Here is a 70,330-nt window from a genome sequence, read left to right on the forward strand (position 1 = left end):
CAAGGCATAGTCCGGGAGTGCGACGGCCTAGGGCCCATGCCCGTAGGGGCCCCTAAAAAAAATTTCTAGGAGGTGTATATTGCAAAACTAAGTAAAAATGTGGGGTGTATATAGAAATTCGTATCAGTAGGCCCAAGTCAGAATCCTTTTCTCAGCCTAGCATGTGAAAAACAAGGAAAAAACGTGGAAAAGCCCAAATAAAGAGAAAAAAAAAATGAAATTGCTCTTTAGGCCCCCCAATATACAAAAACAAAAACTCTTTTTGTGCAATTAGAAAGACAGATGAAAAAAAAAACCTAAAAAAAACCTAAAACTTCCAAAATCGGCCAATCTCTCTTCAGGTGATGATTGGGAACAAGAAATTCCTCATTTTGATATTTATGATACAAGAAAATGGGAGAATCTTGATAACACCTCAAAGGATATTCTAGTTGAAAAGGGGCCTATTAGAGAAATGAATCTTAATTTTCCCAATGACAAATATTTTAGGCATTTCTCATATGCAAATTATTCAAGAAAATTAAGTAATAGTGAGATTATTGATCGAAAATGGCTAATTTATTGCAAACATGTTGACAAAGTATAATGTTTTTGTTGTAAATTGTTTAAATCTTATATAATGTTGTGTCAAAAAAAAAACTTATATAATGTAAATTATTCAGAAAAAAATTTATTATATAATACAAAGAGCCCTTTTTCATACTATGCCTAAGGCCTCTAAAACTCTAGGGACGGCCTATCGAGCAGAAGCAAACTTTAGTACCTTCGAATCACACACAAAAACAAAACCCTTTATTTTGAAATTTGAAAAATGACAGTATAGTCTACTAGTGTAGTATATCACACAAAAGATGAAAACAAATTATAGAAGACCACGTAGGTCCCTCACTCTATTTTCACATTGCTCTAAAAAAACAATTTCTTATTATAAATAAAAAGAAATAAACTAAATTATTATTTATTCGGATTTATTCATTAAATACAAAATCAGAAAATAAAAGAAAATATAAATAAAAAGAAATGAACAAAATTAATACATATAACAACATCTCATTTTATTAATAGAATTCATACAATAATTTATTCGAATTCACTAAATCTACTTATTTTCTTTTTACCCTCTTGGGGTAAATAGTGATCAATCTTGGGGTAAATAATGAACAACCTTCTTTGAGGAAATACATCATCAACCCTTGCTAAATCTAAATCTGGTTCTTTTTATACCCCAAGAAGATTCTTTTTACCCACAGTAAAAAGTTTTTGGTGTAAAAAGAAACGGATTTAGTTTTATCCTAAGGGTTGATCAATTCCTCCAAGTTGGCTACTGACCATTTACCTCAAAATTGACCACCATTTACCCCAAGTGAAGACTCTAACAAAACATAGAAAAAAGCTAGATTATAAAATAATCAAATAGAATACTATAAATTAATGCAAGACACATGTAATAGGAAAAAAAATGAACCGGACCGGATCGGGAGTTAACTCCCAAACCCATACACAGGATTAGGGGTGTTCATGGTTTGGATTTATTGATATCCAATCCGTAACCACATGAAAACCAATAAAATGGATTGGATCTAAAACTAAATTATCAAAACCGGTTACAAAACAATTAAACCAGTTTAAAACCGGTTATTAACACCAGCCATAAGTCCTTCACAAAAAAAAAAAAACAGCCATAAAGAAAAAAGTCACAGAAAAATGAAAATCGTGAAACTCGTAAAAAAAGAAGAAATTGATGCTTCAATAGCCGTCGTCGTGCAAGTTGTTAGCACCATCCACATATTTTGCCGCCGTCGTGCAAAGAGGTTATATCACCGCCGTGCGCAAAGCTTCTGTCGTCGCCGTGAGCAAAGTTTCTGTCAACGTCGCTGCAACATAGCTTTTAACATCAAATCTGTGTGTGAAGCTTCTATCATTGTCGCCGTCGTGCACACCTCGTCGGAGTCATCTCTGTGAGCAAAGCTTCTGTCGTCGTCGACGTGTGAATATAGAACAAGATAATTTGTACTGACTAGATCTGCATCTAGATTTTCTCTTCCTCCTCTTGCGTTTTCATCTCCGTCCATGTAACCGCCGTGCCACGTCATCGGAGTGAGTTGAAAGCAGAAAAATTGGTAATAGTTTTTTGGGCTTTTTCTTTTTAGGGATAACCAGTTAACAATGGTTTATAACCGATCCATTTTAAATGGTTTGGTTGATATTTGGTTTTAAAATTTATGGTTATTTTAGAATGGTTACGGGTATGGTTATGGATTTACTACTCAAACCGGTTATTTTGCACAGGCCTACACAGGATCGAGGATTAATTTTCGATGGCGACATTGTGAGATTTTTAAAAAAAATTATAAAAAAACACCAATGTAAACGGTTTAAACATATGCATATACTTGTTTTTTTTCATGTCAAATGTGTAGAAACTTTTTAACAATCCTTGTTTGATGAATTGAGTCTTTTTTCAGATTTTTTTTTTTTTTTTTAAAAAATTTTTGGAAGGAAAGTTGGAATAGGTAAAGTAGGTGTATGGAAGAAGTGTGGAACATAAGTGACCTGGTGCAATAAATGGTAAAAACGAGCGGGAGTTATTTTTTGATCGTTTGTGATAGGAAGTTAACTCACGATCGAGGAGTGCATGGGTTAAATGGTGATTCAATGTAATAGAGGGCAGATCGGAGTTAACTTTCGATCACAAAGGAATGGGAATTAACCATGGAGGTATTTTGGGTAATTTGAGATGCTTGTGTATAGTGACAGAGTCCAAAAAAATTGATCAATGGGGGCAATATCATATAGTGTAAAATGTTCATGTAAAAATATACAAAAATTCCAACGCAAAATTAAACAAGAAGCAATTAATGGATCATTTATTATCACACTTTCATAACAAAAAAATATAAACAAATTGTGTCAAACACCATTACAATTTTCACATATACATAAGTTAAGGAACAACATTTAATTAATTAATTAGTTGACCTGCAAGTCTTCCTCACCTCACCATCATTCCCAGTAATAACATTGTAAGAACTCATCTTAACCATAGCTTCAGCAAACTTCTTTTGAAACAAACCATTATCCTTAGCAAGTTCTTCAACAATAGGAATTGTCCTAGGATCATTAAGCAAATGAGCATCTGTAACCAAAAGCGTCTTCTTCTTCGTCACCATATTCTTGAAAAACAAGTTGTCAAGCACCGTTGGTGTCTCATCGAAATTCACTACAGGGTTTCTAAAAAGAGGTGTCCCAGGGTTCGCACATATTTGTTGAAGCTCATTAACAATTGGAAATGGAAGCAAAGGATCAGGTTTCCTCGTGTCTGCGAAATTGTAAATCCTTTCCATAAAAACATCGCAATGAGCCACACCAATTGAATGTGCGCCAAGTAAAATAACCATTTCTTCAATTGTGAAACCTTTTTTTGTGAAGAGGTCAACCATTTTTTCCATCGGCCAATTAGGCATTGGAAGGTTGTCGTCTTCCGCGATAGATGCGAGGGAATAGAGCGCATCTTTACGGCCTCCAAGGGGAGCTGTACGAGGTAATCCGGAAAGGAACATTCCTTCGTTAACTGAAAATGCTAATGTGTCTGTGCATGAAACTATTCCCGGACATTGTTCTTCTAGTTTTGCTTTAATGTCGTCAATGAAGTCAGTTCCTTTGAGAAGTTGACCATTTAACATCGAACTTTTTTCTACTTTGTCTCCTGTTGGTGTGTAGTCTAGCAAGACTGAGGAATCACAACCCTGTTTATTTTTTTTCCCATTATGGCCAAGTTAATTATAGAACACATATCATAGTTAAGTAAATTTTTTAAATAATAACAATAATAAAGTATTTTTTTTCATCATGTGGATTCAGGGACATGAATTATTTGGTACTATAATTTATATTTAATTATGTGAAGTTAGGAAAGCACAAGTCTGATACACTTATATAATTCAGATTGTGAGATCAACATTAGACTAATCATGTTATGACTTTGATAAATAAGATATAAATTATGTAATCAAAATGTGAATTGTTTGATGTTGATTTCACTATATGATCAGAGACTATGTGATTGTGCATATTTGAACATAATTCAAATCCATACCTTTTGGTATAGTCTTGCTCTTACTTTGAATTATTAGGTGTTAGAGATGTCAAATTTAATAATCAATTTAAGAGATCGAAGAAGACAAAATTCGCATAATAAAAAAAGGGGTTAATTATGTTTCTAGTCCCTATAAAATAGCGACCTTGTAAGTTTAGTCCCTACTTAATTTTAATAGCATTTTTAGTCCCTAATTTTGTTTTTCTGCACTGAGTATTAGTCCCTACTCAATTCAAATTTGTTTAATTTATGCTTAAACTCTTAAATTTTTGAACAATTTTTTGCAGACATGTTTAGAACATTACTAAAAGTTCGTCCGCAAAAAATTATTGCAAAATTTGATTTCTACATCCAGATTTTATTACTTTTTATCTTTAACTTTTGTCGTTTTAAAAAATTCATATTTAATTCATTTCATGTCAGAAAATTCTAAATTTTAGTAAACGAACCTTTCATAGTGTTCTAATCTTGTCTCAAAAAAATCGTTCAAAAATTTAAGAGTTTAAGGATAATTAATCAAACTTTGTTTTAGCAGGGACTAAAATTATAAGTAAATTTTTTTTTATAGGGACTAAAAATGCTATTAAAATTAAGTAGGGACTAAACTTACAAGGTCGCTATTTTATAGGGACTAGAAACATAATTAACCCTAAAAAAAGACAATGATTGTTGAAATTTAGAAATGCTTACAACAACGAAGCAGTCGTGAAATTGAAGACGAATGAGATTAGCAATTGCGTTTGGATTTGTCTTCGTAATTTCAACAAGAGCATCAGCCACGATTTTCTCTGCAGTTGGACAACTTTCGCTATAGAACCCTTGCCTAAGATGACCTTTATCAAACCCAGTCTTTGGGTTTAGCTTTTCATCTTCTACTGGTTGTAGTTCTTGATCATCAACATTTAGTCCAGATCCAAATCCATATTCCAAATCAAAATTAAATTTTTTTGATTTTTTTGAATTTGTAGGAACAATGACCAAGCTAAACAAGAAAAGGGTCACAAGTATGATCCTTGACACTTTCATTTTTAACAAAAAAAAATTGAATGTTTCAAATGAAATGGGGTGTTCAAGTTTACACCGAGTTGGAACAAAGGTGCTACAACCTTTTATAATAAAATGTTTGCCTGAAAATTTGAGTTTGCTATTATGGGCATATGGTTTTTGATTGAGGTAGCCATATATAGCCAGCTCTAAAATAAGTTAAATTGGGTTTGAATGATGCAAACTAGTTTTGACTTTTGAGGGTGCATATATGCAATGTTACACATGTTGTCTATTTATAGTGAGTCTTTCTTTTTATTGGTTGCTTTCTAATCCTTTGAGGTAGCCATATTTAACGAATGGGTCTTAACCCATGTTTTTTATAAACTTTTTTTCTCCTACTTAAGTTATATCTTAAATAAAACATATAGTTTCAAAAGAAAAATGCAGTTTCTCGATCATTTTCATTTTGATGTGTATTCAGTTCATTTACCTGTCTCTTAACTATAAACTTGAGAGAAGTCGTTTATTGACATTGTCTCAATTACATTCATATCCTCGATGACAAGAATTTGTTTGGTGTCTCTAGACAACATTACAATGAGAGAAGTCCAACTCTGATACCATTTATAACGTCCTAAATGCTTATAAGGCTGATCATGTATATTTTGTTTGGTGTCTCCACAAATAAATACGTGGATTTGAATATATTTTGTTCTCTCTCACATGTTTTGTTAGAAATTTTTCAGAATGTCACCTATATAGTTAGTGTAAGTGAAACATCCTTAACTTTGGAGCATTTATGTATTGTGAGCCCACAAAATGAACACACATTTTGTTCTCACTCACATTTTGTTCAACTTTTATGTGTCACTCTACTGGAAGCTTTATAGGAGTTGTTCCTTGACCATACCGCAAACACTAGTGACGCTCTTTATTCTCATCAGTCTTAGTGTCAGATTAGGCGTTGGGTAGTTCCACTGATTTGAGCTAATTAAAAGATAAAAAGTTGAAGATTATGGATTCAAACTCACAGAAGAATAAAAACTAATAACAACTAATTAGTAACATTTATCATTAAAATAAATTCGAGTATCGCAGCTTCCATAAGACTATATTCCGATAGAACCTATTAGCTAAGGAGACCGGGATATATACTGAAAAGCTATGTGTCCACTTTGCGATCCAAGAAACTTGACGATGTAGTTACAAAAACAATCCACAATTACGCTCATATCATTGTTTTATTTAGCTTTAGCCTAACTCATACTGAAACGCCAACAACTCCTCATAGAAAAAGGCCTCAAAGAAAGAGGCCTCTTTGAAAATTTCAGGGACTGTATGAGCGGTCAATGGAGATGGCAACGTACTGCGAACAAGTGTGGTTTGTTTGGGTGCAAGGTTGACATTCAAGGACTCTTTCGCCTTAGACAAGAAACATATCTTACCCCAGTCCCCTTCTCCCCCCCACCGATTTTGCTTTACCCCGGTCCCCTTCTCCCCCCACCCCCACCGATTTTGCTTTACCCCATCACCTCCATATTCTTCTTAAGTATATGTAGTTTTACCCCAATCCCCCTTCCCTTGACAAGAAACATACATTATTGTAAATGTATCGATATAATAATAAAATGAGATTTTATGTGTATCAATTTTGTTCTTTTATTTATTTTTGTTTATATTAGCATTTATTTTATGATTTTGGCATCTAAATAATATAATGTCTTCGAAGACTAATTAAACCCAGGGTGAATTCGAATAAAATTGCGTATTCAATAAATTTGCTTAAAGTTGCACAAGTACACAAAATCAATTAAAAAAAATACACAATTTTATTTAGTTTTAATTTCATCTACATTACATTACATTCTCCCTAAATATATGTGGTATCATCATGATGTTTGATTTAAGTTTAATTTTTGGAAGTTTGCAGAAAATGTTGGCATTGAAGTGCCTTGTACTTCGGGTAGAGATTTGCAACTTTCTTTGAAAATTCAAAAGAATCAATAGAACACAATACATGTATTCTATCAAATCAACTATATAAGTTCTCACATCGAATACCTTCATATATGATGAGTATGGACGTAAAGGAATGAGGTGCATTCTCTTACGCCCCACTCGTCCTATACAAAGGAATTCAATGTGAAAACATATATAGTTGATTTGGTAAAATACATGTTGTATTCTCTTCATTCTTTGACTTTTCAAAGAATTTGCAAATCTCTACCCTAAGTATAAGACACTTCAATCCCAACATAGTCAGCAAACTAAGAAGAATTAAAACTTAAATTGCAACAAAATAAAGACAATACATAGTAATGAAAAACCTAATCATAATCTTTTGGTTATGGTGGAATCAAACTCTTGAGAATATCTTCAGGCGATCTTAGCAATGTGACAAACATATCGATCCACGGGAACATGTTGTGCTGACAAAACATCGAGAACATGCTCCTCACATCGTCGTCATTCGTTAACTCCGGTCGACTGAACGTTAACGTTAGACGTTCATACCAAACGTGTTCCACCCTCCTTGTGTCTCTGGGGTTGAGTCCTTGGTTGATTTCATTCGGTTGATCCTTGAGACCTTTTACCGTGACATTAATGTACCGAACCTTGAACAACTGAGGATTTCCATCGTTTAAACGTATGCAAACATTGAGCAAATCGGCCATTGTTTCAAATCTCCACCATAAAAAACTAAATAATCAATGAAAAACTCATTCAAACATTTCATCAAACACTTGGGGTGCAAATTATACATAAACCCTAAAACTCATAACTACAACATAAACATGCAAACATCTAAACAATTAAGCAATATAAGTCATTTACATGTAACATTGTATCATTTCTTGCTAAAAAAATAAAAATTTAAACAAACCCTAAAACTAAAAAAATTCTAATTTAAGAGGAAAAATCTAACATATAAACATAAAAAGGTTAATGATGTTTGATTGTGAAAACTTACTTGTCATTGGAGTGTTGTTTGATTTGAACTTGAAGGAATTTTGGATTTGAGTGATTTGAGAGAGATTTTGGAGATTTTAGATGGGAAATGAACTTCTGTCTGAGATTTAAAAGGACACACAATCAAACATCATTAACTCACGCCGACCTTCAGCGCGACTTAACTCACGCAGCGTGAGTTAACACATGTGTGAGTTAACTCACGACAGTTAACACATGTGTGAGTTAACTCACGACAGGGGAATTTTCGAAAGTTTGGTTGGGAGTGAGCAAAACTTTGTTGGAATAAGAGCATTTTTCTTATTTTGCTCAGTGAAAATGGGCTTGCTTAGCAAAATTCACCTGCTTTGATTAGCAAATATGATTGACATACTCACATTTCCCTTTTCTTGCCCCCTAAGTATTACTACATGCACCTCCTCCAAAATCTTAATTTCTACCTACTCATCCGAGAGCCTCTAAAAACATGTAAAGTATACATTAAAGCCCTAATATTGATACCAAGAAAAATAGGATGTTACACACCTTCATGCTATGTCAAGAGGAACCATCAATCTGATTGAGTGGTTATGTTAGAATTTTTCATAAAACTTACATGCAGATGTAAATGAAAGATTCAACTATCTTTTCCAACCTAAGGGATCAAATGGTTTTAATTTTTCTTATACACAAAAAAAAAAAAAAAAACCTTCTATATATACAATATTCATATAAAAAAAAATTCAATGGAATTCATTGAGTCTTGCAGAAGGGATTAGACTCCCACAACATATTAACTAGGATTTTTTTTTATTTTTTTTGGTAGATAGACGAAATGACAAAGCCATTATAAACTCACACACACAAGTGGAGGTACCGGGGTTCGAACCCCGGTCATGGCGTCCAGTCTAACAATTTCGACATTTTACTAGTTGAGCTAGGACTTGCAGACGACTAACTAGGATTTAAATCTTGACTAAAAGATGCTGTACCCATATTTAGTCTAATGCTCAAACACTCCTTAAACAAAAAAAATGAAAAATTAAATATTCATATAAGAAATGGATACGACATCTGGCCTTCCCTGAATAGATACATAGCATAGATCACTTTAAGCTTCTCTAGCCAATCAGAAGATTAGATCAATAGCATAAAACTCTCAACTAAATAAGAAAAGAAATGCATAAAATGACCTTTAGCTTTGTGATATTGACCAATATAAACCTTCCGACTTTGAATAAAGAACGTTGAAACTTTTGTTCATCAGCAACAATTGGTTTCTTATACATTATATGCAGCAGTTAAGAAAACATAACAGTAAGATATTCTACCAAATGAGAAAAATCATATAACTTAATCATTATACTTTAAATTAGGGTGTCCGACACGCAAACACCTTATTGTGTCTACATGTCAGTGTCCCTTTTGAATTCATTGTTTTGTCGCGCGTGTTTGCGCAATGTGTCTAGCTACCATGAAGTAAGTGGCGCTAAACAAGTCAATTAATTGATATTGACATATAGGAAAAGAATTGCTACAGTATGGTTGACCAGTGATGACACCGTAATATTCTAGCTTTTCAATTGATGAAATTAGTTTATAGCTTTTGTTTTCAGCTGTGTTTCATTTGGCCATTGTTGCCGTCGAAGATCACAAAAAAGATACCCCATCCTTAATGACAAGTAATATAGGCACAAAAGAAAATAATTATTTTAATAATCATGCTAAGTTCTAACATCACAATCAAATAGAGTTTCAATTAAGTAGCAAAGATACTAAAAATATTGGTCTAAACACATTGATGTCACATTCTAGATCTTAATTGCTAATATTTTTTTTAAAAAAAAAACTTGGCTAAGTTTGTAACTATTTGAAAGTCTAAAAGAAAAAGGGTCACTAGTTATTATTATAAAAATAATAATCTATACGACTTTGTGATTTTTCTGTTTCTTGAAAGAAGCTACATCCATATATGATGACAAATTCTCTTATTTCTTCCCTAAGGAATTAGAAATTCTCTTATGGCTTCTCTAATTCAATTTCTTTCAATTTTTCTACCTCTTCTAGCATCTTCATTACCAACTATGTTTTCCATTGAATTTTCAATGAAAAAAGCTTACATGGAGCCTTTTAAATGCTCTACAAAGATGAGAACATGCAATGCATCACTATATCATATAAACTACAATCACAACATAGAACAAATAGCTAATTTTTATTCTATTGATCCTTCACAAATCAAACCAATAATTCGTAGCACAAAACAAGATTACCTAGTAAAAGTGCCTTGTTCTTGCAAAAACACCAAAGATCTTAGTGGATATTTTTACGAAACAACCTACAAAGTGAGTCCTAATGAAACTTCTGTGGATATTATGAATCTTATTTATAGTGGTCAAGCTTGGCAAGTTAACGAAGATTTGGTTGCAAATGAGAATGTAACAATACATATTCCTTGTGGATGTTCAGAATTTGAGTCACAAATTGTTGTTACATATTCTGTTCAGCAGGGTGATACACCAACATCAATTTCTCTTTTGCTAAATGCTACCATTGATGGCATGGTGAGAATGAACCAAATTTTGGGTCCTAACCCAACATTCATAGATATTGGTTGGGTGTTATATGTTCCTAAGGAATTAAAAGGGTCGCCACTTTACCATGGAAAAGGTAAGTTCTCTCCCTCAAATTTTTCAACTTTTGGTCTTGAGTAGATCTAATGAATACGAGCTAGTCTTGCATGGTCATAAGACTAAATGCGTAGTGTTTAGACACACACAAAAAATAACAAACATCAAGAAAAAGTAAAAAAAATAAAAAATATATTACATGCTCCATTCACCTTTATTTATAATCAAAATTACCTGATTTCGCACATATTAAAAAGTTCATTAAGTAAGTTAAATGATCTTGATTCAATCTAAAAAATGAGTTATAATTACAAAAATACCCATACTTTACTACAATAAATTTCTTTCTTTTTTCTTAACTCCAAAGGTTTGGTCTAGTGGTAAAATGACAGATCTTGAATCCGAGAGAACCTGGGTTTGAGCCCCGCTAGTGCCTTTGGAGGGAGGTAAATGTAAATACCTTTGTAAGTGCTCTTTGAGGCCGAAGGTCTTCCCTGCCTTAGACTGGGGCACCATCCCCTCACCCTAAAATTTTTGTAACCAAAAAAACAATAAATTTCTTTTTGGACTCTCCATTCTCATAACATTTTTTTGCTTTGATTTTCTCTTATTTGCAGAAAAGAAACACAAGTGGGTGATAATTATTGGTATCTTAGTGAGTGTGACATTACTTTCAGTTGTTACCTTGATCATTTTCATTCTAAGGAGAAATAAAGCTTATGAAACCAGCAACTATGATCCAAAAACTGTCTCTAAAAGATCATTTGGCAATAGAACTATTTCCTTAAGGAATCATGAGTTTCATAAAGAATATATGGAAGGTAACTTATATAGAAATTTAAGGTTTGTTTGGTGTAAGAAAATGTGTTTTTTTTATTTCGTGTTTTCTTTTCATTTCCAAAACAACTTTCAACTTTTTCTTTCTTTCACTATTTCGTGTACAAATATTTGAAAACAAGAAATAAAATGAAAACAAAAACATTTTTTAAAAACCAAACAAACCTTTATAGTTAGAAAGTACAAAGTTTTTCATTAGTAGGCTTATTCATGGTAAATATTGGCACAGATGCAACACAATTTGATTCAGAAAGACCAGTAATTTATGATTTTGAGGAGATTGAACATGCTACAAATAACTTTGATGAAACTAGAAGGATTGGAGTTGGTGGATATGGTACGGTCTATTTTGGAATGCTGGAAGAGAAAGTAAGGAAAATTATGCGTAGATTCTTTAATGTTCATCAATAATTCAATCATATTTTTTCATATGCTAACTAAAAATTGGACAATAATATAGTTATTTCATCTTTTAGGAGGTTGCTGTGAAGAAAATGAAGTCTAACAAATCCAAAGAGTTCTATGCAGAACTCAAAGCCTTATGCAAGATCCATCATATCAATATTGTATGTAATAATTATCTTTGACATATTGGATTTCCTGCATTTAGCAATATCATGCATGGCGCAATCAATATATTGGTAGTCGTTGGATCAAAGATCAGACGGTCTGAATTTCAATCTCATTTTTAGATTTTTAAAGAAAAATCAAAATCTACATTAAAATTTAGGCGTCTAATCTAGATTCAATGGTCATCGGTAATTTGACTGCGTGAATGTGTGATATTGCTGACTGCATACAATCCTATTCCTCTAATAATTGATTATTTCATAGATGTAACTAATCACATTGCAGGTGGAGTTGTTAGGATATGCAAGTGGAGATGATCACCTTTATTTGGTGTATGAGTATGTTCCTAATGGATCTCTAAGTGAGCACCTTCATGATCCCCTATTGAAAGGTATATTAACACATGTTCTAAAATGACATATACTAAGAACAATTGAATAAATGAACAATTAATTAGTAACAAACTTATCACACTTTGGTTTTAGATTTATATAAAAAATTCTAAAAACTTGGTATTGGAATAGGTCACCAACCTCTTTCTTGGTGTGCAAGAACTCAAATTGCACTTGATTCAGCAAAGGGTATTGAATACATACATGATTACACGAAAGCGCGATATGTGCACCGTGATATAAAGACTAGTAATATTCTTCTTGATGAGAAGCTGCGAGCCAAGGTACATTTTCTTTGTTTTGTGTCTGTGTCAGTGTTTCATAAGTTCTAAACAAACCATTTACTTGTGTATATGATATGATAATTAGGTAGCAGATTTCGGACTTGCAAAGCTAGTGGAAAGAACCAATGATGAAGAATTTTTAGCAACAAGGCTTGTTGGAACACCAGGCTACCTTCCACCAGAGTAGGTCCTATCAATTTTTGAACTTTAGAGAAAATTACTCTAAAGTTAATTTTTCTTCTAATATTATTATTTTTTTCATATTTTTTTAGATCTGTGAAGGAGCTACAAGTGACAATAAAAACTGATGTATTTGCATTTGGAGTGGTTATGTCTGAATTGATAACAGGGAAACGTGCATTATTTCGTGACAACAAAGAAACTAATAGTATGAAATCACTTATTGCAGTTGTGAGTTTAACTCCTTATAGAGAGTAATTAAATTCAAGGTTAAAAGAAATATAAAAATGATATCCTATTTTGAGATGTACTTTATACAAAATGACAAAGAAACTTGATCTTTGTTTCAATCATGTTTAGGTTAACAAAATATTCCAAGATGAGGACCCGGTTGCTGCTTTAGAAGCTGTTGTAGATGGAAATCTTCTACGTAATTATCCTATAGAAGGTGTCTACAAGGTTAGATTTAATTTAAATCTTCATTCATACTCTTAAAAAAGTTTCAATACCTGTTTGGAAAAACATAATCAAACGTTAATAGTATAGACGCTTATCATATAAATGTTTGTGGATTAGTTATTCAATTGTTTTCGTAAACGCTGATATCATATTAGATTTTTTTTATATTGGATCTAAATTGTCTTTACAAAAAGCTTTGTAATGGTGAGTTATATTCAATATAAAAAACTAATAGAATGTTTTCCTTTGTATAAAAGCGGCAGTAACTATTTGTTTTCATAAATCATCTTGGAGAGGCTATGAAAATAAACTTAATATAGCTTACGGCCATGTCATAAGCTATTTTTATAAATTCTTTCAAACAGTATGACAAGTATTTAGGCCGGTAAATAAGTTCAAATAAATTAACCGTAACAGACACTATTGAGTACAATTTTTCTGAAAAATCTTAAATCTTCATTGACATTCAAAAAATGAAACTTGTAAGTTAAAATTATATAACTTTGTGTTTTAGTTAAGGGATAAAAAGTCAGAGATCGTTCAAATCTGAACGAAAGAGTGAATATTAATCTAAATACCAACTATTAACATTCATCATTCAATATATGTTGTAGCCTGTGTTTGACCAAACTAATGAGTAATCCCTCCTATAACAAATTTCCTTTTCATTATGTATACAATATTTGTGGCAATGTCAATATATGCTTCTCATCAATCCTACAGATGGCAGAATTATCACGTTGGTGTTTGAGTGAAGAACCAGTGGACAGACCTGAAATGAAAGAGATCGTTGTGGCAGTGTCAAAGATAGTTATGTCTTCAATAGAATGGGAAGCATCACTAGGTGGGGACAGTCAGGTTTTCAGCGGTGTATTTGATGGAAGATAAAGACTTTTTGTATTTGCTAATCAAAAAATGCATATGCATCCTTGTCTTTGTCGTTTAATATATTAATATTGTTATGTAGTGTTTGTTGGAGTGTATATAGAGATTTTGGCAGAAGATTATAGAGTGAAATCATGATAATGACCTCTTGTAACGAAAAATTGTTAATGCTAACAACATTATATATTGAAAAAATGGAAATATTTTACTAATTTTTAATTAGACATTGATATGTTGTTTCTTGCTTACATTTGGCAGAATAAGAAGCCACTTGGTGGTCAGATTCCCAATTAGTGGCGAAGCCAAAATCAGTCACTTTACACTGTAGATTAAAAATAGAATGGTTTGAAAACTGATTAAAACATAGGGAAATATTAAGGACATTTTTTTTACGCTCCATAACACATTTTTTTATTTGGTTAAAATCAATATGGACTATACCATTCTATATGGGACATATTTTTAAAGTGTGAGCGATCTATGTTGAATTTATCCAATAAAAAAATGAGTATTAAAAAAATGTTGAAAAAAGAATGTTCTTAACATTCATTTAAAATATCAACGATGCTATATACAGCGAAGAAAATGACGATGAAGTCATAGCAAAATGTACATGGATGGATCAATGAAGGCTAACGGAATTTATGAAAAGTTACTTTAAAAAAATGAAAGTCCATAAAGAATGAACCGGCTGGAATACATGTCGCTAATGATTCACGAGAATCCAATTCACACAAATAACATTGTCCTTAAACGAGAATGTTAATCACATGGTAAAGAACTTAATGTAAATATAATACTATTGTCTAAAATTCGTGCATTTAATGTTTCAAAAGTAAAAAAATAAAATATTTCAATGCAAAATTGTTAGTTTTGAAATTGTTGACCTTCTTTTTTAATAAGTTAAATTAGTCCATTCAAGCCGACACAAAAAAGAATATTGAAGAAGTTAAATTAATTCATCTAAATTGGCACCAGAGAGAATGTTATATAAGTTAAATTAGTCCATTCAAGTTGACACAAAAAAGAATGTTGAAGAAGTTAAATTAGTTCATCTAAATTGGCACTAGAGAGAATCATATCTCAGACCTTGGAAGCACACTCCAAGATTTCAAGCCAACACCACCAGACTAACTCAAATGAGTTAAATTGTTAGCATTATTAGAGTACAAGTTAGCAAAGACTCTTCCTTAAAATGTTTGGTTGGACAATTTTCCTTGGCAAATTCTTTTTCATCCTACTTTTCACCTGTCATGTTATACTTTGAAAATACTCATATTCGGATTATATAATCTGAACACTTTTTTATATGTTTTTGGATTATATAATCTAAATTCGCTCAATGTATAATGTAAAATCAGAAAACTTCGCTTATTTGTAACATATAGGGTTTTGTGAAAAACTTCTCTCTCATTACCCAAAATTTGAAACTCCCACATTGTGTGATTCTTAAAGATTTTTTGCTTCAAAACGTCACATTTCAAATATTTTCAAACACCAACCACATTCATTTGATCTAGTGTTATTTGGTTCATATTATTTTTTTCTGGAAACTGAACCCTTTCATATTATATAATCTAGATCAAGTTGTTCCAGGTTTGGATTATTTACTCCAACTTGCTTTAGTATATGTTGTTTTTGGTTATTTTGTTGATTTTCGTTAATTGTATGTATACGTCATTTTGCATGTTTTAGATATGGACTACGTATACCACATTAGAAACGATAGAACTACCATGATTGCATCGACTAGGCGAGAGCGGATGCAGAAATCAGTAGCGGAAGGGATAGGAAGAGGAGAATTATTCAAACAATTCAGATGAGGTGGCGAGTGTCGATGATGAGCAGCCATTATAGGCTGGGGAGGAGGAGTCACAACCGTTGGATACCTATCACGGTGGGGCATATGATCGTGTATGTGCTCACCCAATATCACCATCATGTGGTCAAGAGCATGTTTGATGGAGTAGTAAGACTATTTAACATGTATATTTTTGTACTATGTCTTTTTTATCTATGTGAACTTATATTTATTTATTTTGTTTGTTGAAGTGGCGTAGCAATTTAAAGTTTGTGAATAACATGAAGAATTTGAACGCCATACATGATCCAGGTAAGGTTGGGATTCGCCAGCAATGGTTCAGAGATGCCCTACAACCAATGGTTTTTACTTGCTGAAGCATGTAAGCTATAACATTATTGATCACGACTTAATGTCGGCATTTGTTGAGAGGTGACACGAGAGACTTCTACCTTTCTTCTTCTGATTAGAGAGATGACAATGAAACTAAATGATGTGTTTTGTCAGTGTCATCTCCCCATCGAGGGTTTTTTCTCCAAGTATGTTGAGGGTTTTTTCTAATTAAAAAAAACTATTTTCGTGTGAACTCCTCACCAATTTCCATTATCATGGTGTAATTTCCTTCCTAATGTTTTTCTAGAGTCTTTATGAGACTCAATTAATATGGACGGCATTTTATCTTTATAAAATAACGATAAATACAACACTAGTGGAGCATTGTAGAATCAACAAATCTATGTAGTGATTCAAAAGTTAAAATATAATTTGATAATAATTTTGTCAAAAGATATTAATAATTTGATAATAGTTGACAAACCACTTAGCTTAGGCTGATATAAATGTAGATATGTATTGTTATTTGTTTACTTTTTTTCACGGATTTTCTTTTCAAAGACGATTCTATTGTTGAATACTAAATGTAAGCACTTGTTGGGGTCTAATCTCTTCTATCAAAAGACTCCGTCAAACCATCTTTCATACCCAAGTACCACGTCTCACTAAATATGTTCCTTTTTTTTAATTAAGATTATTAATATTGGTACGTAAGATTTAGTTCAACTGACAAATGTCGATAATGCTACATTGAACACATTTATTTGATTTTGAATTGGAACCTTAAAATGGTGTATGAGTTTCAATAGTGATTGTCATCTCCTATACTACCAAAATTAAATATTACTACTTTGAAGGTACCTCTGAATGTTTCAATTGTTGTTAGGTGTCTTCTGCACAACAGGTTGCCTATAAAATTAAACTTGTTGAATCACGACATAATTTCAGCAGAAGCTATTGGTTGTTCGTCAGGCTGTGGGCACGTGGAAACGACTCAACACTTATTTTTGTCTTGCGGTACGTATGGTTCCCTTTGGCATTTGGTGCAGTCTTGGATTAATTTGTCACGAGTGGATCCTCATAGTATTTCAGACAATTTCATCCAGTTTACTCATTCTTCAAGAGGTTGGCGTGCTCGACGCTGCTTTTTACTGCTTGTGTTGGCTACTTTGTGTTTGGATCATTTGGAATGAACGTAATAGTCGATTATTAAAATATATAGAAAATTCCATATCTCAACTATTAGATAAAGTTAAGTATTATTCTTTATGGTGGCTTAAAGCAAACAAGACCAATTTTGTTGTAGGCTCCAATACGTGATGGTCGAACCATCTGATGTGTTTGAGTATTGGCTGACCTCTTTGTGCATCTTGTGTTGACACTTTATAATTGCTAGCGGTCTTCTTGATATACCTTGTGCTAAGGAAATTGTCTGTCTTTATTAATATATATTTCATTTTTTATTGTTAATTTAAAAATAACATAATTAAAGTGACTTCAAAATGAAAACTATTAACTTGCATTCCTTTGGTAAAATAAGAAAGAAAAAAAAAAGGTTTGTTTTTTACAAGAAACAAGAAAAAAAGATGAAATTCATTTTCTTACATGAAAAAATTGAATTTCATAAAATAATTATAATTATTTGTAGTATCCATAACCATAAGCTTTTTAAATCTGAAAACACTTCAATAAGTTTCCTCGCGGTGGCAACGACGTCGTTGCGGCCCCAATTCTCCGTCGTCTTCTTCATTCACCACCACCGTGACACTGCTCCAAATCCGATCCAATCCACCGATCAACCACCGCATCATCAATGTCAGGGGCAGCTTCTGCTCTGTTCCTTCTCGACATCAAAGGCCGCATCCTCGTCTGGCGTGACTACCGCGGCGACGTCTCCGCCATCGATGCCGAACGTTTCTTCACCAAACTCATCGATAAACAGGTTCATTCCACTTCCATTTCTCAGATCCAAATTCAAATTCACACTCCACACCGTGATTTTATGTATAATTTGAGCTTCAATTTTCGCTTTTCTTGTTAGGCTGATGAACAATCTCAAGATCCGGTTGTATATGATAACGGTGTTACGTATATGTTTATTCAACATAGCAATGTTTATCTTGTGATCGCTGCGAGACAGAATTGTAATGCAGCTAGTCTTCTATTCTTCTTGCATCGATTAGTTGATGTAAGTGTTTTTCTGATTTGAACGATCCTTTGTTTCAATTGAGAATTGAATTAGTTTTTGTAGTAATGAATGATTACTGAAATTCGTGTTTTTTCTTGCAGGTGTTTAAGCATTATTTTGAAGAATTGGAAGAGGAATCGCTTAGGGATAACTTTGTTGTTGTGGTAAAAATCTCAAACTGTCTTTATACCCGAAGTATTTTGTACTATGAAGCACTGATGCGAACACCAAACACAACACTAACGTTAGTAATGATTTGAGAACATAACATAATTGAATGTAATCATACTTGTCTTGTCGATGTCTGGGGCAATGGACAAGCTTTCGATTGGAAGTGTTGGTGCTACATAGATTTTTTATGAATTGTATTGTGTTGTTTTAATTTTTGGATTTGGATTTGGATTTGTTGTGTTTTTGCAGTATGAGCTACTTGATGAAATTATGGACTTTGGTTATCCTCAATATACCGAGGCAAAGATTTTAAGTGAGTTTATTAAGACTGATGCTTATAGAATGGAAGTTACTCAAAGACCTCCTATGGCAGTGACTAATGCTGTGTCTTGGCGAAGTGAAGGGATAAGTTACAAGAAAAATGAGGTAGTTATTATTAGAGGATTGAAGAATTGTATGTTTATGAGTTGTAATTTGGTGGTTTGAGGTACTGAATTGTACTTTTCTATTTTTGTATTCAGGTTTTCTTGGATGTGGTGGAGAGTGTTAATATTCTTGTCAACAGCAATGGACAGTTAATTAGATCTGACGTTGTTGGGGCGCTGAAGATGAGAACATTTTTGAGGTTTGCTTCTTGTTTTGCTTGAGATCTACTGCATTTGTAGGAATTGTTTTGAGATCATCTAGCTTTTGGTATTGATTGCAACATACAGTTTTATGGTTTCCGTGATATGTTATAGAATAAGGGTAATTAGAGTAGTTCAGGGTTGTTAGAGAAGTTTGTTAGTTGGTTTAGTTAGAATCATGTATAAATAGAAGAATATATGGATAGAGGAATTCATTATAAATTTATAGTAAATAGAGTAGTGACTCTATTAAAGGGAAAACTATTGGAAGAGAGTTTTCTCTCCTATGTTCCTAATTAATGGGTGCTTTCTATTAAATCTAATTTCTGGGTTCCTCACAATCTGTTTTTGACTTTTTGGTGTTTCTACTCGTATGTGGATACTCTGGAGGGTATATTGATATGTGTGGTTATTGGCGAGGACTGGAACGATATACATTAGAGATTAGGGAACCAAGCCTAAACTGGTTCTTATATATTTAATAGTTTTTATACTGTTTTTTAATTTTTTTTGTATTGTATCTAGCTGAAATTTGAGGAATGTAAATGAAATTAGCAATTTGGACTTGGAGTATGTTATTTTCAATATGTACTGATTCTCCATGCTTATGGATTGGTTTAATCAGCTAGTACACTTGGGGGGGTGTTTATTTCAAGTTTAAAATTTACATTTTTGGGAATACATGGGTAGGGAATGATGAATATACCCATGTTTGTTACAAGATTGAGAAATCATTATTCCTGGGTATCAAGGTTCCCAGGAATGAAATAACTTCCCATAACTTCCAACATTCCCATTAAATTATTCCCAAGTTAAAGGATGGGAAAGTGGGTTCCCATGAAATTTTGTATGCTTTTAAAAAAATGAAAGGAAATAACTTCCAATTTTCCTAGGATGATTCAAGAGTGTGCCAAACAGTTTTTTTAAAAAAATGCCCAGGAATAAAACTCCCTTCTTTATATTCCTGGGTATGTTGTTCCTAGGAATAATTTTTGAGCCCATGAAATAAATGCCCGCATGAGGTGTTCTTTAGGAGGTCGATCATACTGAATAATGGACATATCTGTCAATTTTCTGCCCGGTAAATATTTTGCAGATAGCTTCAACCACTGTATACATTCACAGCTGAGAGCATTAATTGTGAAGCATCTATTAACCAACATTCATGATGGAGTATTTATCTGAAAACTGACATGTGTTTTTGGCTTATTCTAATGCAGTGGTATGCCTGAGTGTAAACTTGGTTTAAATGATAGAGTGTTATTAGAGGCACAAGGCCGAACAACCAAGGGAAAAGCGATAGACTTGGAAGACATTAAATTTCATCAGTATGTACGATCGACTTTCTTGTCTTTACAAATTGACCCACTTAGAGTTCAACATTAGATATACTTTTTTCAAGCATTTTTTCTCTTCTTGATGCTAGTTCTAAAATTATGTCTGGCATTTTATGAAGGTGTGTCCGGTTGGCTCGATTTGAAAATGATCGAACTATTTCTTTCATCCCTCCTGATGGATCGTTCGATTTGATGACATACAGGCTCAGTACACAGGTTCGTCTTCTGTAGATATGTAATAAGTTTCTGTTTTGAGAGGTGGTGTTCATGCACAACACGCCCACAGAAAGAGAAAGCATTTTGAAGTCCTTGTTGATTGTACCGTATCTTTTCAGGTTAAGCCTTTAATTTGGGTGGAAGCAAATGTTGAAAAGCACTCAAAGAGTCGGATTGAAATTATGGTAAAAGCTAGGAGTCAGTTTAAGGAACGTAGGTACTAAGACTTCTTTTCTCATATATGTTATTTTTCTTCTCTATTTTTTTCTTGGCAGAAGATTGGGGGATCTCTTCCTTTTAATTCACGCAGTGAGGTTTTTGTCCCAGAATTTAGACTGCCCTAAATATCCTTGTTTCACCAACTAATAGGATTTATTTTATAGCACTGCCACGAATGTCGAGATTGAGTTGCCTGTTCCTGTTGATGCAACCAATCCTAATGTTCGAACGTCAATGGGATCTGCATCATATGCACCTGAAAAAGATGCATTGATCTGGAAAATTAGATCCTTCCCTGGAGGCAAGGTATCTTCGAAGTGGCATTGAATCCTCAATAACATCCATTTTGATACCTAAATTTGATTGTGATTAATCAGATTGGGTTCTCCTTTCTTTGATACTTTCAGGAGTATATGTTAAGAGCAGAGTTTCGCCTTCCCAGTATAACAGATGAGGAAGCAGCTCCTGAAAGAAAAGCTCCTATACGCGTGAAATTTGAGATACCGTATTTCACTGTTTCTGGAATACAGGTATGTTACCAAAACATGATTTTCTTATATTCTAAATATTGGAGGCTATTTTTTTCTGCATTGGGCATAATATTTCCTTCCTTCAATGCCTCTGTCTGATAAAAAATTGGGTGAATGTTTTTTGCAATATATCTTTCACTCCTTCCTGCTGTCTCTCTCACCATTTGCATATTGTGTATAGTGTTAGAACTTCCGTCTCTGTTAACATTTTGATTATTTCAATGGATTGATGGTGTAGTGAACTAAACAAATCTATTTTACTTCAATTTGTTTTCGGAGTTCCATTGATATTCATAAATTTTCAAGAAATATTTATAAATGTCTTAAGAATAGAATAGAATCGAATCAATTGGTAGTGGAAAAAAGAACTGGACATCAGAAAAAGGATCTGGAATTTAAAGAGTAAACCATTAATTTGGCTCATGAACTATCACTTTCTCTCCAAATTAGTCCCTAAACTATTAAGGGTTTGTCTAACATGTGCAATAATGCACATGTTAAAGCCACTAAAAATAGTAACTTTTTATTGAAAAACAACAATTTATTAAAAAGTTACATATTTAATATAAAATGAACAAGTTTCAAGACAAAGTTACTATCTTAAACTTCTTAACATGTGCAAATTTGCACATGATAGAAAAACCCAACTATTCAAACATACTAAAAAGGTCCTAAGCTATTCCCCGTCTATCCCTTTAGTCCTTTGGTTAGTTTAGTCCTTGTACTCTATAAAACCTTCAATTTTTGTTTCTTCCCTCACTTTCTCTTTCTCCTGGTTTTTTGTAATGAAGTTTATGAACAACGATTATGTGATGATTTCGGTTTCTTATGATATTTGGTCTGTAATAAATTCTGGTTTATGTGATGATTTCTGATTAGCAGATTCACTGGTATTTTCTGAATTCTGTTTTATTGAATGATCCCCCAACCATGGCTGAAACTCGACCTATTTTGCAATTTGAAATTGAAGAAGTTACATATGAGATTATCGATTGGAGGATTTAACAAAATGTTTTTGAACATTGAGAGACCACGTTTTTGTTTTTTATGAAACATTAGGGACATATTGATGTATTTTCATGCTTTAGGGAGTTGATAACCAAAATGTGTGAATTATAAGTTTGACATAGGAGACAGTTGGGTTGCCAACGTGGCAGTTAACGCCATCCAAATGGTCAAATTGATGGAGAGACTAAATAGATGGATTGGGGAATGGTTTGAGGACTTTTTAGTATGTTTTAATAGTTTAGGTACTAAATTAGGGAAAGAATGATATTTATCAAGGACAAAATTGACGGTATATTTGAAAATTATGCATAATTTTGGATCAATAACACATCAACAACCGTATGATATATCTGTGAAATTAAATAGCATTGCTCATAAAGTAGAAAGCTTTGATTGATTTGATAGAGATGGTAATCACCGTGTAATTGTCTTGGTCTTTTAGGTAAGATATTTGAAGATTATTGAGAAGAGTGGGTATCAGGCTCTTCCATGGGTTAGATACATAACAATGGCGGGAGAGTATGAGCTAAGGCTTATTTAAGGTCTTGTATTTGTTTTTAGTGACTGCGTCATCTTCAACGATCAGCGAATTCAAACAGGTGGATGGGGTTTGGGACTCTTTAGAGAAGTTGGAATTTATTTGGCCAAATATCTTTCTCTTCATGATAATCATTTTGACAACAGATTGTAAGTTGCTCACTGTCTATAAAGTTCACACCAAAAATCAGGAATTCGCAAGCGAGATTGTACCTTGTGTAGTCCTTTTCTCCAATATGTTTTTGTTGAGAAAATGTTTGTTTTTAATCCTCTTTTTGGCTTTTTATTCACTAATCTGATTTCATTTTTTTTCCATTGTCTTTATATAGTAATTTGATTTGATTTACATTTGTAAGAGAATCTTTAGATTTTGTATTTATATGCTTTCTACCTTAGTCATCTTCATTGTACAATATCAAGTGTTTCAGTGTAGTTAATTCCATTTAATATATCTAGACATTCGTGCTGCAACATATGTTTGGGATAACAAAATTATACAGTTCAAAAAATTATCTAAAAAAAAAAAAACCAAAACAACACAGTAAAAATTTGAAAACATTATTTATTGGATTACAAATAGAGTAATTGTATGTCATTCATAATTAATTTCCATAAAAATTAACCCAATGATGTCTTAATCTCAATCACTGTGTATGATTATAAATGTATATATATGTAGTTGTGTGTAAGGTGCTGTGCTCAAAACAGGGCTACTTTAACGTTGTTTTAAAGAAGCTTTTAAGAAACTCCAAAATTAAAAATTGTATTTGTACTCAAGCTCTTTACGCAGGTAATAGAGGACCGGTGAAATTTTTTAAACAAATATACTTTACGAAAAATTTACATATTTAAAATTTTAAATATATTTTTTTTAAATAATTAAAATTTTAAATGAATATAATTCATGACTTCAATTTTATTAAATTTATTTAGCAATAAACATTGCCCAAACACATTTTTCAAGGCACTGTAGAAACTCTTGATTCACATCATCTGATCTCATTCTATTTTAACATTTGATAGCCTCTTCAACAATTCATTGAACTCATCTTCCATAACAAGCATGCTAACCCTAACATACTTTGAATCAGCAGCACCAAATCGCTCCCCTTCTCTTGCACAAATATTCATTTTTCTTAGAAAATTATGAGCATTTTCTATGCCCTCCTCGCATTTCAACCAAGCAAAACCTGTAGGAATGAACAGGAAAGTATGTATATTAAAACCACACTCTAAGTTAGGAAAAGCTAATTAAAGAGATGAAAGGGTCGAAAAAAGTTTCAAGTGGGGAAAAAAGTACTAGGGTATGTTTCAGATATCTCATTGGTGAAGTTACAGTAGGCCCTTGGATACTTGGTTACAGTGAAGACCTTGCTTTGCTCAACAGCTCCTCTAAATTTCTCCCATCTTCCTCTCATGAGACGTTTGCTATATTCAAAGAAGAGTTCAGATTCAATGGAGTTGAAATTTTGGTAACCATCACAAATCACTCCAATGATCTTAGCTGCTCGTGTTTGGGATTCTTTTGATACCCCCATTGAGCTTGATTGCACAAATGTGACCATCTTCTTAGCAACTTCAATGTCCTTCACAATAGCCCAGCTTAACAAAAACAAAAATCAAAAATTAAAAGAGAAAAGAGAAAATTTGTCACTCTTAATCTAATGGTGTACAATCCGTTGCACCAACTATAGACGGTTCAATTAATTTACAAACTCACCCTATACGGGAACCAGCATGGCCAGTGCATTTGGAGAATGTGAAGAGCATTACATCATGGTCAGCCTCATAAGTAATAGGAGTGTATTGTGGCCAATAATAGGCCAAGTCATGAATCAACTTCCCTTCAGTTACAGAGTTCACCACTGGTACACGAAGGGTTCCATCAGGGTTGTTTGGGGAGGTCACCACCTCTATGTAAGGTTCATTTTTATCATACACAGCAGCATCACCACTCCATTGAAACATCCTTGAATGCAATATATTAATTGCATTTTTGTATTCCTACAAAATAAAATTAAACACATTAGTTAACCTTCCTTGCAGGTCGGCCCAATAAATTTTATTTGTAGGTGAAACCTAAAGCAAATTTTAATATATGAGGTCTTTTTAGTCTGTATGTATATGAGACCATTTTGTTTATAAAATCTAACAAAAAATGATTTTTTGTTAGGAGGCCTAAAACAAAGGCTTAGTAGCCTTACCCTTTGGGCCAGCCCTGCTTCCTTGGCACATTAATCAATCATTATTAACGTTGCGCCTAATCAATAATGTTAATCGAAGTGAAATGGAAGGTAAGAACAGCTTGGATACACTCGTGTCAGCTGCAGTAGTCGACTTTATGGTGCAGTTGGCTGTAATCGTCAGACAACTGCACCATAAAATCGACGACAAATGATCTATTTTGCAAAATTCAAAAGGGGTAGGAGGGTTGAGTTAACAATATTAGAATATAACTATTTTAAGAAAGAAAAGTCACCGAGTAATAAGGAACAGGAGAAACAACATTGATGGGGTGATCAGATACATCTAAAGGAGACAAAGCAAACAAAGCAGCTTGGAAGAGTTGAGAAGAGCCATTTCCAACAACTATGTACTTATCTTTGGTCACAGCATTTCCAACCAAATGGTGAAGTCTCTCTATCTCATCCTTCAATTCTGGCAACATGAACCAACACATGTTACTCGAGTCACTATAGTAACTCATCAATTCCCATCCTTTAATCACAACCGTACATTCATCACTCATCTGCTTCCAGTATGGCCCAAATGCCAATGGATCGCCCCTGTTAATTGCACAAGCATATATAAATCATCATATATCATATAAAATCTAAAAACCAGACTAAGTGAATTCAAATATATAAAATAACGAAGATTAAAAAAATAAATAGATGATTACTTCTGAGCATCGATGATGGAATTGGGTGAGAGAGTGGAGAGGGATATTGTTGTGCCATTGGAACAAGGGAAGCAATTATTGTTGATAGGATCAGAAGCTGAAGAAGACTTAGCTACAACCATGCTTGATTGTACTCTAGAGCTTGATCACACTCTGTGTTTCCCTTGAATGATCGTAAGTTATAAGCACTGCTTAATTGTGATGATGCAAGCATTCAAGGAGAGATAAGGATTAATGCATAAATTCTGCCTCTTTTTTAAAGGTATTGCTAACTTCATCGTAACACAATTTATTTAACTCATATATGTCTTCACACTAAGTGTTCTATTCTAAGGATATTGTTTAAGATATTTGAATTAAAAATTATATGATGAAAAGTGAGTCATTCAATTTCCTATGATGAATGGACAATTTTCCAAAGCAAAACTAATGATTTACCATTATTAAACAATGTTTGTAAAAAATTCATGAGCATTTCTCTTTTTTAATTGTTGCCTTTGTTTTTTTCTTTTTTAAGACTGTTTCTTCATGAGAAACTGTTGTTTTATAGAATGTGATTTGGTTTTTCTTTCATTTAAACTTTAAAATGAGTATTTACACATAAATGAAAGATAAACATACAACAAATTGTGTTGTTAACCCTTTTTATATGGAAAACTCAATCACTTTAAAAACTACATCCATAGAGTTAAGAGACACAACTTGCTATGCATAACTCTTTGAACTCTTTGCAGAAGATTTACAACATTTGTTGTTAGGAAGTCAAAAGTGTCAAACATAAATGATATAAAAGCATGTTGATTGTCAGAACACGTTTTCTTGTGTTTGACCACTTTACTTGAATCTGCTTTGAGAGCTGCTTATCTCAATAAAAAAACAACAATTTATTTGTTATTATTTAAGTGAGTTGAGTTTGGGGGCTCATCAAAACTAAGGTAGACTTCAAGGTTCAAAGAGCGCATACAAAAATACTTACATATCATCCACTAAAGAAATCTTCATGTTGGCCAACGAAAGTTGAACAAGTTACCTTACAAGTGAATCAACTCCTTATCAACTGAGTCAACTTTCATTAACTATTTTAAATGGTATTGCACTCTTATAGATTTAATTAGATTTGCTTATGCTTGATTTTAATTGTTTATGTTATTAGGTAAGCATTATCTAATAGTGTCCTTTCTTTCTACACAAAAGTTTACGGTACTTCCTCTAAAAAACTAAAAAATTACGGTACTTAATTTTATTAGACCATAGTTATGAAATAGTTACCAATGCACATGTTGTTCAAAAAAAAAAAAAGTTACCAATGCACATTCATTCTGAAGCTTGCGTTCTAGATTCACAAAAGTCACATATAAAATATATTGGGACATTGAGAGAAGTGGCTACGAGGCTTATACAAACTGACACTTAATCATGTCTTTCCCCCCAAAGAGTGCTTCAAAAGATAGGATAGCAAAAATGTTATCTTTTATTCGAAAATATTCTAATGCGGCCGAAATTTGCCTCTTCCTTTTCATAGAACTTGCAACTCACAGTTTCGGTAGTGTAGGAAACTTTGAAGCTTAAAAATGCTGACATAATATTTGTTAACATTGGAGATTCACAAAACAAAGGACGGTGGAAGATGTTAGAATTTCATTCAATAATATGGTTACGGAGAAAGATGTTAGAATTTCAATGATATGATTAATAAAGTTATGAAAATAAGGGTAACAAAGAAAATATATAGTATAGTATATCATAAAAGGCTCTAGACTACTAAATTATAAATATTTAAAAGAGAAAATAACATGAATTTAATAGACTATTATTTAGCCATATTTACATATTATCTACCAATGATGTGCTAACATTGACAATAATATTGGAATTCATGCATTTGTGAGACATGAGTCAATTATTTATCAACAACATTAAGTATTTATTAATTTATTTTTCATCAGTAGACGAAGAGACAAATACCGTTGAAACTCATGTGTACAATTACGAAACTCTGGATAAAGATGTTCAACCTAACAATTTTAATATTGTCAAATGATAAACCTTGCGGATTCGTTGACTTTCTTCCTCGTTTTTATATATGTTTTGTCTTTCTACGTTTACTATTTCCGGTAAAATTTCCCTATTTCACATGCATGTAATATGAGAACCTTTTCTTATGGCCCAACTATTTATATGGTTTTTAGTCTCTCTCTTTTGTTAATGATGATTTTTTAGGAGGGTTAATGAGGATTATATGGGCCAGCTTAAATATATTTTTTTATGTTGTCAATATATGGATTGGCCAGCCTTATTTGTTTGTCTTCCGAAAATGATATTTAATATATTGAATTTTTCTTACCTTAGTGACTTGGTTTGGTTTATTCTCTATGTGTTTGTCATATACAACAACCTTATTTGGTTGCCTTCTTATTAGACTTTTAGATCATACATTTATTGATGTTATAAAAATGATTTTACATGTAAGTTTATAGGTATGAAAAGTCATTAAGGATTTGCAATAACTTTTAATTAAGTTGACATAATAAAAGAAGGTGCTAGTTTGTAGTTTAGTTAGTATTTCAAGCCAAAACCACAATCCAAAGTAGTTTATATGAATTTCATATGAAGCTAATTATATAATTTTTTTAGGGGACATGAAGCTAAATTTTGTTAAGTTTCATATTTTTTTTAAAAAAAAATCTCATGTGGGTATATGAAAATAGAAAATGATTGAAATCATCTAGTGATATTTCTAGCATATATGTTGCAAGACCAACCATGTTTTGAAGAAACAATAGTCACATAGTGTTGAAACATTGGTGTGAAGTTGGAAAGAAATTGGAAGGTTGGAATATTAAACATCAAATAATTAAACTTTGATCTCGTATTGTGTAAATTGAAAAAACAGAGTGCGGGGTCCCATATAAAATAGAACACACACATTAGTAGTGTTTAAATACTCGTATTTAATTTTAAATACCTGATAATGATGAAAATAATAGTAATTATTATTTTTTATTCATGGATATCACTTCCCATAATTTTAACTTATGTTTGTTGTGATAAGATTGAGAATAACTATCTTTCCTTCATTAGCTTGTTTCATCTAATTTTGTGGGTTTTTTTTCTTTTTGAACTTATCTAATTAGTTTGTTACTTGAGATGATGTGTGGGCTGCTTAATTTTTAAGTTTACTTAATTCTTAAGTTTCTCCAAATTAGTTACAAACTCTCCCTATTGAGTTGTCAAAAACTCTTTCTCTCTTCTCCCTCCAGCTTGTGTTAACAAGTTATTCTTTTTGTCATCTCCTTATTTATATATGTCCCTTCGGAATTAAGAGTATTCTTAAGACCATAGTCCCTTTTTCGGTATAATGTCCCTTCGAAATTAAGAATGATCTTAAAAGCATAGTCATTTCGATAATATATGACCCTTCAAAATAAAGAATATTTTTAAAATCATAGATTCTTTTTTAGGAATAATGTCCCTTTAGAATATGAATGGTCTTAAGAGTACAGTTCCTTTTTAGGGTGTGTTTGGTAAAACTAACTTATATCTGAAAAACTAGCTTATAGCTGATGGCTGATAGCTGAAAGCTTATAGCTGAAAAACTTGTTGATTTAAATTAAAGTGTTTTGTAAAATTAGCTTTTGAAGTTACTCATAAATATAAAATGACTTAAAAGTACATATATGTTTAATATATATTATAAATTTAATTTATAAAAAATTTAACTTTTTTTTACTCATAAATATTTGGGTTAATTATGTTTCTAGTCCCTATAAAATAGCGACCTTGTAAGTTTAGTCCCTACTTAATTTTAATAGCATTTTTAGTCCCTAATTTTGTTTTTCTGCACTGAGTATTAGTCCCTACTCAATTCAAATTTGTTTAATTTATGCTTAAACTCTTAAATTTTTGAACAATTTTTTGCAAACATGTTTAGAACATTACTAAAAGTTCCTCCGCAAAAAATTATCGCAAAATTTGATTTCTACATCCAGATTTTATTACTTTTTATCTTTAACTTTTGTCGTTTTAAAAAATTCATATTTAATTCATTTCATGTCAGAAAATTCTAAATTTTAGTAAACGAACCTTTCATAGTGTTCTAATCTTGTCTCAAAAAAATCGTTCAAAAATTTAAGAGTTTAAGGATAATTAATCAAACTTTATTTTAGCAGGGACTAAAATTATAAGTAAATTTTTTTTTATAGGGACTAAAAATGCTATTAAAATTAAGTAGGGACTAAACTTACAAGGTCGCTATTTTATAGGGACTAGAAACATAATTAACCCTAAATATTTTAATAAGAATTTATCTTAATAATTTTAATTTATTTAAAAATAGTTTTATGGAAAATTATTTCTTTTAATTTATATTGGTATGTTCAAAGAAAAACATAATAATCAACGTTTATATATATTTTTTCGAAGGAATAAATAAATATTTAAATATGAATTTAATAGAAAGAGACCGTATAAAAACATCAAATCGTGAACAATATTTCAACTAACAGGAACAAAAAAAATCAAATAGATACCAACGTAAAGCAAACCGTAAAAAAAAAAAAAAAAAGCACGTGGGAAGTTTTTATCTATTACGTGGGTATTTTTTTGAATAAAAAATAATATTAAAGGTTAAAAATGGAATAAAATGTGAAAAGCTACAAGCTACAAGCTCAAAAGCTACTTGGATTAGCTTCTTAAAAAACGCTATAAGCTAGTGAGAAAAGCTTTTTACCAAACACATCTCATTCTATCAAAACAAGCTTATAAGCTAGTCCAACAAACTATAAGCTAGCTTATTTATGTTACCAAACACAGCCTTAATATTTCCTTCCCTTGAAGAAGTTAAATGATAGAATGGTGTAAAACCATATTTGAGAGGTCATAGTATCATAGTTGGAGAAGTTAAAAATTAGAATGGTGTAACACCATATTTTAGTAGTCTCAGCACCGTAATAGAGTGGTAACATCACCATATTAAAGTGATTTCAGTATTAAAAGAATGGTCTTTGTACCATATTGGAGGTGTAAATCTCAAACGGTTTTTTACAGTGTAGTAGTTAACCGCATAGTTGTAACTGGACTTGTTTTATCCTGGAGGCGGTGTGGTTGATAGTCTGTCTTGCACAATTTTGGGCAATGCCACAAACCGTCTTCAAGAGAGCGACAAGATCGTGACTCAACCTAGTAACAATTTCGGTAAACATTCCTTTTAAAAAATAGAATTTGAAAATCCAAATACAACAATTTGGAAATCCAAAAACAACACATATGATTTACATGTGGCTGGATTTATTTATCCCTTTTCTGATTTTAAAGTCCCCGTACTTACATGTGGTTGGATTTATTTAAAGTCTATGATAGTAAGTTACTCCTCCACACCTAATCATCTCTCTTCCTCTCATCTCCTCCAGGGACGGATGTATGTTCATCCATGTGTGGGCTTGTGTCTACACTAAATTTTTAGAAAGTATTATTTTTAGTAGTATAATGTATCAATAGTTGACATTTTGACCACATGGCCCACACTTATCACAAATTATTTCTCTTTTGGCCCACACATATCATCATATATCGCAAATTCTTTCTTGATAGTATGAATATTATCAAGAATCGGATGCGAAATCGAATGAGAGATGATCGGTTAAATGCTTGTTTAGTTATTTATATAGCGAAAGATATTTTTATTGATTTTCAAAATAAGAAAACCATTCAAAGTTTCCATAATGTGAAAAATTGTAGAGGAAAATTTTTAATGATACAAATTTTTTTATATGGTGCCCCCACTATTCAAAAATCCTGGATCCGTCACTGATCTCCTCCTTTCCCATTCTCCTTCTCGTTCTTTCTCTTACCAACCAACGACCCAACTTTTTTTTTTCATTATTAATTTTACCAAGCACTTATGTATATTCCTACCACCTTCCATCTATAGTGATGCAATTTCTCATTTAAACCTAACCTAAAACAATGCTGCTTCGTCTGATATAAAATCCCATACCATAAAAATTGTGTGTGCTTGCTCTCTTTTGTTACTTGGTGGAGAAACAAGTCATGGTTGTGGAATGTGGTCGAAAGCATTGCTGCTTATGCTAATTTTGATTGGTGGAAATAGTGGTATGGATGATGTGGCTAATTTAAAGATTTAGCCATAAAATGAAATTAATCTTTGGAAGAGAAGAACTATAGCACCATATAGACCTCTTCAATTGAATCTGATGAAAGCAACGATTTCACCTGTGAAGACCCTTGTATACAAGGTCCATATTAGGGGCTTCCAACAACAAAAATGAGATATAAATTTGTACACTAAGAAAAGGAGACAACAACGAATAGAGAGTAACAAAAAATCTTGAGTTATAAATCTAGAAAAACAGATTAGGTTTTGTCAATCCATATGATAGAATTTTCTCCGTGTTTACATTTTTAGTTATGCCATAAAACTAGTCGAACGAGGTAAGAGAGAAAGTGGCAAGAGATGGAAAGATGAGAAAGATAAGTGATATGGTGTGGTAAACTTAGATAGAATATGTTAGTTTATTTAATTGAATTCTCATTATATGACTACTCCCACAAAAGAAAGAGACTAACTCATAGGCAAATCGAGCTTTTGCACATTTTTGTTAATCGAGTGAAACCCAATTGACCCAACATAGTTGTGTAACCCTATCTTCCACACTCACCCATTTCCACTAAACACAACGTACCACAAATATCAACATCTCTTAGGTTTTGTGAATTCTACATAGAGGAATCATCGTTTATGCTCATGCATTTGTTGTTTTCTCTCCATATCATATTTACTATCAATCATAGAATTACCCTTCCTATTCGATTTATATCCCAAATTATGTTCGTTATTTTATGAATTTCCATTGACATATACTATATTACCACATGATCATCTCCAAGTCAAAGACACATATACAAGCCAGTTAAACTCAACAGTGTGTCAGTCACGGTCACCTCATGATCACTTCATTGCTATATATTAGCAATCCCGTTAAACTAGTGCGGCCAAAATTCCAAAAGAATAATTAGATGGACTAAATTGTGAATTAACAATAATTATGAACTAAAAGTACATTTAATTCTTCTAGAAAAATAAAAATAAAAACCAATTTGCACAAGTGGTAAGGGATTTGAGCCACTTAACTAAAAGTGGTTAGGGGTTCGATCCCGATTCTTACGTATGAAAAAAATTTATTGTGAGGGGAGATACGATCTTGTGTATCAAATAGGTTTTTCGATAAGAATATTGCTAGTTGTCCCGAACAATCATTCCACGAAAGCGTCCCGAGCAGATTTTTACACGGTATCATTATTAAATTATGAGCGCTGCTATACAGCACGACAAAATCAACACACGAAAGGCACACGACATGTTGAACATCACTCAATTTACTTTATTAATGGATTTTTTTTTGGTTATTGATGCTTTTGGATATAGTAGTATATTAAAAAAACAATGTTAAGCAATAACTGATATACATAACCCACTTCAATATTATAAATTAAAGAACAATGTTACCAAAGCAATGGTGAGGTTAGACACGTATTTAGACCACCAAATGAGATGTTTTTATGATTTCTCATAGGAAATATACAGCACAGGCAAAATTTGTCATTTTCTGTTGAATCCAAATTGGAAAAAAATAGCAAATGGTAGTTACAAACATGTTCGTGCAAATTACACGACAAACATTGTCGTGTATTTCAGCATTTTCCTTAAATTATACCCCACCTCTCCCTTGTATTGTGGGCCAGGAAAGAATTTAATTGGATGATGGCTTTTCGGGATCAAATCGGGATGATTTTTTTCGGGGTAAATAGCAGCACTGTTTCGATAAAGATTAATCATTGTAAAATGGTGGTAGAAACTTCGTACCGATAAGATGATAATCGGAAGAAGAAGAAAAAATTCAAAACGTATATAAATCATAGTAGACTATAACCCATTGTATTGAATAAAATTAAATTATTCAAAGACTATTTGTATGACATTTAGTACTGCATTTCTATGAAGATTAACCGTATGATTAAGATATATATCTTAATCCTCAAAATTAAAAAGATCAATCTTAATAGAACATCATCTATCTTAATAGCACATTCATTCATCCTCTATCACACATCATCTATCTTAATAGCACATATGATGTGTGTGTATTTATTTTGAAACTAGAACTAGCTTGAAGGTGTCCAACATCATTCTCTTTTAGCATTTGACAACCTAGTGCACAATTCAGCAAACTCATCATCTGTGCCAATCATGCTAAGCCTAGTATACTTTGCATCGCCACCAAATCGTTCCCCTCCTCTTGTACGAATCTTCAGTTTTTCCAAATAACTCTCACCATTTTCTATGCCATCCACGCATTTCAACCAAGCAAAAGCTGTATACATAATAAAATAAATTTAGTATCACACAAATAATAATAAAAAAAAAAAAAAAACTAGTGGAAATCTTAGAAGCACCGAAATCTACGATCTTTGATACCAACACAACACAGACACATATGATACATTCAATTAATTCATTTTATCATATTTCTGTGTCAAGTACTATGGTTTTTGTATATGTGTCCGTGCTTCGTAGGTGGAAATACATTACCAGGATATTGATCAGATAACTCCTTGGTGAAGTGACAATAGGAAGTTGGATACTTGGGCAAGGTAAAAACCTTGCTTTGCTCAATAGCTCCCTTAAATTTCTCCCACCTTTCTTTCATGAGTTTTTTGGTATAATCAAAAAAGAGATGATCAGATCCTACGGACTTGGAATTTTGGTAACCATCACAAATCACACCAATGATCTTAGCAGCTCGAATTTGGGAATCTTTTGACACACCAATGGAACTTAGGTGCATGAATCTCATCATCTTCTTAGCAACTTCAATGTCCTTCACAAATGCCCACCTTCATAGCAAATAAAAGACTAAGCATATATGAAAAGAAATTACATACAAATGTGATGAGTTTATTTTTATTTTATTTTTTTAAGAAATGTGATGAGTTTTCTAAGTCTTTGTTTGTCAAATAAGTAGCAAAAACGGATAAATTAGCTTTTTTTTTTGACAAAAGATAAATTAGCTAATATGTATAGTTTTAAATCGTGGTCCGCAACCAAAATTTTAACTAATATATCAGTTTTGAAGTCTCTCTTAGATATAGTTGGGATAAAATTAGTTTAATATTATCGTTCAAGGTATATAATAAGTTAGTTATGATTAGTTGTAAGTTGATTATATTAGTTATCATAGAACCACTATATAATCAGATAGCAACTAATCATAACTAATTTGAAACTATCTTAAATAATATCAAACAAACTGAAACAAATCTCCAACTATATCTAATAGTTTCGCAGGATTGCAACTGCGATCTCACATACTCATTTGTCCTCATTTTATCACAACATAAAGGTTGAAAGCAAAATTGTGCCTGCGATCACACAGACTCACCCGATACGGGAACCACCATGACCGGTGCATTTGGATAAGGTGAAGAGCATAACATCTTGGTTAATCTGGTGAGTAATTGGAGTGTACTGTGGCCAGTAATAGGCCAAATCATAAATTAGCTTCCCTTCTGCTTCAGAGTTCACCACTGGTGTTCGGAGAGTCCCGTCAGGGTTGTTTGGTGAGGTCACTAGCTCTATGTAAGGTTTATTTTCATCATACAAAGCAGCATCACCACCCCATTGAAATAGCCTTGATTGCATATAATCAATGACATCTTGGTATTCCTACAAAATAAACATAATTTTAAATTTATTTAATTTGTTTGCATTTGCATGGTCACTCAATCATAATCATAAATCATGGAAAACGATTGATTTATTTCTAACTATTTAGAAAGTCATTTAATTAATTGATTGTGATTTTTCTAAGGTTGTAAGACTTTTTACACCAACAATATTTTTTTTTTTGACAGGACACCAACAATATATATAAGAATAATGTTTGGGGTAACTAAAATATTTTTTTACGATAATTAAATCACAATATTGTGCGTTTTTTTTTTTTTTTTTGTGTTGAAAAATACATTGTTGTTGTGAGGTTGAGCATGCATGGATAAGTACATTGTAGTGGACACCAAATAGACAATTCCATGCGTTTACGTGAATGTGTTTGTTGCATGTCTCCAAATAGGTGTAGTGTTTGCAAAAGACATGCATATGTCTGTCACTTTCGTGGCTTTCTAAAATGATCAAAAAATAATAACTAGAATGTTGGTAGGATCAAGGACCATGATTGTGTTAGTGGGAACGGGTGCATTGTAAACAGGGCAGATTAGTGACAACACATGTTGACTAGTGGACATTCAATGTCCAAGTTTTGACTGAATAAATGCTACAGTAGTATATTTTCATAAATTCAAATGAGACAAATAAATGAGTCAAAAAAGTTCTTTAAAAAAAAGAGTCAAAAAAGTTAAATAAAATATAAAAGAATGCCAAAGATTAAGCTGGGAAGTATGACTGAATTCGAGAAGAGATGGAAACTTATGGATTTTGGACCGGAAGGGCACATAAGGAGATTATCATAAACTAATTAATCCTTAAACCAGAAGCTAAGTAAAAGTTTTGTAGAACATCCAGGATTTACTTAAGGAAAATTCTCCCTCGGGTCGTATGTATGGAGGCATTTGAGTCAACAAAAATTTATATACGTGTTTGATTCAAAATATAATTACAAACAGAATAATTATCATTAAATACAATTAAAAAACAAATAACAATAATAATAAGAGTTTAATAGCACTGGATTGACGGTGCAAAACAACTTTACACAACTAACCAAAACATTTAGAATTACATTGCTCAAAAATAATAATAATTACACATTCAAAAGAATACTTTATTAGTCCCCTTAAAAAATTAAATAAAAAATAACAAATTAGTCGCTCACCTTTGGTGGGTCGAAAACCGGACGAAAGCAAAAATAAATAAATGTGTAATTATTATTATTTTCGACAAATAGATGTGTAATTATTATTATTATTGTTTGTTTCTCTAATTGTAATTAATTTTTTTAGGGATTTAATTGTAGTTAATGGTAATTATTAGTTTGTAAAATAATTTGGTAGTGATAGAAAGATTACCGAGTAATAAGGAGCAGCAGCAACAACATTGATGGGATGATCAGAGGGATTTGAAGGAGAGAGTGCATACAAAAGAGCATTGTAAAGTTGAGTAGAGCCATTCCCTAACACTATGAACTTATCTTTTGTGACAACATTACCAACCACATTGTGGATCCTCAAAATGGCTTCCCTCATTTGTGGAACCATATACCAGCATAAGTTGTTAGCATCACCAAAGTAACTCATCGATTCTTCTCCTTTGATCTCCACACTACTTTCATCACTCATCTTCTCCCAATATGACCTAAATGCCACTGGATCACCCCTGTTAAATTTTTGTTCATTAATAAATCAACTTGTATCAAAAATAATAATAATATTATGAATTTAATTGATATACATGTAAAGAGTTTTTATCACAATCGCTTCTAAAGTGTAAAACTTTTAACACTAACGGTGCATGAAAATTAAACTCTAACAATGATAGCATAGTTTTGTCAACAAAAAAAATATACAAAAAGTTTAGGAGAATAAAATGACTTGGTATAAAAGAGAAAGATAATTTACTTCTCAACATTGACAAAGGAATTGGGTGAGAAAGTGGAGAGGGGTATTTTTTTGCCATTGGAATAGGGCAAAGGAGAAGAACCATTAGTAGTAGCAACCACCATACTTTGTTTCGTTGATGATGATGTGTGTCTCTCACTATCACTCTTGATTGGTGTTTGATTTATTTATTTAGCTAGTGTGTCTGCATACATATATATAGGGAGAGGGTACTTTCTAATGTGAAAGAGATGAGTAAATCATGACCGTTGGATCAAACCATAAAAGTCAAAAATTTGAATATAAAATCGAGTTACTTTTTTGAGTGAATATAAAAATGAATCGGTTCCTTCAAAAAAAAATGAATCGGTATGTTTTTCTAGGGGAAGTGAATGAATTCCCATTCAACAATAATATCTCTACTTTTATTTTTCTCCTTCATTTTTATCCCTTTTTTTTTTTTTTTGAGGGATCATTTTTATCCCTATTAGAATGTTAAACTATTTTTGTTCTTATCAAATCTGACAAGGATTTTTTTCCAGTTATGAAAAAAAATTCGAGAAACGCCCACATTTGACCATTGGATGAGAGGGATAAACATGCTGACATCTAAATACATTGGATATATAGGATTATTTAACAAACAAACAAAAATACAAGGATTAGTAAAAAAAAATACACGGATTAATGGATAGGATCAACCCCCCTCTAATCCATTTATGGCATCACAAATAACAGAAATATTTTTTCCTTAATTTAAAATAAGTAATTTTACTTTATTGTGTTTTTTTTTTGAAGAAATTTTACTTTATTATGTTAAATTAATTGAATTGTGCTCAATTATAATTAGTTCAACATATTCTTATATATTAAAAAGTATATATGTTAATATTTTTTTTTCTTCTAGAATTTCAAAATCGAAAACATTTTTTAACTAGTCAAACACATTTGTCAAAAAAAAAAAAACTAGTCAAACACATTCATCGTATGGTTTTTTTTTTTTGGATCATTCATTGTATGTTTTTTTTTTGGAGAATCATTCGTTGTATGATTTTACACATACATTTTTAAATGGATGATTTTTATTTATGGATATGCTTCTTAAGTTAAAATATTATTCCTTCAAAAAAAATTCAAATATTACCTATATCTAAAAAATTAAATATGTGAATTTTTTTATCTTTTAAAATATGGAAATTAAAAACCTTTTTAACTAGTCAAGCACATTCATGGTATGGTTTCATACATTTTTGAACGAATTATTTTTATGTATTATTTAATTAATTATGTATATTTTTCATTTTTAAAATATTACACTATTATATATAGAAAATTATTATATATGTCAATATTTATTTTCCCCTAAAATTTTTTTTTTTTGAAGGACCTAAAAAATATTTTCAAATTTCAAAAAATAAAATTCAACTAGTCAACACATTCATGATATGGTTTTAAACATTTTTTAGACATATCAATGATTTTTATCTACTCTCAGTATATGTCTATTCCTCGTGAGCTTATCTCAGTTGGCTGGACAGTACATAATATATGCAAGGTTCGGGGTTTAAACTCTGGCCACCACCAAAAAAAAGTATCTATGTCTAGACCACTTCTGTGTTGTGCGAGTTTGTATGTCTAGAAAACAAAAAATTAAGGTTGGAAAAGAAAATATTTTTTCTTTTTCGGCCATAATTTTTTCTGTTCTTTTTTGTGTGTGTTGAAAATCACGTTTGTTTAGGTGGTTGTGTCCCATTGTGATTATTGTTTCTTAATTCAATAAATGTAAAATATATTAAAAAAAAAAATATGTCACACAACCGTTGTTAAGAAACACTAATGTCACAAAGAATATGCGATTGTAACGCTAAACTCACATTGTTAAGATACGGTAATGTCACAAACAATATATGATTGTAACACTAATCTTACGTAGAAAAAAAATGAACAAATAAATGAATGAATAATAAATGTTTTGAGATTGGCGGTTGAGGATGGGGTTTCATAGAGGTGCCAACGTAGTTGGGATGTTGTTGCTAATCCTTGATGCATGTCCTTTCTCCTGGTTTAACGGGAAAAAATGAATAAATAAATAAACACTACAAAGAAGAATGATAAAGAACGTGGCATAACGTAGGTATCCATTCTTTCAAAAAAAAAAAACGTAGATATCCATTGTGCGTTAGGATTATTAGAGATTAATTGCTTCGGTTTTATTAGTTTTAGACTAAGTCTCATAAGATAACTTGTAATGCGCAAGTCATCTAGTCTAGTGCATTCTATCTTGTTGCTTGCCTATAAATAAGCATCTTTTGTATTTTAGAAGATTGAATGAAATTCATACTTTCACCTTACAATTGGTATCAAGAGCCTTTATTGGGCCTTAGACTTAGAATTTAAAAGTGCAACTTTTGGCGGGAAAATTGGTCACAAGTTAGTTACAGTTGTCTGTTTCTCAACCAACCTTCATCTTGTTCATTTTTCCATCCATTGTTTTTTCTACAACCTTCAATTGATCATCACATATCAATCTCATCAGAACTCTAGCCTTAATCATGGCATAATCCCTGAATTACGTATAACTCTAGCTGATATTGAACAAGCTGTGAAGATTTCAAACAGTACTGACAGAGGATATGGGTGTGGAAGAGGGCGTTAAGGATCAACACGACGTGGCAGTGGAAGAAGCAATAAATTGAGTAGAATACTACAAGTCTTGATAGGAAATTAGATATGGGCCTTAGACCAATAGAGTTAGTAAGAAGATATTCTCTAAATAAATCTTAGTAAAGATTTATATTAGAAATATATAATAAAGATATTATCCAAATAAATCGTAGTAAAGATATTATATTAGAAATATATAATAAACATATTATTCAAATAAATCTTAGTAAAGATATTATTTGATAATATATCCTTGGTAGTATTCTATATAAGTAAATCTGTAGAGGGAGTTCAAGACAAGCAATCAGATTATTTGTTAGTACCCTTTTAGGGCCGGCAGCAAAAGACTTTGTTGAGGAGCTTTGCTCTGGAACTTGTAACCCTTTTCTTTATTCCATCTACTTAATAATATTCACCACTATTCTCTAGTTTCTATTGATTTCTTCTGTGTTATTGGCTCTGCTCTATCAATTGGTCCGACCTACCGGATTATCGACGGAGAGCAAGTGTTACCGTCAGAGATGGAGGATGTTTGGGCTATGAAGAAAGAACTAGTAGACTTCACTGGAACAGATCCGGCTGCTTGGATCGCAAGAGCAGAAAGGTTCTTTGAGAAGAATGCAATTCACTCTGGTGATAAGATGCAGTGGGCTTTTATGAGCATGGAGGATGAAGAAACACTGTTATGGTTTTATTCATGGACACAAGAGCATATTGATGCAGATTGGGACTCTTTTTCCCATGCGCTCATCAGAAGGTTCAGAGGTATTGGTGATTGCAGTGTAAAGCAGTCCAACAAGATGCAAGAACAACAACAAACTTTTCATATGGATGTCACAAAAAAAGAGGGAACGGATAGCCATGGAAAATTCGGCAAGGTGCAGCAAGTGCAAGAACAATGGGGTCGCACGAGGGAGGCATCAATTCATGTAACAGGGGCATCACAGAAGAAGAGGATAGAACCCAACACGATGGAGGAGAGTCAAGTCGAACACAGATCGCTCAAATTGCAATCTTTGTTTGCTTCTAGTCGCCGCTCCATCAGAAATGGTTCCCCCTGAGCCAGAACCGCCGGACTCTGGCCACCCTGTTATGGTCCTTTCGCGACGAGCACGGCTACCCAAACCGCCTGATTTGGATGCAAAGCTGTTGTTCGAGTGTGATGATGAATCGAAGGGAACAAAGGAGAAAGAAAGAGGGTACGAGACAACAAGTACGGAGAAGACAACAAAATCACCATGGAATCAAATTTCAATGCTGAAGATGAGGTGTTGCGTGCCACCAGACCTCGCGACAGCCATGGGGGGGGGGGGGTTGGAAAAGTCATTGCAGGAAGCACATGCGATACGGTTAAGGAAGAAACATAAGGGCAAAATCGTTAATCTCTAAATTTGATAAAAGTGTTGACCATGCCAATGACAAGCACAAGTTTCAGATTAACGTTTCCAGCTTCGGGGACAAACCCCCCATCATTTATCTTGATGTTAACGTGGAATTTCAATGGTTGTAACTTGGAGGAGTTGTTTGAGTTAGCCAATGTTGCAATGCAGTTATTGTATTCACCAGTTTTGGTAACACCGTGGGATCCCAGAAAATGCAACTTTTTTATGGTAGGGGTTGCTTATGGACTACATGGGATAAACTTTTCCGCGATCTACTATTTTTTGAAACTTGTATATGACAAAGGGAAGTTTTGGTCTTCAAGCATTTGGATGCGGCTTAATTTGGTATATGATAGAGGGAAGTTTTGGTCCTCAAGCATTTGGGTGCAATTGATATCCAACATCACTGTCTTCAACGACTCCATTCCTATTTGTTTCTCATGCAAATTGAAGGCTCTCCCTGTAGCAAAAAAAGGCTATAGAAACTATATCCAACCTTGAGGACAAGGTTGTTTTTCTAGCGGTCGGTGATGATATGAAATTAGATATGGGCCTTAGGCCAATAGAGTTAGTAAGAAGATATTCTCTAAATAAATCTTAGTAAAGATATTATATTAGAAATATATAATAAAGATATTATTCAAATAGAGTTAATAATATTCACCACTATTCTCTAGTTTCTATTGATTTCTTCTGTGTTATTGGCTCTGCTCTATCAAGTCTCATAAGCTGGGACATTATCAGAATGAATGTCATATATAGGAAGAAAATGCAAACAATGTAGAGTTTGAAGAAGGAGAAGGAGAAGAAGTAGAAGGAGGAGGAGGAGGAGGAGGAGGAGGAGGAGGAGGAGGAGGAGAAGAAGGAGGATGAGGAGGAAGAGGGTGTTTGAAAACATCACTCTGGTCAAAAACACACTACAATAAGTTTCGAAAAATGACAGTAATCAATTTTGTAGAAAAAATTATTTCAATATTAAGTTATTTACTTAAGTTTATGACAAGCTAAAATCAAGACCTTATAAAATGTGAGACTCAATCCTAAAAATAAGTATATAACAAAGCAATATCAAAAACTTGGCCTTACTTTTTTTGACTAGGCCAGATTTGGGGCATATAACTGGTCGGTCTCAACATATTCTCACCCTAACAACCAGTTTAAAAAAATAATAATAAGTTGGTTGCACTCGATTTAAAATATTCTCCAAATGAAATCTCAATTTAGAAACCAACTTAATACAAACTTTTAAAACCGACTTAAAAAGTACTTTATTATGCGATAGTGGAATAAAGGTTGAGATGTGAGCTTGTAAGTACTAAATACATATTGATATAGTTACTATACATTTTGGAGTAATAATCACTTTGGTCCTTGAATGTGTGATGATTATTCACATTAGTCTTAAATGTATCAAAATTTTAAAATAGTTTTTGATTGTGCACTTTGTTAATCAAAATAGTCTCTGACGTTAAAATAATCTTCTAATACTCACAGTAGTTCTTTTCATATACGGACTAAAATGACAATAAGTAAGTACATATAATGACTGATATGATAATAAGTAAGTATATTGAAGGATTAATATGACCATATTAGTGAAGCATTTTAATACCAGTGACTATTTTGACTAACAAAGTGCACAATCAGATATTATTTTAAAATTTCGATACACTGAAGAACTATTGTGGCTACTCGTTACACATTTAGGGACATAAACGACTATTACCCCGTACATTTTCTAAGTGGATATAGATCCCTAAATAAATTCCTTTTGAAAGGAAAGCCATTGCATCCTGAATCTGCCGAAAAGAATAACAAAGGGAAAACGAAAAACAAGATCTACAAGCCAACATGCTTGACAAATTTGTTGAAGTCCTTTATTTTATATTTCCTTTCTTCTGATTGGTTTCTTTTGTTCTCGATATTTGTCTTTTTCTTGTATATATTTTTTGATCAAAATCTTTCTTTTATATCGTGAGGTCTTTTGTTTGCCTGGCGGATCTGACTTATGTATTTAATTTGTGAAACCTTTGTTTCTTATGACTGTTATCTTATAGATTATTTATTTATTCCAGTCCATAAATATCAATTTTTTGTTGTTGTTAGTATGTGTATCTGCTTATTGTTGTTTTCTATATATGATATCAACATGTTAATCTTGTCTTCCGGTTGTGATTGGTTTAATTTATTCTCTACGTGTGTTTGTCATATGCCATAGTCTTATTTGGTTGCCTTCTCATTAGATTTTTGGATTTTACATTTTAAATGTTTCAATGCCCTAAAGATAAGGGTTTTTCTTATTAATTATAATAGGGACCGAGACAAATTTTAGCTTTAGTTGAATCATATGAAACAAATTAATTAATTAATTAATTAATTAATTAATTAATGTTTTGGTACAGCTTGTTATAAAACATTAGCTATAAGTTATAGGAACAGTGACTCAGATATTTTTTTTGGTTTATTATCATCTAACAAACAAATGGTTGGATGTTCTATCTTGGTTAGGAATCGGGTATGTGTTGACAAATGATAGTCTCTGTCAAGTAAAGCAATTTACAAGTTTGGTTTATCATGTAAAAAAGGTAAAGGAATGTCTTCATTCAATTTGGTTGGCATGCATGTGGTCAATTTAAAAGCATTTTAACTATGTGGTCTTCAATAATTAGGATCGCTCAACATGTTCACCTTTTGATAACGTCCATAGAGAAATTGTTTAAGGAATACATTGGTCAATACAATTCAGAGTAGTCTCAAAGTAATAATCATATCATTTTCTAATTTCTTTGCAAAAGTTACTCTTTTTAATTGCTTAAATAATGCCTTAAAGATAAGGGTTTTTCTTTATGACTAGTATCAATGGAGCATTCAACTACTCAAATGTTTATTGGTGGTTTTAATTGTCATTTAATTTCATTTTATTTTTGGTTTAGTGGCGCGGTTGTTTCGGTGAATTTTTATGTAATTGTTGACTGTTGTTATTGTTCGATCTTAGCACTACTTTTTTTTTTTTTTGACGTTGATCTTAGCACTACTTGCTTTAATCGACTTGTGTTAATAAATCACCTTTTTAACCTTTTAAAAAAAAATTAGGATTTTGTCAAAAAATATAAAAATTAGAATGTCCTCGCGTCATTTTTTTTTTGGTCAAGTAGCCTAGTGGCTAGATTTACACACATTATGTGTGGAGAAGTAAGGAATCCAGGGTTCGAACCCCGACCCCTGCACAAGTTATCCCTTGTAGCTACCAACTGAGATACACTTACGGGACGATGTCCTCGCGTCATTATTTTTCCTACAAGGACAATTTAATCATTCAATGTTTATAGAGATTTAAAATCCATTTAACATAATTAAAAATGCATGCAATAGACTTTTCTCAATATACTCTTTTATATAAAACTCCTTGAAACTATGTTGCAACAGAATCTATGCATGTTTTCTCTCAAAAAAAAAAAAAAAAAAAGAATCTATGCATGTTTGTTACGACTTTATGGTGTATGTAGAAGCGAAGAAATAAAAAAAAAAAAAAAAACTCTAGAATGATGTATAAGCTTCCTCTCATGTGGCGATTAGGATGGTGCATGACCCATTGCTCAAATTGGAAGCAAATACATAGTCGAAAGGAACAACACGAGATGCCTTGGCTTCAGGCTCTTATCGTATTGTTGTCGATATGATTTGATGACAAAGGCCTGAATTAGAGGCGTTGAAGTGTAATGTCGATACAACAATCTTTCAAGAGTAAGGGTAGTACGATTTAGGTATGTGTCTAAGAGACGAAAAATGCAACTTCATATCAGCAAAAATCTCTTGGTTTATAGGGTCTACCACAACCTTGTGAAGTAGAGGCATGTGGCTTAAAAGAAATAATTAGTTGGTCGTAAGTAAGTGTTGACATCATCCATAGTAAACTCAATGCCAATTCAAATCTTGGTGTCATTTTAAATTCAGTAAACTTCTCTTGGTTCTACACAAAACTTTAAGATAAGTTTAATTCACAGACATACACAGGGGTGGCTCTAAGGGCGGACGCGAGGGGCGGCAGCCTAGGGCACCATTTTTTTAGGGGCACCAAAATTATTATTTTTACATAGTAGTTAGTACTATATAAATATATTTCTTTCTAATTCGCTTTTATTAATTCTATTGAAAATATATTTTTAGATAACTTATATTATAAATGAATATTTTGCAAAAAAAAATGTAAGAAGAAAAATATTGGAATAATTAATGGTGTTCATTCGTTAGCTAGAACGGCATTATCGTACGTTTTTTGTGTAATTATTGATCACTTGTCATCTTATATATGACGGGAGTTATGAATGGAATGAATTAATCGAGTTCCTGTCCATAAAATAAAATACTCTTTTATGTAGAGTGAATCTCTTTTAGGTGAAAACTTCCATACTCTAGAGAGTTTTTTGATTTTTGGAAGGGAACTTTCTTACTCTATAGTTTTGTTGGGTATAATATGTAACATTCAATAATTTGATGCCACATAATTTTGTGAATGCCCAACTTTTTTATACGTACCAACATATCACAATGAAGATATACATACCTTATGGATCAATATTAGAGGTAACATATCACAATGAAGATTGTTGTTTACACTAAAAGATTTGTTATCACACATCTGGAAATGACCAAAATACCTCCAACGGTAGTTAACTACCGTTCGCTCCTAAAGAGAAAATTAAGCAGCCAACTGTAGTTAACTGCATTTGGGAGTATTGAATATCATTTCCGGGCGTGTGCGAGCAGTCTTTTAAGTCTAAAGAGCAATCTTCTATCACAATTGACAGTTCAAGCAAAGCAGTATGGGCCATCAACAATTGCTTTTTTGGGCCTAACCTGATATACCTGGACTAACAAAATCTAATAAATAGAGCTGCTTTATACACCCCCAAATCATTTCTTGAAAACTACTGCCTCAAGATTTGTCCAGATGAATAATTTCAGACTACAGAAGTTTTTAAGAATCATGGGGATGAAAAAAAAAAAAAAGAAGCTTTCTCTATCTCTAATAAATATAAAATCTGGCTGTAGTCAGAAAATGACTAAACTGAGCCTCCAAAAATTAAAATAAACAAAAATTATTGTGTATGTATATATTAAGGAGCATTTCAAATGAGATACAATGCTGAACAGATTTTATTCTTCGTTTGTTTACAATATTGTGATTGTGAGACCTATGTACTAAAGTTCTAGATAGTAACATGTGCTAAGCTTCATCAAACGGTCCTCATTCTCTCTCCCAATCCACAAAAGTGCTATGTGATCATCCTCTACAAACTTGTAGTACCTGTTTCATTATAGGGTTAATTATGTTTCTAGTCCCTATAAAATAGCGACCTTGTAAGTTTAGTCCTTACTTAATTTTAATAGCATTTTTAGTCCCTATAAAAAAAATTACTTATAATTTTAGTCCCTGCTAAAACAAAGTTTGATTAATTATCCTTAAACTCTTAAATTTTTGAACGATTTTTTTGAGACAAGATTAGAACACTATGAAAGGTTCGTTTACTAAAATTTAGAATTTTCAGACATGAAATGAATTAAATATGAATTTTTTAAAACAACAAAAGTTAAAGATAAAAAGTAATAAAATCTGGATGTAGAAATCAAATTTTGCGATAATTTTTTGCGGAGGAACTTTTGGTAATGTTCTAAACATGTCTGCAAAAAATTGTTCAAAAATTTAAGAGTTTAAGCATAAATTAAACAAATTTGAATTGAGTAGGGACTAATACTCAGGGCAAAAAAACAAAATTAAGGACTAAAAATGCTATTAAAATTAAGTAAGGACTAAACTTACAAGGTCGCTATTTTATAGGGACTATAAACATAGTTAACCCTTCATTATATATTATAATTTGGTCAATGCTCAAAACTATTTCAACTCAATAGAAGCAATCAAATTACACTGATTCTATACTTGATGAGTTATGTTGCATTGTCCAATAACTTTTCAATACATGTACTACAAATAACAATGAGATTGAAAGTTTATATTATATAGATCATGAGAAAGCATGTTTGTTTGATAAACCATATATGAAATGTGTACACATTAGTCCTATTTGTAGAGCTCAATTACATTAACTAACTCATAAGTAACTTACTAACTAACACTAACAAGATTATAATTTATAACTATCTTAACAAATATCATGAAAATCTTCGAACCACTTTCATAGATTTGTCCAAACTGCAAGTTTCCAAGAGTTGTGCTGTTTTCTTCACCGTAATCGACTTGGCCACCTTTTAAATTTTTATTTTTTTGACTGGATATTTATAAATAAAAAAACTTTAGTAATCTTGTCACAAAGAAAAATTTAGTGTATACATTTCAATATGAAATTCAAGAATTCAAAGTCATAATGGTACAACTATTTCGTCTCAATAAATTAATTGGTGCAACTATTTTTTCACCAATTAAGATTGGCAGTTCACCAAAAAAAATTGAACAGCTATTTTCCCAAACAAAACCACAAAAATTAAATTAATTTGCATCAAGGAAATTATTTTTCATGTTCAATGAAAAGAAACTGGTTAAAAACTCACCTATCGTAGATACTGGTTGTGACACCCAAATCAGGGACAAGTGCCCTATGGTGTTTGGTCTTAGTCTCAATAAGTTGTGAAGCATGCACATCCTAACATTAATTTGGAAGCATGCACATGAAAAAACAGGTAAACTTTACACATATTTTTTTAAATCTTTTTTTAGACAATTTGTGTCATTTAAACTACCCCATTCTTTGTATCAAAAACAAAACTTATTTACTCTTTTTGTCAAAAAAAAAAACTTATTTACTCTTTATCGGAAGTTATCTCTAAAACCCGCTAAAAATATAAAAAATATTGTCCGAGTGCTATCACCCGAAAGGTTTACACATTTGTGAAGACGAAAAGGGAAACGATCAGAAAAGACATGACTCACCCGTTTACTAAATGACCCGAATCCAGAAAACCTGTGAACGAACATAATAGGAGCCATGTCATCTTTAGCAGCATGTTTTACTTCGTTCTCTTCGATCTCATCATTTTCAAGTTCAACTAAACTATTGGAGAGATCTTGAGCAACATCAGTACCAAAAATGTAAAACCCATAAAACAAAATAAGCAAGGAGCTCAAAAACAACTCCACCAATTGATCATAAACATTCTGTAGTCTAATCATTTTTTACTTGGCTTTGGCTAGACCAAATAACACTCCCCAACATGCAAAAACCACCAAGTTCCAAAAACAAATAGCCTTTTTTATCTTCAAGAAACCACAAAATACGGCTATTTGCACCTGTTTAAATGGTTCCATGCAAATACTATGTCAACACTATAACCTTGCATACAAAGATTGCCCCAACCCACCTACACCAAAATTTCCTCAATATTGTAAATTATATATATATATATGATGATTTATTTGGCATTTACATTCAATCCGTGGGGGTCGGGGGACAATGCAGTGGTGACAGTCTAATTTTGTAGCTAAAATTTAGAGTATAAATTTCAATTGAATTATTTACTCATTGAATAATGTATGGTCTAGAGTCTATCACTTTTCCTAGATAATAATAATAATATTATTACTCCCTAATTTTATTTTTTTGTAAAAAAAAAAACTTAATTGTAATTTTTATACCATATATTTATTTTCAAATTAATGAGCTTGGTCCTTGAATATATTATTTACGACTATTTTAAGCAAAATTATTTGAAAAGTCTCTGAAGACCTAGAGAAAATTTATGGAAAAAGAAATACATGTGGTTGTTGCCTTCTCTGCTCAGTTCAACACAACAACCCTTGACACGTGCATGGCATGATGTCTGAAGTCATTTTCTGACTTAGAGGGCAAAACCATATAAACTCTGGCTTTGATACAATTATGGGAAGGAAAACTTGGTTTACTACATGCAATTGCTTGGGTGATGAAGGTTGGGATTTTGAGATCTTTGAGATACATTCATAATTGGTAATTAAGAGTATTAGACATCTAATGAAAGACATCTTGGGTTCAGGGCAACCTTTAAATGAAGAAAGCTCTTAAAAATTTAAAATAGCAATGATAGTCATTTTGGTCCTTAAATGTTTAACGAATAGCTACAATAGTCATCAATGTATCGAAATTTCAAAATAGTCTTTAATTGTGCTCTATGTTAATCAAAATAGCCTCTTATGTTAATTGTTTCGTTAATGTTGTCATATTAATCTCTCGATATATTTACATATTATCATATCAATCTTTATAAATACTTACTGTCATATCAGTCCTTATATATAAAATAAAAAAAATAAAAAAAATAAAAAACTGTTGTTGAAGCTAGTCTCACCATAGCACAATTGCAAAACCAAAAGATAAATGGAACAGGCACAGACCAGAAACTTTAATGATATTTCATATATGGATGCAATTGTATACACTATTGATATGATTGTAGATTCCTAAAGCCTCTGATATTTCTCTCTTAAAATCCTACAAATTACAGAAATTGTTGGTATAAATGTGAGGGAAAATGCAATATTTTATATAGAATTTACATTTACAAAGGTGAAGGGGAGTCATCTAATTGAAATGAATGGCCTATATCACAAGACATACTCTCTTTTAAATTCCCAGAGAGTAAAACATTATGTGCTAGTGATGAATTTCATTAGGCATTGTTGGAAGCTTCTTTCTAAATACGTGTTTCCTGCAGCGTTCAAAAATACTGTCGTAGATCAAGTCAAACTTTACTCCAGCTCTCTCGCGATTGATAATGAACAAGACATGATCACCCTCCACATATTTGTAGTACCTGTTTCATCAAATACCGTAATTTGGTCAGTACACTACAGAACAATTTCTCAGAACTAAAGATAGACTAGGCAAAAATTCCCAACAGATATGTCATTCAATTTTAAAAATCAGTAATGCAAATTTGATTTAACACCAGTTTCTGTTGAGTGATTGAATGATACAATCACTCAACAGGTAACTTAAGATGGTGATAAAGAATTTCCAAACATGAGAATAGAAACTGGTATAGTCAATCATCTGATCATGAATTCATGATATATATATATATATATATATATATATATATATATATATATATATATATATATATATATATATATATATACACAACTATATTAAATTAAACTTTGCCGCATCTTGTAAAATGACAGCACTTCACTAAAATGATGTAACGCATTTACATTCAATTTGTTGAGGATTATCATACAACTAAAGCATGTTAAATGACATTTATAGAAATTAATAATTGGTTGAACAATTTAAACAGTTTGTAGGCCATATGCATGCAATTCATGGTCAAGAAAATAATGCATAGTCAAGCTCTAAAGCTACAGGTTTGACTCAAACTATGTGCTGTGTAAAGTACTTGTTAAAATATGAAATACAATTGACTATCGCGCCAAAGAATAAGGAGGTAGTTTTACTAACCAGATGCCAGGTTGCATTGGATGGCAATCTGATTCCTTTTCCACACAATGGTTGGGGTGTTCAATCGGGAATCGAGGATGAGTCATGGATATTGTGTTTAGTGCTCCATCATTGTCTTGCCAGTCCTCATCCCTGCACAGACAATTACATAAAACTTGTGTTATTTATCAAGCTTATGCCATGTTTGGATAAACAGCTTAATTAAGTGCTTATCATGAGTGTTTATAAAATTCATTTCTATAACAAAAGATAAAATAAATTTTAATATAAGCTATAATTTGTTTTTATAAGCTATCTTGGGCACAGCTTATGGATATGTTGCAACTGTTTCAAAAAATTCTCTCGAACAGTCTTGTAAGTGCTTATGTTGGTAGATAAGTTTAAAAAATTCAATCCACATAGGCCCTTAATCCATTTTATAATTAAGTATTGTCGCGGGAAGGTGAAAACAAAAATTATTGCATTTAAGAACCCTACCTGTATCCTTTATAAGGGGGAGGAACATCTGAAGGATGAGTCCACTGGCTCATTTGCAACACTCTAATGAAAAGCAGGGGATGAACTCCAAATATGCTTGAAGGAGCCGTAACGCCCATGATCTTCCTTGTCTGCTTGGTCGCGTAGCTGAAGTAGTATGTGTTTGGGAATGTACGCAGATGGTAGTTGATTTTTATAGACCCTTGAATTGTAAGATCAGGGAGGATCCAATCCTCTGATGCAAATGGACCTGCATTCCCCAATAGACAATCAACAAGACCCCATACACCCATCTTTCTCCATGACATGTTGAAGTGATCAAACCCGAAATTGTAGTAGTTTTTCAGCCAAGAAATGTCTAACCAATCATAAAGTATCACCCCAATTCGGCAAAGCTGTAGCAGGCAAATAGGTTTCAATGTTTTCCCGTCTCCTGGCCTGAAACAATAGAGACTAGCTTAGCACCTATAAATCACTGACACAGATAAACTCGACACATTGACATCAGTAATAATTTGAGAAAATTGCATAATTGAATGCAACAGCATGTGTCAGGCACCAAACATGTTTTCAATCTTAAGTGTAGGTGTTCCATAGCTTAGCATTCAAAATTTGCTAAACAGAGATAACTCTGGTTTTTAACTAGATATTATATATATAATTAATATGAACAAACAATGGAGATTTTGGCCTTAATTATCATGTTGCTTGCTGAAAAACTCGTAAAATTCAGCTGAAGAAAAAAAGAATATAATCTGCCCAAATTACAAATTTTTATCTTTTACCATGCCCTTTTTCTCCCTATGAACTGTTGCATGCTCTCTTAAACACCCCTCTTCAAGCCAACAATATTATATTGAAGAAGCTATTTAAAGTCAATAATAAGTAATAACTCTATATAACTGCGCTATGTTTAAGGAGAAACAAAAGTTAATAAGAACTCACTGCATGCCATCAAAGTATGTTCTTGTTGTCCCATTAAATGCTCCGGATAAGGCTGTGAGACTTAACACCCAGTTTTCTGAAGTGTTTTCATATCCCTTGAATGCCTGAAGACAATATGAATAACAAATCATCAAAAACCAAAATAAATAAGCAAAATTTAGGGTGAGTATTTATCAATCATAATTTTGAATGAACATATTGTAAAAACAAAAAGTTAGTGTAATTGTTTTAAATTAATGCAGAAGTTCCTTTCTGTCAATTCTAGTCAAACCAATGTTTGAAGGCACGGTCAATTTCAATTCAAAATAACCAACCATATACAATTTTTTACCAGAACTAGAATCTACCTTATACAATATCCAAATCCAAATATGCAACAAAACACGTAAAATTAACACCAAAACCAACCTTATCAGCAAGCATTTGTTGCAAGACACGAACAACTTGTGCTCCAGCCGAGTGCCCGACAAAATGAATAGGATGATCCTCGTCCCATTCAGGATAATGTCCTGTGTATACCAAAATAACAAAACAAAACACATTTTAAAATAACATTAAAAACAAAACTCACAAAGGTAAAGTTGGAAAAAAATATTGCTACAAACAACAAACATAACATGAAGATCTCCAATGTTCAAACCTTGTTCATAGACTCTTCCAAACTGCGAATGTCCACACGCCTTGCTGTGTTCTTCGCCATAATCAACTTGTCCTCCTTTCAAATAATAGAACAACTCTCTAGCCCTAAGAAAACATAATTTCAAAACCCTTTAAAGAATTTTCACAAACACAAAGCAAGCACAAACAACAATAAGATAAAAATTCCATGAACTTACCTATCATAAATGCTTGTTAAAGACCCTAGATCAGGAACAAGAACCCTTTCATCTTTCTTCTCTGCTCCAGCAAAATATGATAAACCACCTAACCTCTGCAAAATCAAAAAACAACATTAACAAAAAAAACATTAATTTTGAGACAGAAACAAAACAAACAAACAAAAAAACAAAGGGACATTCATGAATCATTACCCCTTTGCCAAATCCAAAAATTCCATGAACCAAAACAATAGGAGGAAGATCATTATCAAATTTTGAATCTTTTTCATCAATTTTCAAATTCTCTTGAACCACAACATCATTCTTCATCTTATCCTTTTGAAAATATTCATTAACAACCATTGATAGATCTCCAGCAACAGCTGAACTAAATATGTAAAACCCATAAAGCAAATGAACCAATGAACTCACAAATAGCTCCAACAATTGCAAATAACTAAACCAAATTCTCAACATTTTTGCAAAAATCAAAACTTTGTTTGAATTCACAAGAGCCTTCTTTTATAGCCTCTACAAAAAAAGTCAACAAAAAAGAAGGCTCTTGAAATTAGAATAAAGGGTTAAAATCAAAAAATGTTTCAACCCTTGTTGAAGATGAATGAAAAACCCTTGATTTTACATAAACAAAACAATTTTTGTTTCCTATTAAGGTTAACAATAAATGGAAGGTGTTGATAAAGGTGAAAGTTCAATTGTTGTTATTGTTGTTGTTGTGGAAGTTATATATACGCGGTTTTTTTGTTTTTTGTTTTGTGTTTGTTTTTATTTTATTTTGGTTTTTAGGTTTTGAAGTATGGTCTTTTCCCACATTTTATACGTTTCTTTTCTACCTCATAAATCATATTTGGCCAATCACAAAGTCTTTGCCATCTGTCTATCCTTTATTTGTCATTGCTTATGACACAACTACAACTTTTATCCACCACATTTAATTTCATTTTTTTCAAATTAAAATAATCAAATAAATATATAAAATAGTTTGTATAATAGTATAGAAAAGAAAAATTGTGATACTTTGCATGTGTTTGTTTAATTATTATTTTTTGTTAAATAAATAAGGTGTTTGATGTTTGAACTTCAGTCTCTGCATATAATATGCATTAACTCTTATCAAGTGAGCTAAGATCATGAGACACTCTAATTATAAATTTTTATTTCAATTTTATTTATTTATTTTATGGTATCCAAAATTCTAGTTCAATTTTTTTGACAAAAATATATATTTAAATTTGAACGGTAAGAGGTCTCTTCCAATTTATGGAGAGTTCTTTAGATCAAATCAAATGGTGTTAAATATCTTGATGAATAGTTTTGACATCTATTGTAGTTTTACCTAATTGAAGTGATTAATTTTTTGATTGTGCAATAGATACTTTATTCACACATCACTCAATAGTATCACTTTTTAATATTAGTTTTTAAAATATCTCGACAATATAAATATGATTTAAATGTAAATAGATACATATGAAAAAAATGATTTTACATTGTTTGTACATAGAAATCAATATCTTGACATAATACATGTTACTTTATGAAATAAAAAAGATGTATTGGTAAGTTATATTTTTCAACTAAAGTTTGAGTTTTAGATATTTTTTTGATATTCCTTCATAAAAAAAAAAAGATATTTGTTTATATTAAAATAGAGTAAGCAAAAAAAATCATAAAAAAAGACAACTTGGATTGTGACACTTGGCATTGAGTTGGCCTTGAATCCCAATAATAGTCAATATAGGACCCACTAAGATGGACAAAATCTATAGAAAAGAATACAACAAAACTTTGGTCGATGAAATAGAAAAGATAAAAATAAAAATAAAGAGATTCTAGGCGTTTCTAATGAGGATGAACAAGTGTGCTGTAACAGAGCTGGAAGGTTCTCAAGTTTCACACCAACCTCAACTGCATGCATTCATCTTATCCATTCCATTACATTTCATTTTTTGTAACGCTTTATTTGGCACTTTTGTACGTTGTCCAATTCAATCCTAACGCGCTTTATTCATTGTGAATCACACCATACACGTTTGTTCAATTTGTGTGGGAGAGAAAATGGGAGTTTTTTTGAGGGATCAATTAATATAGTTGATTGGACCAAGAGATATGAGAATGGGGTTTCATAGATAGGTAGGTGTAAATCTTATCTATATCCAATTAAATAGGTTGGCTAACTATTTTAGGAAATTATTTAGTGAAAATTAAAATGTTCCCTAACTAATTTCTCTCTTGTTTATGTCAAAAAAAACTAATTTCTTTCTTGTTAATTTGTTACAACAAATTTCTCTAGTTAAAATCTATACAAGGGTGTTTATTTCTGGTTTTACATGTGACTAGACGGTAGAGTATACACTAGTGTGCACTGTCCACTTTTCTCATATGAATATTCTAATTGACCCTCTAAAAAATATATAATTTTGTGGGCAAAATTTTATTAATATTTTTAATTTAGTCCTTCTGTTAACAAAATGTTACAAAAATGATGATGTGGCAGGATAACTAAATCGAAAATGTTTACAAACTTAAAGTATTTGTGTGACTAAAATAACTTAAATGACCAATTTATTACAAACCTCAAACTTAAAAGACCACGATGTAAGTTTGATTTGTAGAGATTGATTTAAAGTTTAAATTAATTTAATTTAAACCGATGAAAAATTTGATGTTGGTATCTGTTTTTGAGACAGTTTTAGAAAAATTAATTTAATTTAAACCGATGAAAAATTTGATGTTGGTATATGTTTTTGAGATAGTCTTAGAAATCTTATCCAAACACAATTCACGGTCTTTCCCTTTGTTACAACTACAATTGAGTGTGAAGTTACCGCTCTACAACAAGTCCTCCAAATTGCTCTTATCCTTGGCCTTAATCGAGTAGTTTTCAAAACTGATTGTCAGATAGTCGTGACTACAATCCTTAATATTAGCTCTTATGTGAATGATCTAGGAAATTTACTATCTAATTGTAAGACTTTGCTCTTGTCTAATGCTAGTTATGTTTTAGCTTATATTAAGAGACAAGAAATAGAGTCGCTCATAATCTTGTTAGAGCGTCTATCTTACATGCTAGTCCATTTCTAAGACAAGCAAATAGATTTTTAAGACTTTTCTCATTCTCCATTTTGTATTCACTCTATAATTTTGGATGAAATGAAATGAGTTAACTTTCCTTCAAGAATTTAATTTAATTTAAAAAATATACAAATTTAAATCCGAATACTACCCATGGGAAACTAACTTATTATACAATAGTTTCACTCTCTAAATTAATTTTTATTGAAAACTCTTAATTTAACTAGTTAACTTTGTTTTGTCGAAATACAAACATAGATTTTTTTTTATAGAAACAAACATAGCTTACTGAAAAGATATTTCGGAATATAATAAAGTGGCAAAATAGTGAGTATGATCTAATAATTTTTATGTATGTTAAAAATTGATTGAAACAATTATTAATTAAATTTTATTTACATTTCAATCAAACTCTCGATCATGTCTCATTCCCTTTAGAATAAGAGAATTAAGATAATGAAGAAAAAAAACACATTTTCAATATTATCTTTTAGATGCAACCGTCGAAAAAAGGAAAAAGTTAGTAATTTTGTACTTTAATTTTTATACAAGTAAAGTATACAGTTTCATTAACAAAAAAATACAAGTGACAAAAGAGAAGTTGAATCATAGATCATACATGAGTTTGCATATAATTAGAGCGTAGCTTGCACGGTTTCTACATAGTGGTTAGGTTGATCATTGTGATTTGCTTACGCACACATCTCCAAAGTATGTGATAATTGAGTAGCACATGCATTTTCCATGTTATTTTTATGTATAGACTACGGTCCAAATAATAAACATTATAACTGCCACTCAGTTAAGTAAACATTATAACATTTTGGGAAGAAAACTAAATAAGTTAAGTAAACATTATAACATTTTGGGAAGAAAACTAAATAAAATATGTGCAAATTGAAGTAGTGGGTCTAGACTCTAGACAGTGTATCTGTCCCAACTTCTCCTTTTAATAATTTGGACGAATATTTTGGGGAACTTTATTTGTCATTTTTCAACCATTGCATTCCATTAAGTCATTAACAATCTCAGACTCTGTTATACACTTGATAAATTATTCTGTTGTTTAGAATTTGGAATTATCGAAGGTTTGACTCACTTTGATGGATAAACAAAGGTGTTTAGCATCTTAATTATCGAAGACATTGTTTGATTAACTTTTGTTGTCTGATTTGGTTCTTATTTTAATCGTTAATAACATAGTCTTGCACGCGTTGATTTGAATTCAATGTTTTCTGACCAACAAACATTTAAGTTCATCGACGAACACGGCACTCATATATTGACCTTAAAATAATGTCATATACAAATAATGTCATATTCAACGCATACCTTAGACTTTTTAAATGGGACTAGACTCTAACCCGCATGATATACGGGTTTTTGTAGAGTTTCATATATAAGTATTAAACTGACTATATTATTAATTTTAAAGTTACATTTAAAGTCATAGAAATAATCAAACTATGTAGGATTGAGAGTGTCAACATAAAAAATCTCCAAAAAAAATAAATAGAAATATTCTGTCTGTATCAACAAAAATGAATATGGAATGAAACTCCTAAACTAAATTATGTGAAAGTAATCAAATAAACATAATAAAAATGAGTGTTGGAGGCAAAAAGCCTTTTAGGATTGCATATTTATTTTAGAAGCAACAATAATACAATAAAATGTTAGTGGTTTAGTGGTAAAAGCTCTAAGGTGTTATTACCGGTACTCGGTTTGATTACTTGCAAACCTTTTTTTTTTCAAAATAATTATTTTCGTTCCTTGCAAACCTTTTTTTTCAAAATAATTATTTATACCCGCCAAAAAAGGTGGGATAAGGGTTAATTAGGGTGATTGGAGATTGTCTAACATTAAATGTTAGACAATCTCCAATCAACCCTAATTTGAGATGAGAGTAATAATTATATCTCACCTCTTATTTGTTGATGACTGTTCCTCTTTTTTAGAGCCAATATGGACCTAGCAATTTAAATGCAAGCCATTTTATCTACTTATAAGAGAGCTTCTGGTCAGGCAGTGAACCATAAAAAATCAGAGACTTTTTGTAGAAGAAATGTTCTAACTACATATCATAATAATATTGCAAGCATTTTGGGCGTACAGGCTGTTCTAAGGACTGACAAATATTTGGGGCTCCCTTCTATGATAGGCAGGAGCAAAAAAATCCACTTTCAGATTTATTAAAGATAGAATTTGGAAGAAGATAAATTCATGGAGTAGTAAAAGTCTCTCAAAAGTCGGTTGTAACACCCCGTTTTCCCAACATATAAAATAATACATAATAATAATCAGAGTATTCAACTTAAAACAGGATGTCACATTTCTTTAAATTATAAATCAAATATAATTAGAGTCAAAATCTGCTCTTTATTTAAAACAACTTCTGTCAATAACTTCAAATATGTCGCAGCGGAAAAATTCTTAAATGTTAAACAAATACTTGGCACTAAAGGCCTCAACATCTTAAACAACTTATTAAACATTCCATTTCAATGGTTCATCAACATAATTCATAAAGACACGTAACAAAAGGAAATAAAGCAAAGATCCACATCCCGTTACGTATCAGAGCACCTAAAGACACAGTGAGAGATAGCCACCCACGACAGCAATCAACAGCTACTTATTCTCGATCACCTGCAAGTTACTCATACGAAGAGCAACATTTCCAAGCAGAAGGGGTGAGATTCACAAACAATAATGTTAAGCATATAATTCAACAATTATATTTAACGACATAAACATCATCAACATATCATAACAATGGTCATGTAGCATCATTACCATCATCATAATCAACTTCATAATCAACATCAATATCAACTTCATAAATCAACTTAACAACTTGACTCGACAATGCAACTTAACTCGACTATACAACTCTATCATTTTACTCATGCATGTGGTACATTCTAGGGCATAAGCCCTCGTCGCTTTTGAGCATAAATATACTCCTAGGGCATGAGCCCTCGTCTTTATTGAGCAAAAGCTCCTAGGGCATGAGCCCTCGTCTTTAAATGAGTATGCATGGACTCAACAACAATACTTTGACTACCAACAACTTCAACGACATCGACAGACAACTTACAACTTAAACGACATTGACAAACTACTTACAACTTTGAAGACATTGACGACAACTGTGGTAACGACAACGACAGCGACTTCACATCATAATTTCATATTCATCAATCATAAACAACGTCATATAACATCGTATTTAAACATCAATAATTCATCATATAACATCGTATTGAAACATCAGCAATTCATCATATAACATCGTATTCAAACATCAACAATTCATCATATAACATCTTTGTAAAAACATAATAAATTATACACAGCATATTTCCATGTCAAACCAAGGATACTAGAAAGATATCACAATTATCAAGCAACTTTCATGTTTATACCAAAGACCAATTCAAAACAGAAAACGTGTGAAACAGACGCAAAAACATGAAACAAAGAATGTTGTCACCGTACAATTTCACTAAGACCTCCTTGGCGTATTTTCATCATAACTCAAAAACTAAAAATCATATTCGCGTCAAACCAAAGCCACTGGAAAGCTAACAAAATTATCTAAAACTTTCATGTTTACACCGAAGGCCAATTCTGTACCGATCAATTCCAGTTTTCATTTCAATTTTGAAAAAGTTGTGCAGAAAGTCCATAAAAATTCACTGTGACCTACGTGCAGTAATTTGGCCATAACTCAAGTTCTATAAATCATTTTGACATCAGACACACGACATTAGAAAACTAACATCCATACCTACAACTTTCGTGTTTACACCTAAGATCAATTCTGTACCGATCAATACCAGTTTCTATTTCAAAATTCGGGGCAGAGATAAGAAAAAATTAGGAAAAGCAACTTATATTATTCAAACTTCACATTCATTCAAAATCATCACAATCAACAACAACAACTCAACATAATTCATACCCAATTCATAATATGACATTAACAACAACAATCATCAATAACCACAAATCAACAACAACATAACATAAATCATCAATTATCACTCTTAACCCTAATTCTCCAATTCTCAAAAACTAAACCTACAACATGTTAAATGAAATTTTCAGAATCATAGACTCAAGATTATTGAATGATAGTCCCACCCTTACATTAGATTAATTGATTGGAAGGAATCTACAGACTTCTCTTCTCTGGTTCTTCTCTTCTCTAGGTTTCTCCTCTTTCTCTAGGTTTCTCCTCTTTCTCCCAAAAACAGTTTGCATGTAATCCTTATATTCTAACTCTGACTCTCCTCTTTCTATAAACCTTAACCTATTTATTTTCTCTTAATTCCAATTCTGCCCCAAAACCTCATTATTCTAAATAATTATATTTCTCCACTATATATATACTTCCACTAAATATATTCTCCCACTAAATATATTCTTCCACTAAATATATTCTTCCCTCATATTGCAATTTTGGTCCCTCCCTCATATTTTTTAATTAAAAATTGGTGATCTTATATGTTTTAAATGATTTGCAAATTATTTGATATGAGAAAAAGATCAACATCAATGAAATTTCAAGATAATTCTCTTAAAACTATAATGATGTGCAACAAAAAAACATGTCATATTTTTTAGACCAAATTTTTTATGTAGATACTGAAATATTCAAATTTTAAAATAGGGGGACAATTCCGTGAAAATGATAAAAATAGAGAGACCAAAACTACAATTAAACCAAACACAAAAAAACATGTCTTTTAATACAACTCGGTGTTAGAACTACATTTCTATTCAAATTGAAACAAGTACTCCTCTCATTTATAACTTTAAATAGGATTACCATAACATTCATTTTTCTAATGATGTTATTTTTCACCTTCAATTTCAACAAAATTGCAGTGAAAACAACAAACTATGCATTAGAGCCTCTGATTTTGCAGTGAAAAATGCATCGGACGCGAGAATTTGCTTGCGTAAGTTGTTCCAAACACACACTAAAGCATCTTCTATACCATTTTCAAATCTAATAAAGTAAATTACCGCGACTGTGCACACGCAGCTCTTACTCTAGTTGTTGATGAGTTTTGATTTACCACCTAATAAAATAGGATACAAAAATTCGAAAATGTTGTTATAATTATTCCTCCAACTTTACAATAAAACAACAGCAGGTCGAAAATAATGTCAGAGTTGTGCTTAGAATGCTTACCTAACAACATGTTTGGAATAAAGTTATAAATTTCTAAATGGTCTCAGCCCTCAAACCTTTGATCAAGCAAATCAAAGAAAGAATACCCTCTGCTGTGTTGTGTCAACTAATATTTTATGCGCACACATGGTTTTTGGTGTCAAACTCTTGTTCGGAGAATCACATTTACCTAATACAAGCGATACTCAAAGGAGCAATGCTTTGAGCAGTAGCATAGTATCGATAAAGGTTTAAGCTACATGAACTTATACTTGATCAACAATATAAGTGTTTTCCTCTGATGTAAAACAAGATTTAAAGCAGAAATTAACCCATGATTAGCCTAAGAAATAGATAAGAGATTAAGAAAACAAAAAATAAACAAATGAGGAGGTTAGTTGAATGATTCTAGCAAAATAGTTTTCATGAAATGGGAAACAACAATGAAACACATTAGCACCTGACACACCAGTGATACTGCAGAATTATCTATCATCTTTCATTCCAAACATTGCAAATGCGATACTACATCCACTAGCAGTGAAAAGAAAGTGATAAGTAATCCAGAAGAACCCTAACTTCTAATAGAGTGGCACAAGTTCGTGGTTAGCAACAATGCAAAATATGCTCCTAAAACTATTTTAGTCAACAGAATAAAGTTATACTCTAAACTATGCTCTTCATGTAACAAAATCAATATCTTCAATATTTCCATGATCTTCATAACAGATTCATTCCCTTCACATGTACTCACCACTACTAGTTACTACCAACGAAGGCTATTTTGTAGCACAGGTTGTACAAGAAAAAAAAAGAAGGCACTATTCTACGGAACAACAGAAAACCATGAGAAAAATAAAAGACGGTGCAGAAAGAAATTGACAGCAGAGGATCTAGATCCATTCTGAATTTTGTTCAGCAGATCTAAGATTTGGGAATTTATGTTTTGGCTGTTTGTTTATAATATATACATGAGTTTGGATTTAGATTCACTACATTATAATATATACATGCCAATACTAGTTAAAGATAAATAACACAAGCATAGTAGATACTAAAAGCACATATATCATAACTCATCGAAGCTAGTATTACTTTCACCTTCATTTCTTATCAACAAAACGAAGAGTATGAAAAGAGTGTCACCGTAACGAGTTTCAGGAACAGAATTAAAAAACAACATAAAGTTTTAATAAGAAGACAGTGCTGGTTGTTGATTCTTTAGAAAACTAGTGAGAAGTTATCTCAACTCTTCATCTGAAAGTGTTAACAAAGCAAAAGAGAAGAACAGTAAAACAAATAGGAGAAATAGAATTCTCCTTCGAGGGGAGCACCTCCTAAACAATGAAAGAGTTAAATGATTCTTTTGATAATCTGTCACTGTTTATTACATTCCATACATATAGGGAAATACTAGTACTCAATACAGAAATGATTGGTACTATTACAGCTGGTAACAATGACTCATAGTGATGTTATCCTCTCAGCCTAATGAGGTGTTATCCTTCTAGACTCTTCTTCACTTAGTGAGCCTTGGTACTTCATAATCATTCAGCCATTTGGGCCTTAGCTTGTTTCTCTTTGCACGTCCCATAGGAATAGTCTCCTCCTGAATCTCATCTTCCTCGCTGCTTTGAGTTCCACTCATATCTCCTAACCTCTTCATCATCAAATTCATTAGCCGTAACATCTCGTCTTGTTGTCTTGCCAGACGCCCGAGTTCCTCTTGATTCTTCAAGTATTGCTCTTTTAAGAAAACCAAGATTTTCAACACAGGGTTACTATCCTCAACAGACATGGCAGGAGCATCAATATTTTCATCAGCTGTCGTACAAACATGAGCAGAACTTCCAGCAGGAACATCATCACAAAATTTTCTATACTTAAGAAGGTCAACAAGATTGGGAGGAAATTCAGGTGGAACACCAACATCATTACTACTTCTGTTAGTTTTTCCTAGATGAGGTCTATGTTTCCTTGAACTTTCACTTCTCTTCCGCTTCACAATGTTCTTAACAAAATCTCCATTACTCAATACGGATTGCTTCCACCACATTGCATAACGCGTAGTTATGTGCCTCAAAGAGTCTTGGTGGAAAATACAAATTTTTATCAGATGTAAGCCTACAATAGTATTTCCAAGCAGTGATTTTAGTCTCATTGAATCTAGGCACATCACTTGGAACATCTTGATCCATTCCAAATTGCATAGCAACTCTGTCTGGCGAATACTGCTAGTCAAATCCAACAAGCTCGGAAACTCTTGAGCATATAACAAATGAGAGCATTTGTTTATCCAAATCTTTCTTAAATGGTACCGAAAATGCATCATTTGGATAAAACATTTCACATTTATCAGCATATCTAACATATGGACGCCAGAGAAAATCATTGATAGTTGAGTCTAATGCCAACTTAACATTGTCGATTTCCAAGGCCTGAACTTTATGCCACCTAAACAATAAAGGGTCTACATGGTTTATCAGCATGGGTTGTGGTTGTAAATTTTTGAACCTCTTCCACACCCAAATTTGAACCAAGTAAAAGGGTAATTGAAGAGTAACTTGTAAAGGATATCTATCAGTATCAACAATTTTTTTCTTAAACAAAGTTAAATCTTTATATATCGTAGCTAAAACAGGTGGTGCTAAAGCAATAGGATTTCCTCTAGCAAGAAGAACAGCAATAGAAAACCAACAACTTTTCAGCCAAGAGAGTTTATGAGGAAAAACAGAAAGTGACAACCAAGTAGCAAGGAATGCTTCATGTTCAATTTCACTGCCTTTATCAATGAAAATATCTATCCATAATTTTATTCTAGACGATTTACCTACTTGTTTCAGATCAGTAGTAAGTTGTTCTAATGCAAGTATCAATTTCTTCTCCACCTCTCTCGTTTCTTGGTCTGTAACTTGTGTGAAAATAGGATCACCAATGACAGGGTAACCCCCCAAAACCATGACATCTTCCAAAGTGATTGTTGCCTCACCAAATGGAAACACGAAAGTATTGGTCTCACAACACCATTTGTCAACAATCCCAAATAGCAAGTTATGATTTTTATGAACGTAGCATTTAGTACTCATAATGGCTTGAAAGATTCCAGCTTTCCTCCACACAGATTCATACTTTTGTTGAAGCTTATCAATCCAAGAAACCCATTTGTGTTGTTGGTAGTGCCAGGCATGGAAAAACAGAAGATGATGATGATGATGATGAAAATGAGTCAAGCTTAAAAGGTGGTTGATGAATGGAGTTTGAAATGGGTTTAAGAAAATGGGCAGTTCTGAGTGTTGGTTCACTGTCACCAGCAGGTGAAACCATGAAATCTTCCCTCATCTCCACCTCCATAAATGTATCTTCTTCTTCAACTGATTGTTGGTTCATCATGTGTAGTGTATGTATGAGACTATTCCTTAAAAAATTCAACTATGATGGAATTCAAAGTTGAAACTGAACTCATTAATTTGTTTTCGAAAAATGGTTACTCTGCAAAGGATAAGTTGGCATTAAAACAGTAGCAATGCTTTAGGAAACTTGACAACACGTTACTTGCAAAGGAAGGCAAAAATATTACCCTACTTTATCTCTCTTTTTTCACTACTCCCTCCCTCTCTAACTTTTTACAGGAACTTCTACGTCAGTTCCTTTCATGCAGAAACTGCTGCTTATTGATAGCATATATATATATATATATATATATATATATATATATATATATATATATATATATATATATATATATATTGATGTGTAAACAATTTGAATTTATAAAGTAAAAGGGAAAAGTAGCACATGCACATGAAGGCTAATCTCTTTAAGCACTAAAATGAATAACAGATTATTTCAAAATCAATTGAGGCTTTTGTTAGTGAATATCTAAACACAACGCAATGAATTGATTGAATAAGAGAAAATTTGAAATTGAGGAAGATGGTACAAATTGATTATTCCAATACGTAATATTATTAAAAAAAGGGAAAACTATTTACAAAAAAGAGAGGTGATTAGTGGTGGCGGTGGTGGTGGTTATGGTTTTGATGTGAGATGGTGGTGATTCGGTTGATGTTGTGGGGGTGGTGGTGATGATGTGTGGTGGTGGTGGTGTTTCGGTTTGCTTGGGGTGTACGTGGGGTGTCATGGTGTGGTTTGGATGGGGGTTGTGGATTTTTTGGGCTCGGATTTGGTGTTGGAACGCTTTGTGGACGAGAGCTTTTTAAGGGAGAGGTTGGTGTTGATTAGGTGGGGAGGGTGGGTGTTTTCGTGGTGGTTGTTGTGGGTGACTTCTTTTGGTGGCCGCCTCTGTTATTCGTGTCCATATTCGTTGTCGCTTGCTCTTGTTTTGGATTTTCGGTTGCTTCTGGTGTTTAGAGTGTTTTGAGGGTTTGTGTCCTATGAGCTGAGCATTTTTTTCCTTTTGGTTTGTTGGTTGCACCACCGCTAGCTTGTCGCCCAATTATTTTACTTATTGTGTGCTGGATTCTGGTGGGCCAGTTACTTTTGCTTCGAAACCGGGAGTTGGCGTCTGACTGCAATATTGTTTGGCTGGCTACGGTGTTTCTTTGGTGGACCGGGGGTAAGGGGTGCCCTTTTGATTTGGTTCTGAAGTCTGGTGGGCCGATCACTTTTGATTCGAGATCGGGAGTCAGCTCTTTGATTCAAGTTTGGTTTTGGGTTGTTTTGGTGTTCTTTCGGTGGACCGGAGGTTGAGAGGTGGTGGAAGCTGATTGATCTTGAGAATAATGGCTTAGCTTTGAGGACGGGTGTTTCATTTAGTGGGGTTTTATCTGGGGTTTGAGTAGTGGTGATGAGTGGTTATGGATTTCGTTTTTGCAGAGATCGTTTTCGTATAGGAGTCTGTTTTAGGTGATGATGTTTATTTTTGGTGGGTGTTGAAGGTAGGGTTTGATCAGGTGTTGTTTGTAGCGGGTGTCTTTTAAGATGTTTATTTTCAGGTGTTCCGCCTATATACGGCGCATTTAGTTTGTATTCTCTGAATTACTAGTCTCTGTTCGTCTTGAGCAGGGACCTGGTTGTTAATAAAAAAAATTGTTTAAAAAAAAAAGATAAGAAAATAAGTTTTTTGCGATACCTATTTAAAATTTGTGTGTATTTGCGATACCCATTTAGAATTCGTGTGTACTTTAATTGATATTGATTGGTACTTGACATTTGCTTAAATTGTAGGTGGTTAAAATAATTTAATGTAACACAATTTTTTTTTTTAACAATAATCGATATAAATTTGTTTTTAGTAGATTATTGTAATTAGTAGTTATAAATATCATTTGATTTTCCCTCAAAAAATATCACTTGATTTTTAGTGTGTAACCGTTTGAGCTTGATAAAAAAAATAGTGTTAACCCTGTGGTTTCTAGAGGATGAGACTTCTAGTAATCGGTCTAGAGGTAAACAAAGCTTTATTGATAATTGTTTTATCCAAAAATCGAATTCAGATTCCCATAAATAATTAATCCTATGATAAAACTCACTAATCACTTTAAACGAATCATTTGATTAGGTTGATTAAACTTTTATTGATTTGATATTATTTCCAATGTTAACAGACTTTAAAAATGAATCAAGAGCCTTAACTCATTTTAACTACCAATGAATTCATATCCTTTTACTCCTTTTGTACGTGAAATCAACTTAATTTGCTTGTGAATATATTTGTATTAATGATCTTGTTATATATATATATATATTTCAAAATTTCTTCTTTTGCGACTGAATTTTCAGTCGCTTAAGTGTAAAAATTGGTATCTAGCTAATACGTCTAGCTGATTGAAATAGTGATCGAAAATTGGATCGCTATAATATAAAATATTAAAAATCGATCGCTAAAGTTAAAAATATTAAAGATCGGTTGCTATTTCAATCGCTACTTATTTAGCTACGCTGAAAATGTATTTCTGGATCGGTCCTTCCTTGATGCTTTATATAGGAAATGATTGGTGGAAGTATGGTTTATTATTTTTTTTAATTATATAGGTTAGTGAAAATTAGGGTCCTTTTAATTATTATTTTTTTGAACAGGTAATTTTATTAATAAACCAAATCTACTCAGGCAGAGTCTGACGGTATATAAACATACAAAACCCCATTATACAACAAGAGTACCAACAAGCTCCCAGCGGTCACACCCAAACCCAGCAAACAACCAAAACAGAAGCCACACACAGCAATAGAAAATATTAAATGCATTAAATTCAAAATTCATAAACAGAAGAGACGTCATTAATTAGAGAAAATAATGTATGGCAATATGCATTTGACTTATAATTAAGTTATGTAATTATTTATTTTTTTAAAAACTCATTAAAAGCCAAATTAATCAGAGTAAAGAGGGTAGTTATTGTAAGAAGTAATTTGATCACTATCACTGTACACAACAAAATACAAATTGCTTAAGTTTTCTAGTTCCACTAGGGTAAGAATTGGATTTCATGTGGATATACATAGTGTCTTCATATCATTGAAGAAACTTTTATTGTTTCAAAAACGGATACAAAGGTACACTTTTAGTTCTAATTTTTATTTATCTTTTATAATTTAAGTGCAAAATAGATCAAATTTTAATTCTGTTGTACGTGTTATGAACAATGTTTTGACGTCAATTTCTATCTTTTATTTAAATTAAAATTAAATTTAAAGAAAAAATGTAGTTAATTTTTTTTAATTTAAAATTTAGACAAGATGTTGCCAATTCAGACAAATTAAAAAAATACAACTCAAAAACAAATATTTACGATTATTGAAATTATGTGTGATATGCATTTTCTGAAAGTTATACCAAAATTAATTTAAAAGAAGAGAATTATGTGTGATATGAATTTTTTTAAAAATTATACCACTTCTTATTTTTTTTTTAAATTGATATATGCTTAAACTTGATTTGCAACAATTTATTATGTTTGGATAAATTTGTTTCACTTTTCATCGGATTTTATTCTTTTTTTTTTTTTGACGTTTCATCGGATTTTATTCACTATTAAGAGTGGGCTGATTTTCAAACACATATAAAAAATACAGAAGTTGAAAAGAATCATGCGATAAAAAAAAATGCATGGGAAGAAAAAAAAAAGTGGTCGACAGGTCGAGGGAAGAGATAATCAAGAATATTTCAAATTTGAAATTAAGGGCATATATGAGAAAATAAATTTAAACTTTTTTTAGGGGAAAAATAAATTTAGACTTTTTTTTTTGAAACAAAATAAATTTAGACTTTTGTGCAGAGATTACTATGAAAGGAAATATGCGTAAGATAAATCAAAAAATATTTGACCCCTTTAATTATTTTGATGATTGTTTTAAGGATTCGAATTAAACAAATTGAATGCATGAAATTTGGTGTTGGCAGGATCCCTTTGTTTGCTTGTGGATTGGCTAATGCTTTAATTTTCATTTCTAACTCTATTTCTAAGATTGGATTGTTGTAACTTTGTTTTGTTTCTTTAGGCACTCCTTGTGCTAGGAAGCAAACTTTTTTTCATTAATATATATCTCATTTTGGCTTATTCAAAAAAAAAACATTATTGGTGTCATTTGGTCAGCTACAAAACATTTTCAGTACATTGCGATAAATTCATTCATATGTATTTTCCCCCCACACAAATGCTCATAAAGAAACTATGTATTTAATCTTATTCAGTTTTTATTTAATTTATTTTCTTTTTTACTATTTTTAACATCAACGATACACTTTATCTAAAAGAAACATTAATGGTACACATTTTTCATAAAGCGGTTTTTTTTTTAAACTAGAATCATATGTAGTAATTGAAAAAAAAAATCTATGAACGGAAAATCAAACCAAAATATCACGGGCAAAAAAGTTTGTGTTTCATTCATGCATCAATATATGTTCTTATGCTTCTGTACATGATTATAAATTCTACAACTTCTTATTGGTTTAAGCATATTGCAGTGAGACAAAAACAAACATATTGGAGATAATTGGACCCTAGATTGCTACAACAACAATATGCAAGAATCCACAGTTGTAATTGTAGGTGCTGGTCCTTCTGGCCTAGCAATTTCTGCTTGCCTAACACAAAACTGCATCTCTCATATCATGCTCGAAAAAGATGATTGTTGTGCTTCTCTTTGGAGGAAAAATGCGTATGATCGTTTAAACCTCCACTTGGCTAGTGAGTTTTGCTCTTTACCCCTCATGCCTCACCCACCCTCAGGCCCAACCTACCTATCCAAATACCAATTCCTTCAATACATAGACAAATATGTCGACCATTTCAACATAAAACCTCACTATTGTCGCACAGTTGAGTCTGCTAAGTATGATGAGGTTAGAAACAAATGGAGGGTTGAAACAAAGAACACTATGGAAGGGATATTGGAAGTTTATGAGGCGAAGTTTCTTGTGATCGCCACTGGTGAAAATAGTGAAGGTTATATTCCTAATGTGCCTGGACTGAATAACTTTGAAGGAGAGGTGGTACACTCTAAATATTACAAATCTGGTTCAAAATATGAATCAAAAGAGGTTTTGGTAGTTGGGTGTGGTAACTCAGGAATGGAGATTG

At 32.0% G+C, this 70,330-nt stretch overlaps 8 protein-coding genes and 1 pseudogene across 15 annotated transcripts in view; 3 read left to right on the top strand and 6 right to left on the bottom strand.

The window, feature by feature from the left end:
* Positions 1-2,840: 2,840 nt before the first annotated feature.
* Positions 2,841-5,349, bottom strand: LOC146921007 (peroxidase 28-like). Its single transcript, XM_085714412.1, has 2 exons — positions 4,787-5,349; positions 2,841-3,746 (listed from the first exon to the last, which is right to left on the bottom strand). The coding sequence occupies exons 1-2, from the start codon at positions 5,120-5,122 to the stop codon at positions 2,967-2,969; spliced, it is 1,116 nt and encodes a 371-aa protein (XP_085570538.1). The 5' UTR covers positions 5,123-5,349; the 3' UTR covers positions 2,841-2,966.
* Positions 5,350-9,967: 4,618 nt separating this feature from the next.
* Positions 9,968-14,493, top strand: LOC146921008 (lysM domain receptor-like kinase 3). Of its 4 annotated transcripts, none has more exons than XR_015011981.1 (10): positions 9,968-10,702; positions 11,280-11,483; positions 11,729-11,868; positions 11,976-12,065; positions 12,355-12,460; positions 12,594-12,745; positions 12,831-12,928; positions 13,018-13,194; positions 13,286-13,384; positions 14,108-14,126. XR_015011981.1 is itself a non-coding variant. In XM_085714406.1 (10 exons), the coding sequence occupies exons 1-10, from the start codon at positions 10,054-10,056 to the stop codon at positions 14,270-14,272; spliced, it is 1,842 nt and encodes a 613-aa protein (XP_085570532.1). In that variant the 5' UTR covers positions 9,968-10,053; the 3' UTR covers positions 14,273-14,493. The 4 variants fall into 4 exon arrangements, 2 of the variants coding, with proteins under 2 accessions (XP_085570532.1, XP_085570533.1); XR_015011982.1 differs by having other exon boundaries at positions 13,018-13,133; XM_085714406.1 differs by having other exon boundaries at positions 13,018-13,156; positions 14,108-14,493.
* A 3,580-nt stretch (positions 14,494-18,073) lies between these two features.
* Positions 18,074-23,648, top strand: LOC146921009 (AP-1 complex subunit mu-2-like). 2 transcript variants are annotated; one of them, XR_015011983.1, is made up of 11 exons: positions 18,074-18,345; positions 18,445-18,591; positions 18,693-18,755; positions 19,012-19,188; positions 19,284-19,387; positions 20,609-20,716; positions 20,845-20,941; positions 21,061-21,158; positions 21,311-21,466; positions 21,568-21,690; positions 23,141-23,648. XR_015011983.1 is itself a non-coding variant. In XM_085714408.1 (11 exons), the coding sequence occupies exons 1-11, from the start codon at positions 18,217-18,219 to the stop codon at positions 23,237-23,239; spliced, it is 1,287 nt and encodes a 428-aa protein (XP_085570534.1). In that variant the 5' UTR covers positions 18,074-18,216; the 3' UTR covers positions 23,240-23,648. The 2 variants fall into 2 exon arrangements, 1 of the variants encoding a protein (XP_085570534.1); XM_085714408.1 differs by having other exon boundaries at positions 21,325-21,466.
* Positions 23,649-24,082: 434 nt separating this feature from the next.
* LOC146921010 (L-tryptophan--pyruvate aminotransferase 1-like) lies at positions 24,083-26,754 on the bottom strand. The gene is made up of 5 exons (XM_085714409.1): positions 26,138-26,754; positions 25,715-26,021; positions 24,956-25,239; positions 24,536-24,837; positions 24,083-24,425 (listed from the first exon to the last, which is right to left on the bottom strand). Exons 1-5 carry the CDS (start codon positions 26,257-26,259, stop codon positions 24,235-24,237), a joined length of 1,206 nt encoding a protein of 401 aa, XP_085570535.1. The 5' UTR covers positions 26,260-26,754; the 3' UTR covers positions 24,083-24,234.
* A 7,443-nt stretch (positions 26,755-34,197) lies between these two features.
* Positions 34,198-37,937, bottom strand: LOC146921011 (L-tryptophan--pyruvate aminotransferase 1-like). Its single transcript, XM_085710753.1, has 5 exons — positions 37,787-37,937; positions 37,238-37,544; positions 35,596-35,879; positions 34,746-35,050; positions 34,198-34,527 (listed from the first exon to the last, which is right to left on the bottom strand). The coding sequence occupies exons 1-5, from the start codon at positions 37,888-37,890 to the stop codon at positions 34,340-34,342; spliced, it is 1,188 nt and encodes a 395-aa protein (XP_085566879.1). The 5' UTR covers positions 37,891-37,937; the 3' UTR covers positions 34,198-34,339.
* An 8,931-nt stretch (positions 37,938-46,868) lies between these two features.
* LOC146921012 (uncharacterized) lies at positions 46,869-49,255 on the bottom strand. 4 transcript variants are annotated; one of them, XM_085710755.1, is made up of 3 exons: positions 48,761-49,071; positions 48,382-48,473; positions 46,888-47,119 (listed from the first exon to the last, which is right to left on the bottom strand). In XM_085710755.1, exons 1-3 carry the CDS (start codon positions 48,998-49,000, stop codon positions 47,014-47,016), a joined length of 438 nt encoding a protein of 145 aa, XP_085566881.1. In that variant the 5' UTR covers positions 49,001-49,071; the 3' UTR covers positions 46,888-47,013. The 4 variants fall into 4 exon arrangements, 2 of the variants coding, with proteins under 2 accessions (XP_085566881.1, XP_085566880.1); XM_085710754.1 differs by lacking the exon at positions 46,888-47,119 and adding an exon at positions 47,128-48,101 and having other exon boundaries at positions 48,761-49,072; XR_015010750.1 differs by lacking the exon at positions 48,382-48,473 and having other exon boundaries at positions 46,869-47,119; positions 48,761-49,255.
* Positions 49,256-50,194: 939 nt separating this feature from the next.
* Positions 50,195-54,224, bottom strand: LOC146921013 (uncharacterized). The gene is made up of 8 exons (XM_085714411.1): positions 53,720-54,224; positions 53,525-53,619; positions 53,329-53,432; positions 53,097-53,197; positions 52,689-52,792; positions 51,744-52,181; positions 51,267-51,398; positions 50,195-50,616 (listed from the first exon to the last, which is right to left on the bottom strand). Exons 1-8 carry the CDS (start codon positions 53,981-53,983, stop codon positions 50,457-50,459), a joined length of 1,398 nt encoding a protein of 465 aa, XP_085570537.1. The 5' UTR covers positions 53,984-54,224; the 3' UTR covers positions 50,195-50,456.
* An 8,924-nt stretch (positions 54,225-63,148) lies between these two features.
* On the bottom strand, positions 63,149-65,174 carry LOC146921014 (uncharacterized; annotated as a pseudogene).
* A 4,597-nt stretch (positions 65,175-69,771) lies between these two features.
* LOC146921015 (putative indole-3-pyruvate monooxygenase YUCCA10) overlaps positions 69,772-70,330 on the top strand; it is a 2,538-nt gene continuing 1,979 nt past the window's right edge. The window contains exon 1 of the mRNA XM_085710756.1: positions 69,772-70,330. This exon is cut by the window's right edge and continues 53 nt beyond it. Within this exon, the coding sequence (XP_085566882.1) occupies positions 69,772-70,330 (559 nt within the window).

This window comes from Medicago sativa, chromosome 5 (genome assembly GCF_051527215.1).
Source record: "Medicago sativa cultivar Bolivia chromosome 5, Bolivia_mono, whole genome shotgun sequence".
Taxonomy (NCBI): Eukaryota; Viridiplantae; Streptophyta; class Magnoliopsida; order Fabales; family Fabaceae; genus Medicago; species Medicago sativa.

What these genes read in the sequence shown, in the direction of transcription:
- LOC146921013 (XM_085714411.1), bottom strand. Translation starts at nt 53,983, where the DNA reads ATGTTGAGAATTTGGTTTAGTTATTTGCAATTGTTGGAGCTATTTGTG. An exon ending in TTTTTGGATTTGGCAAAGGG is followed by an intron (nt 53,620 to 53,719) that starts GTAATGATTCAT and finishes TTGATTTTGCAG; the next exon opens with AGGTTAGGTGGTTTATCATA. An exon ending in AACAAATGCTTGCTGATAAG is followed by an intron (nt 52,793 to 53,096) that starts GTTGGTTTTGGT and finishes TATTGTCTTCAG; the next exon opens with GCATTCAAGGGATATGAAAA.
- LOC146921007 (XM_085714412.1), bottom strand. Translation starts at nt 5,122, where the DNA reads ATGAAAGTGTCAAGGATCATACTTGTGACCCTTTTCTTGTTTAGCTTG. An exon ending in TTCACGACTGCTTCGTTGTT is followed by an intron (nt 3,747 to 4,786) that starts GTAAGCATTTCT and finishes AAAAATAAACAG; the next exon opens with GGTTGTGATTCCTCAGTCTT.
- LOC146921011 (XM_085710753.1), bottom strand. Translation starts at nt 37,890, where the DNA reads ATGGTGGTTGCTACTACTAATGGTTCTTCTCCTTTGCCCTATTCCAAT. An exon ending in CTGCTGCTCCTTATTACTCG is followed by an intron (nt 35,880 to 37,237) that starts GTAATCTTTCTA and finishes TTTATTTTGTAG; the next exon opens with GAATACCAAGATGTCATTGA. An exon ending in GTTATCTGATCAATATCCTG is followed by an intron (nt 34,528 to 34,745) that starts GTAATGTATTTC and finishes TTATGTATACAG; the next exon opens with CTTTTGCTTGGTTGAAATGC.
- LOC146921009 (XM_085714408.1), top strand. Translation starts at nt 18,217, where the DNA reads ATGTCAGGGGCAGCTTCTGCTCTGTTCCTTCTCGACATCAAAGGCCGC. An exon ending in CCAAACTCATCGATAAACAG is followed by an intron (nt 18,346 to 18,444) that starts GTTCATTCCACT and finishes TTTTCTTGTTAG; the next exon opens with GCTGATGAACAATCTCAAGA. An exon ending in TCACTGTTTCTGGAATACAG is followed by an intron (nt 21,691 to 23,140) that starts GTATGTTACCAA and finishes TTGGTCTTTTAG; the next exon opens with GTAAGATATTTGAAGATTAT.
- LOC146921008 (XM_085714406.1), top strand. Translation starts at nt 10,054, where the DNA reads ATGGCTTCTCTAATTCAATTTCTTTCAATTTTTCTACCTCTTCTAGCA. An exon ending in TTGGAATGCTGGAAGAGAAA is followed by an intron (nt 11,869 to 11,975) that starts GTAAGGAAAATT and finishes TTCATCTTTTAG; the next exon opens with GAGGTTGCTGTGAAGAAAAT. An exon ending in AGATCCATCATATCAATATT is followed by an intron (nt 12,066 to 12,354) that starts GTATGTAATAAT and finishes ATCACATTGCAG; the next exon opens with GTGGAGTTGTTAGGATATGC.
- LOC146921012 (XM_085710754.1), bottom strand. Translation starts at nt 49,000, where the DNA reads ATGATTAGACTACAGAATGTTTATGATCAATTGGTGGAGTTGTTTTTG. An exon ending in TCGGGTCATTTAGTAAACGG is followed by an intron (nt 48,474 to 48,760) that starts GTGAGTCATGTC and finishes AATTAATGTTAG; the next exon opens with GATGTGCATGCTTCACAACT. An exon ending in ACAACCAGTATCTACGATAG is followed by an intron (nt 48,102 to 48,381) that starts GTGAGTTTTTAA and finishes ATAAATATCCAG; the next exon opens with TCAAAAAAATAAAAATTTAA.
- LOC146921010 (XM_085714409.1), bottom strand. Translation starts at nt 26,259, where the DNA reads ATGGTTGTAGCTAAGTCTTCTTCAGCTTCTGATCCTATCAACAATAAT. An exon ending in CTCCTGTTCCTTATTACTCG is followed by an intron (nt 25,240 to 25,714) that starts GTGACTTTTCTT and finishes TTTATTTTGTAG; the next exon opens with GAATACAAAAATGCAATTAA. An exon ending in GATATCTGAAACATACCCTA is followed by an intron (nt 24,426 to 24,535) that starts GTACTTTTTTCC and finishes TCATTCCTACAG; the next exon opens with GTTTTGCTTGGTTGAAATGC.